Here is a 71,225-nt window from a genome sequence, read left to right as displayed (position 1 = left end):
CTGGTACAACTTCATGGAGATGATGTCATGGTTATCTGGACCAATATGCAAACGTCAGTACCACTAAGACATTTCAGTGTTTCTTCTGTCATTTTAACAGCTGTGGAGTTTGGGCTGTTGTAGGGTGGCAGCTAATCTTATCAGTCAACTTACTGGAAAGGTTTTGTTGCATCATGTTTGGAATTAAAATTTCATTGGATTTGATTAAACAGAGGTTCCCCCTGGTTAAGCAGCCTTCAGGTGATTCTTCATACCTGATAGGTCTCCAGTGGCAGAGGAGGCACCAATGAAGTAGCCTGCAGGTAGCCGCAGTCCTGTGATGTCAGTACAGTGTGTCCATTCCTGTTTACCATCTACGTCCACCATGAGCTGGAGGGCAGAGGAACAGTCGGCATGAGTCAGTGATAAAGTGTTTAAAAAAAAAAAAAAGAAGGACGCATTTGTCTGACAGAGCTTGAGACGATCTGACTGGACGACTGGGATAAACTTCTCAAATCCAGGTGTGCAAAGCTAAAAATAAGCTTGATTAGAGTTTCATACCGTGAGTCTGTTTTTGGAGTATCTGATGAGGAGGAATGTGTCGTAGATTGCGTTGCGCACCATAGCTGTGCACCCCCCAAGTTCAGTGGGCCGTCCATCATAATCGTGGTCATATGACAGAGTTCCGTTCCCCAGCATCACTGATATATACGGGAAAGCCCTCTGTGAGGAAGACAGGGGAGACACAACACACACACCTTTATCTGCTGACTCACAAACACACACAGTCACATTGTTGTTTCAGTTACAGTATCACAATTGCACCAAACACCACTGATGAATCAAAACAGATGGATGTAAAATGGAGTGGCATGAAATAATGGAAGATGGATGGACATTCAGTGGCTCCGCTCAGTGGAATGAACAGTGGCTTCTGATGCTACCTGAGTTCCAGGTTGTGTTTTCTTCACATTCAAAAGGGACGCAGGAAAAGAAATAGGACACATTTTTAAGATCAGTATAATTAATGTAAATAAAGAGGCCACTTAAGAGTGGCAGGATGTTCTCTGGCACTTTCTTCAGTGGTGTCACACAGTCACTATTTGGCTGAACGGCTTGTCATCACCCAGGAGGACGACATTAATCCAGCACAAAAAATAACTGTGTAATTACATGAAACTGTATAATACTTTTTGAGCAACAGAGTCTATAGGACATGTAGTCTTTAACTATAGAGAAATACCACAGACATGAAACAGAAGCCTCCAACTGTCACTCACATCATGGGTCTTGTCAGCATTGGGGTAAGTGTCCACTAATATTCCAAGTCCAATGAACTGGTTCATGTTGCCAAACACGGGACCTGCGAAGAAACAGTGAGGTCCATCAGGACATTTCTCACAAACAGACTCACAACAAACAGCACACAATGACAAACAGCTGTTTGATTTTGTTGTGCTGTTGTATGTACAGTAAAAATAGGCCAACTTGGGAAAGCCTTGTTTTCACTAGTTCTGGATGAGATATAGACCAGGAGGTTCACTGTGGGCCTCTTCTCAGACAAAATCAAATCAAGCTTTAGTTGCAGCCACAGGCAACAGTGAAAATATTTCCCCTCCTCCCCTGTAATAAAAGTTTTAGCCACTGGCAAATCACAGGAGCTGGTTCTGTAACAGACAAGTCATACTGCTACACAGCAGGAAAACACTGGAACTTTCATTTTATGTGAGCTTGCTATTATTAGAATTATTATTGCTGTTGTTGTTATCTATGAGTTATCATTCAGCTGTGATTTAATTACTCACTGACATACAAACCTAAAAGCTGCTTAAATGTCTCTCTGAATTGTCAGTTAGGCTCTGCTATTACAATAAGACAAAGACTGGTATCTGTCTCAGTGTGTAATACATGTGGTGTACTACACACAAAATCAGTGCTGGTAAATTTGGATTCATCTGTAAATCGGACTTGTTTCCAGTCATCCACTGTTAAAATGCTGGTATTTTTTAGCTGAGTCCAAGTGCCTGTCCTTGTTTCCGCTCCTGAGCAGTGGTTTAGAAACTGCTTCTCGTCCTCTGAGAGCATTACAACACAGCCTTCTCTTCTGACACTACTTTAGCTGATTGGAGTCTTGTGTTCTTTATTGAGCAAAATCTGAGTTTGTGATGAAGCTGTTTTTCTATCTCTCAGTAAACTAAGTTTGATGTGTTGATGTGCTGATGGTGTGGGTCATTTTAGTTCTGCCTGATCATGCTTTGGATACAACTGATCCACTTTCTAGAAAGTGTTTTAGAGTCCCATGCTCTACTCCCTTAGAAACCTCCAGTCCAGCCATGATGTGATGCTGAGAAATGCTCTCTTTGCTTAGAATAACAATTTGACTTCCGACACTTTCACTGCTGGAAACTTGAGGCACAGGCTTAAAACACAGTTACTTGAGGGAGCATTTAATAAGTAGATCAAATCCACCTAAATGCTGTCTGAACAGCAAGTAAGATGACAAACCCATCTCCCAATGTTGGACTATCCCTTTAAAAGTCGTAACCTTAGCAGCTTTGTTGAGCAACAAGATGAACCAGCTCTTGGAATACTGGGTTCCTTCCTGTTTTTTCACATTACATTAAATAATTTGCAGCATCTTGTTCTTTTTCCCCTCTACCAAACACCTGTGGAGTCTCTTCCTACCACTCTGCATGCGATCTCTGGTTAACCAGATGGCCAGTCCATCCCCATTCAAATTCTTCTTTCCCTGGCCGTGGATTTTAAAGTGCACCCTGAGCTCCCAATCCCGCAACAGGAGAGGCTACAAAGCAACAGAAATGAAGACAAACAGGTCATTCTTGCACTATGCTATGTGCAGTATGCATCTGACAACGGAACTGAGTAACATATATTTTTTTTTTTTGAAACAGGCAGAATTAGTCTGATGTTAGTGTCAGTAAACATACACTGTAAGGGTCTGTGCTACATTCATAAAAATGCTTACATAATGTGCTATGTATATATCAAAGTCATGGTAAGTAGTCCTGTTAGTCCTTTGCTGTAGACTTACAATTCGATTCCACACTGCTCCCTGTCTGCTCTGCAGGTCTGGGGTCAGCCTCACATGGTCCGGTGTAACAATGGCGGTGCCCATCAAATCCCACTGCGAAGAACTGGAGAAGCCCAGCCCTGCAAAACAGTAATACACCTGTTAGCTACTGTATTCATAACTGTATATACAGTAACTTAAAGAGATGAAAAAACAACACTGGAACAAGCCACTGAAAGGTGGCATTAATGGAAGTGCTCTCAAACAATATTTTTCACTCACAAGGAGAAAAGAGTTTAAAGTCGAGGACTAACTCTGGATACGTTCAGTGAACCATTCCACCTCCGCTAAAGCGCACAATCGATTATCGGCTCTTTTACTCCGGGAGCTTCCGGGACCGGTTCCCACACAGTGGATGAGACAGTCCAGAAAGTTTCACTTGTCGGAGCTGAAGCTGTCCTCGCTGAGAGGAGACAGTTAACTTAGCCGGTTCAAGTTACGTTAGAGTAAGTTAGACTTTATTAACCTTACTAGCTAACTGTTATTCGCTGTGGGCTAATTGTGTAATTTCTGTGGGCTAATTGTATAATTTCCCGAGTTATGACATTAGCTAAGGTGTGTAACCACAAGTGGCGAGAGGCACAAAGTTCCTCTGAGTTAATTATTATCCTCAGCAGCAAACAACAGTACAGCGCCAGTTATCCGAGAATTGAGGTATATTGAAACGTTCATTTGCGACTGGATAAAATCCTGTTGTTGGTTAATGTTAACTGAGTTTAGCTCGGTTACACCTGTTAGCTAACGTTAACGTAACCTAAGTGACAGTTAACACCCTACCTCGGTATGGCTTTGCCAGGGAATATTCCCGCTTCAAAAAGTCCTCCATAAATTCCTGATCGTTTGCCAACGACTGGCTCATCAAAATACAAATGGTAACAAACAAACATGTTAATTCACGGGTGTTTTTAAAATGAAACATTGGCGATAAAAAGCAGAAGCTTCTCAATCGATCCCAACTTGACTCGGATACAGTTGCAACCATCTTGGCGTTCCTACTACTCCTTCCTCTTCTTCTTCGTCTGCTTCTTCATTTTTCTTCTTCCTCTTCGTGGTTTCTAGCGGTCGGCAAACAGCAAAATGGTGCATTACCGCCACCAACTGGTACGGAGTGTGAATCGAGATCGTACTTTTAAACCATTATAAATCAAAAATAATAATATTGATACAAACAAACACATAAATAAATAAATCATATCCTCAAACGTATTCGTTCTTCTAAGAGAATAAAAGGAAGCATTTTCTCCTAGCCTTTTTGGAGAGTATCTCAAAGCATTCTCTTCTATCTGAGTCTGTGAATTAGATCTTTTCTTTCATGTTCATTTATTTGACAGAGAAGTATAACAGACAAAGTCACACTGTCATGTGTTATCTGTTCCAGTTTATAATAAAGTACTGTTGAGTCCAGTGAAACCAAATCTGAATCTGGATATTATTGTTTTCTTCTCTTGTTTCTTTTCACACATCTAATTTCTCCAGTTTTACTTTAAATTCTATAAAACCCTCATCTTGTTCTACCTTCCTCCCAGTATAGTTTGTCTCCCAGTCTCTTCCAAATCAGAGTCTATTTTTCTCCAGTGAGAGTCCCACTCGCCCTCCTTGAAGATCTTCAAATTCTAACTTTGTTCCCAATAAATCATTTTGTTTCTGTTTTACTTATTGACAAAGACAGTTGTACTTGGTTTGCTTTGAATCCATGTTTAGCACGTTGTATGACTTCATTCATTTCTACCGCTTAATCCGTCAGGGTCATGGGGGAGCTGGAGCCTATCTCAGCTGACTATGGGCGAGAGGCGGGGTACACCCTGGACTGGTCGCCAGTCAATCGCAGGGGTGACACACAAAGACAGACAACCACATACGCACAGCTACGGGCACTTTAGAGTAGCCAGTTAACCTATCCCATGCATGTTTTTGGGATTGTGGGAGGAAGCTGGAGTACCCAGAGAGAACCCATGCAGGCACTGGGAGAACATGAAAACTCCACACAGAAGAGCCCAGGCCGGGGTTCGAACCTGGAACAAACTGTATCTGTTCCTATCCTGATGATTCTACATGACGATTGTAATATTTCATGAAGAATATCCTGCTGACATCTAGAGTCTGAGCATAATATAATTATTTCTACTGCTACTGCTTCATGGTCAGTAGTTCTCTTTTCAACTTTAACCTTCAGCTCTGGAACATAAAATGCACTCTGTTGTTTGTTGTACTGCTGTCTGGGTTTTTAGTGCCATGTGTAAATGTACGTATATAAAATGCCTATAGTTTTCACACAAGTTTGCAAATAGACTGCATTTCTGCTTGAATGTTCTTTATCCAGTATAGAAAATTCTGTTATTGGCTGAGCAACCATTCATGGTGGAACAGCTGATGGGACAACAGTTTGATTTTTCTTTCAGTTATTGATGCCTAAATATCTGAAATAACAACACAAAAAATCTTTATTTTCTATTTTCTATTCTATTTGGTTATGTTGTTAAAGGGCCTGTAAACATGAATACCAGATAGAAGTAAATTGCTGATGTAATCTGGAGAAACCTAACATCATTCATTCATCATCATCGTTTACCCTCATTGTCTAGGGTCTGTTTTGTACATAAACACATGTGCTGTTTTAGGACTGGTGTTGATCAGTCTTTACAAATGATCTGTCTAAAATATGGAGAGAGTGTGATGTGCAAAGAACCCAGAAATTACGGCATGCCTTGTCTTCCAGATGCCAGATACTGTTACACATGATGATGGATAAGCCACTTGATGGATAAGCATGGAGACAATGTGTCTGTGGCCAAGCATCGTGTGACCCCAGGGGGGACAGTCTGTTTACTGGCCGAGCTGTTGTCACTGACGGTGGCTATCAGGCATGTGGAGCCTCTGGATTAAACTGAATTAATGTCCACAGCCTGATTACTCATATTTTGAAGAAGAGACTGGTCACAGATTATTATTATTATTGCAATGAGGATAATCAGGACATCTTCTCATCATTTAACTGTCATTCATCAGGTGTGCTCGTCCTGCTGTCAGTCAGGGGAGCCTCTGTGATGTGCTGGTCTGGTTAGCTTGAGCACACGACTTCATCCTGCACCATCATCATCATCGTCAGCGTCTTCACAGCTGGACATGTTTGAGAGGGAAACGTTATCTGTGGTACGTTAAGGAAAACAACTTGATACCTTTAACTGAACAATATGCTGAAGGTGAAGATCAATGATAAATGCATTTCGCTATGTTATGATGTTGTTTAACACAACTGGCACATGTAGCATCAGACCTGGCTTCATGTTTACTTTATCCCACTCAGAGTACCAGACAGATTACATTTTCCAGTTCCATTAAGCGACAGTGTGCCAGCATGCACAGCACCACGGAAATAGTTCACCTAAATGCAATGCAGTCACGTCTAATATTATTATATACTGTATGACTCCACCTGATGACACCTGTGCTTTTCCTGCTGTGCCAGGTCTGCAAAACATCTGTGAATAGGACGATTAAACATCAGAGACTTTAGGAGGCACAAAGAGACCAAGTCTGGTGAGCCAGGCTCTGGTGTTGTTGGAGGGTACTGTTATCTGACCTCACCTCACTGTTGCATCTAGTTCTGTAAATTGTGTTCTGTGGTTTTATGATTTCAAAAATTATTTTAAAAACATGTGTGTATTTACCTGTATCCTTTATCTCACAGGGAATGTACAAATTATTATTTTGGTTGCATGTAATTTATTATCTTGTCTCTGGTGTGCTACCACCAGCTATGTAACTGATGATCAAGCAGTCAGTGATAAATGAGTCTTTAGTATGTGCTGCTCAGTGGCTGGTTCAGAGTTAATCAGGACCGACTCATGAAGAAAGTGGTCGGTGCTCTGATTTACAGATACACACGAACTAATCTTTACATAATGCTTCATTAATATAGCATCTTCCAGTCTGTTCTCTAGTAATTCATCACTGTCTACTACGGATTCAGAAATGACTCATTAATGATTCATTCGTTCTCTGGTCTGCCCTGATTTGTTCCTCAGTAACTTCTCACAGTTTTGCACACTGTGTTGTAAACACTTGATCAGAGAAGCTTGAAAGGTCTGTGGATTACAGAAAGTGCTTGGTTAGCTCCACGCGGAGATGGAGAGCAAATGATCCGATGCAATCAAACTACATATTTCTGCAGTGTTTTGATGGTGAGACAGGCTGGTAGATAATCAGTCATTTTCTGGCTTTCACTTCCCAGACCTGCATCTTTTCATGATTTGCCTCATCACAGAAAACATCTGATGATGATGTCTGGATCAGCGATGAATCACATTAGACTCCCGCTCGCTCACCCAGCATTGTTGTGTCTCATAAAAGAGCGGTGCTCGGTTCGATTAATGGACAGAGTCCAGTATTGACATGTGATGGTGGTGGACTTGTGCCAAGATCCTGGAGAGGAATTACAGTAATGCAGTCAGGTTTTGGATGATGCTATTGCTCCTCAGAGACAAACAAAGATACAGAAGAGGAATAAGAGAGCAAACATGAAGGTGTTTATGATCCAGCGGTGACTTGGGGCCCTTAGTATTTCCTGTATGTGTCCCCTGGGAAGATACTATTCACTTACATTGAGAAAGCTACACAATTCCAGCTGAACCTTGAAACCTGAAACATTAGCGTCTCGCACCTCTCCTGACACCCACACATCACCATTTGTGTATCCTGTAATCCGCAGCAGAGGCCCGACACATACAGCACAGGGCTGTCTGCGGGGCCATAAATTTTGCCTCAGCTTACTGGGTGGAGAGGATCGCAGGGCATGCTGTGCAGCCGCCTCTTGCTGTGGCAGACTTGCACCGTAATCCCTGTTTGCAAGGTCAAGCGATATTTTAATATCCGCTGGTCACAGTCAGATTCAGTGCTCCTCTTTATTAAAGCTGTCCACACCTGTTCTAGCGTAAACAATTGGGAGTGAATGTTTTCCAGGGGGAAGTGAAGGCATCACTTTTACAGAGTTACATGTGGTGTGATTTCAGCAGAGCAGCCCATGTGTGTTGAAGAGGTTTGGAATTGAAGAACCAATATGGTATAGCTACATAGACAAAATACTATCATACTGTCTTGTATGTGTCATGACAACAGAATGGATGGCTCACCAAACAGGTTAAACAGGAAAAGACCCCAGGGTCCTCCTTAAAGGTCAGAATAGAATTTTACTTCTGGGCTAATTTTGTGTGCCATCATGCTACAGGGACAGAAGGGACTGAAGGTTGGGGGGAAAGTGGTTTGACATGCTTTGTCCTCTGCGGCTCTAGAGTCTACAGCCAGGATTCATGTGGTTCTGTTGGAGGGTGTATGAACCCTGCAGCTTTACTGTGACTATAATGCTGTGTACAGTCACCAAGGCTAACATAAATACCTCAGAGACAACAACTGCAGTTAAACTAAAGTTAAACCAACTGACTTCTTTTGTATTCCACAGTATACAATACAGTTAATTCATCAATAATTTAACCCTCTCAAATGAAAAATTCTTATCTTGAATATCTTAGGTTTATATTCTACAGCATCTATATTTTAGAATTATTCTACATCTGATTTACCTAAGTTAAAATCCAACAGAATCTTTCTCCTGTGATTTATTTATTTATTTATTTTCTAATCCAGTTTTTGACCATGTCCCGCGGCTTTCTCCAGTGAATGGAGCTCTGGTGTCATCACTTGACATAAGCTGATGTTGTGCCATATTTAAGACACGTGATGACGCCTGGACAACTTCATTTTGGTGAAGAGGGCTGTGAGATATGCCTGAGAAATTCAGAGAAAAAAAAACTGTATAAACAGTTATTTGTTCTCATTGTCCTCATTTTTGTGTTGCTTCTTAAGTAAAGGATGAGAGCAGTTATTCAACCACTCATTAACCACTCACTCATCTATTAGATGTACTCTTATATAATGAGATGTACTGGAGGGTAAATATACTCTGTGATATTTAATTTCATTTGCAGAGTTTAGAATTAGTGTCAATCCACCCTGTGCATCAGATCTTTATGGCCACATGTTTTGCTACAGTGCCACACAGTTACTGAAAATTGATTTCTGTTTTAAAGGCGAGAAAGCTTATCGATGACTGTGCTGATGTTTAGTTACCATGACATCACCTGGGTGTGATCTATTAGCATTAATCGTACAGCAGTTTCTTTTAATGAATGGACAGTGTGTGTGTGTGTGTGTGTGTGTTGAGTTTACATTACACATACACTACACAGTTAACCCGGTGCGTCCAGCCTGCTGACAACCCCACAGTGTGAAGCAGCGAATGATTAAATAATGAAGAGACCTTAATGCTTCCTCTGGCACGACTCGCCTTCGTTAATAGACGATCACTCACAGCGGACAGTAACTGTCCTCTCTGTCTGCTTAAAGAGCGCACACATTAAGAACAGGCAAACACCTCGGGACATAAATATTCACACTATTCAAATCAACAGGCCTGAGAGAATATCGTCAGAGCAGTCAGTGAAGGTGAAATATAGTCTCTGCTCATTTCAGACGCTCTTTAATGGACTTTTCATTCGCCCCGGCTCTTTGTGCTGACAAAAAGGAAAACACATCTTCTTAATTGAAATGCTCGTTTCCTAACTATTTTGTCCTGTGCATTTGTTACCCAGATGCATTCACTGTCAATATTTCACAGCCGCACTGATCACATGCAGGAGGTTGCCCTGTGTGTGCGACTCTTTGGTTTATGATAAATACACATCTGTTTTTAAATAAAGATTTTCTGCTTCAAAATAAAATGGAAAGAAATCAGGTTATTCTGTGCTGTTTGCTGGAATGTCTACTGGCAGGAAAAATGAATGGTGCACCAGTTTCTAGATTTTTGACTCAGCTACCTGCCTGTGTAAGATGGAAAACAGGAAGTTGTCTGGGTTTTGAGCAATTTTGTAAATGCAGGAAGACTTCCTCTTTAAAAGATTGACTTCCTCACACAGTGAAAAGCTACTCTGGAAGATTAGCGACAGTCTGCCAGCTTCTCTAAATTATCCTGAAAAGTGCACTGGTGTTCAGTTAAGGGCACTGAACTCCAGTGCAAGCTCGACGGGAAAGACAGGTGGATGAACTGATGTGGGAGGCGAAGTGCTGAGAGCTGTCCGTCACTCAAACACTTCTAATAATACGAGAAACAGAAATGATTTGTCATTAAGCTCCTCAGACCTAAACTCACTGTACAAAACTGGTTATGTTTCTAATCTCTGCGGACACAGAGCAGTTACAGCATTTCTCCTGTAGAATTATATTCCTGATCACATAGCAGAGGGTTCTGTGACAGTATTTCATTATTTATGTTGGCTTAGCTAAATTTTACAGAAAGTGCAGTTATTTTAACTGTAAATGAATAAATCAATGAATGATTAAATAAAATATGAAAAAAACTTTTTTGAAGGTGGTGGGTGGTGTGAGATTAATGAGCTCAGTGTTTATTCAGTCACTGCTCTCACTCCGTCTCATCTTCATCTCCACCTACTTCTGCTCAAACTATCAAAATAAAGGTAAAGATGCCCATAATATATAAACTTATATTTTTACTAACATAAGTTTAAAAAAACAAAAAAAAAAAAAACAAAGGCTGAATGGTGTATGTCAACACTTCTCACCTGATATACATGCTGTTACTAATCAGATAGTAAATCATGTTACTCACAGAAAAAATGAAATTAATTCTTGAGGTTTATACGCTGTCTGGATTTACCACAAACTGATGATATTAAAAGCCTAAAACTGGGCAGAGATATGATATAAACCTCAAGAATTAATTCTCAGATGACAGAAGAGGAAAAGAAACGGAAATTATTTTTCACCTTCAACATGCACATCAAATATTGAGAGCTGTACTACACTGACAAGCCTTTATTTAGCTTAGCTCATTATATCTATTACATATAATGTACACAATCAAACTTTTTTTTTCTTGAATACATGTCTTTCATTGGCCATTTAAGAAGGAGGAGAAGTTGTTTTAATTTATGATTATCACTTCAGTCATGTTTTTCAAATAATTGACATTTCATAATGCAAGTGTCTTATAGTGACCTTAAATACAAATGTAAAGGGACGGTTGTACACTTGAAGCTGACTCCTCTTCTTTCTGCCAGTAGGTATAAAGTAATGATAGAGAGGTGTAGACCTCTAAAGAGCATCATTTAGCACAGAGCTCATCAGTGGAGAAGCTGTTTTACAGTTACAGCTCTCTTTAACGTGCAGCCGATCAATCCATCTCTCACCTGTCAATAAGCTAATAGTTCTAATGTGTCAAAATTGATTTCTACGGGCCCTCAGCCTCCTCCTCCCACAGCTCTTCCTCATCCCCTTCCTCACTCACCTTCCAATAGAACTGATTTATGGCCTTGTTGCTGCTGGAAAAAAAAAATACATTGATTTTTTTTTTTTCCTTTGCACAAACTGTTCTATTCTGAGAAGTTTGCTAACCGAACAAAACTCAGTCAAAAGTCCTAAATGAATGCACAGTGTAGTGCATGTTCTTATAGGTTCTGCTTATCTGTGTATTTTGTATGTGTGTATCTTGCACCTGAACAGAAATGAATAGAAATAGAGCCAGACAGTCATCCATGGCACTCAAACATACTTTACCTCTGTTTACTGCTGGTTTAGCTTGACAGCAGTCTTCATGATGTGCAGCAGTTCACCCAGTTTCCTAGAAATTAGATGTTTGGCAAGTCACAAAAAATGTTGATACTGATCATTGGGCACCGTATTTGTTTTCTGCCTAAATATCTGATCTTGCAGAACAACATCCACTTGCAGTAACTAATGGTTCTGTTTTTAATGGTTATGTTTCGACTTTCACAGTGCTGGTTAAGGACAGTGACAGATACTAGTCTGGTTTAATACAGAAAAAGTTCACAGTGACTTTAGACACACCTGTTTATTTACATTTAACCAAAACCACAATCTTCTCCTGACCTTTACTACAGTGTTCCTGTCACCTTAACCACAGACAGGTCTGTGGAGGCCAACACTGGTCTGTGATGTAAGAGCCGTGCACTTTGTTCAGCCTCTGAACTTTGACTCAGAGACACCATCCCACACGGCCTGTGTCACACTTTAAAGGACTGTGGAATACAACAGATGAACTGTGTGGTGTGTGTGTGTATATATGTGTATATGTATATATATATATATATGCGTGCGTGCGTGCGCATGTGTTTTGGCCTTCATTTGTTGCTTTAAGACATGATTTATCATTTGTAATATTTGATTAAATACTGCTCATTTGCATGAACGTGAAAATAGTTTTGCAAAATGCAAACACTGAACATGAACACGTTTCCATTCTTACAATATAATATCTATTCATAGAAAGTGAAGCTTCACTCATGGTTATATTTAAAGTTTCACAGCACTTGGATAAGGTTAGTGAAAGATTATTAAAATTCAGTGGCAGTAATCTGCCGCTGGATATGGTACAGGATACATCTGCATTACAAATGTCTGATATATAATATGCTACAACAGGTTTTGATTCTTCAAATGGCCTATAAGGTTTAACCTTTGACCCCTATCTGTAGGTTTGGTTGCAGGTTTATTAACATTTAACATGCAATAAGACAAATGTGAAACTGTACATCCGTAGAATTGTATAGCAGGACTTATATTAGACCGTAGATGTTGCCCAGATGTTTTTTTTTTTTTTTTTTTTTTGCAATGTGTTTCTTCTCTTAAACATATTTGACATCATATTTCATTCATTTATTTCTCTCAGTGAGTTGTGTTTTACATCATTTCTGTCATTCTAACACAATTTTCAGTACACAGAGGAAGGAAATCACATTTCTTCAGTGCCAAGGTTTGCGCAAACACAATTACAAAATAGAGAAGACAAGTACAAAAACAGTAAAGCTGTTTTTAATTCATTTGAGTAAAGTGCAGTGAACGAGCACTGCTGTCACACATGTAAATATGTGCCCTGTTTCATTAAATGTTCTAATCAGTAAAAATCCACAGAAAAGCATTGATAATACCTCCAACAATAAAAACTGAAGACATGAAAAACAGAAACAGGAAAAGTGCCATTAGCATCAAAGAATAAGACTCAAGTCTGTATAATAATTTTTTAAACTGATTTTATTTTTTGCTTCTAAACATTTTAAATGATCATTAACATTTTTTTTGATTAACATAAAATAAGTTAAAAGGTAAAATTAAACTCCTTTTTCATCCTGTCACATTTTTACTGTCCTGTTCTTATCCTGTCGCTATAAATTTCCTGTTGTTCATCTATACATAAAAACATCTGTTCTTATTTTGACAACGTCACCTTCAGAGGTTTAGCAACACATTTTGTTACCTGAGATTTGACGACACCAGAGAGTGCTTCAGTCCTGATGAGTCTTGATGTTTAAATTCAGGCCCATGGAGCAAATGTGTCTTAACAGTGTCTGACTTCGTCCCGATGATCTGAGGAGCTGGGAAATGTGAGGAATGCTTTACATCACTTTGCGAATCCTCCGCTTCAAACCTCTCCCTCGTCCCTCCAGCACAAAGGTTATCTGCTGCCGGCCTCGTCCGCGTACACGGTTTCATTCTGAAACACACTTGTGACTGAAGTGTTTTGGTGTGAATCATGTCCTGCAGTCGTGGCTGCTTTTAGTGGGGTGGCAATTGAAGGAATGTAACCTATTCTGCTGTAGAAAATACTGCAATCTGCCAGTGGATGCAAGGTCAGCCGCATTTCACGGCTTTCCACAGAGAGTTCCTCTGCTCTGAAACGTGAAAGCTCTTGAACACTTTGAAAACATTTAAGCTGCATCTTGTGGTCAGTTGCTGTTATCAAGGTCAAAAATGTACCTTCATTACTATAGCACCTTTCAAAACAAAGTTACAAGGTACTTTACATGGGAAAATCATAAATGTAATTTTAAAGGCAGTGTAAACCGATGTTATTTACTGTAATCACATCAGCATGTCGTGATATTTTAACATAATGTCTAATGTGAATGTTGTTATTTGTGTATTGCTGCTACAAAACACAGGTCATTTGAAAATTTAGTTTCTATTCTGAATAAAACCTGAATATTTAAAGGAACAAAATAAGAGATCCGAGAACTGGTTTCACTTTGTTGGACTGAGTATGAGATGAATGGAGTAATGGTAGAACGTGCTGCAGTCTGATGGTGACTGCCTTCACTCGACTTTCTCATGGCTCCTCTTCCAGTCCGCCCCACCCTGAGACATGTGGCCGCTGTGTGTGTGTGTGTGTGTTTGATATCAACTCGGGCCCCGTCTCTTTTAGCACCTCCGCTCTGCTGTTAAACTACATTCCTCCCACCTCCCAAGCCCAAATATGTTCACTCACACTAACCTGTTACCATTAGGCCATTCATCAACGTTCAACTGTCCAAACATGAGAGGTGTTAGGGAGACAGCACGGCCAGAGTGGTTTGGAAGCTTTCCAGTGACCCTGGACGCGGAGACGGTTTCCAGTCAGAGGACACACGTAAAGTCTGCAGGAAAACAATGGAGAGACTCGATCAGAGCTGTTGTGCAGTGCAGATTTTCATTCTTGTCAAAGATATTGTCAGCAAACGCTGCAATGAGAGTAAAAGGACAGTAGTAGTAGTCTGCACATCTGCTGCCCCCAAATACTCACTAGAGCACCAGAGGTGGATTAATCCGCTGCTGAAAATAGGCCCCAAAAAAAATCACAGTTTCCTTCTGTTTGAGTAACATTTGCTTAAACCTACAGCATCTAGGTGTTTCAGGAAATTACTGAGCTATGGTTTGTATCTTCGGTAAGAATGAAAGGGCTTTGGGTCATAGGTGCCAAATATGTGGAAATTCATCAGCAACTTGGGCCTCTGTTGATCAGCCCCTCCAGTGACTCTTTTTAAGTTCTCTTTTTGTTTTTTCTGTTAAGTGTTTTATTTTGAAGTTGCATTTCTCATGTATCAGTGCTTGTGTTACTTCCTGTCTTTGTGTTTCCAGCCTTTGTGATTGCCTGCCTCGCCCTAATGTGTTTCACCTGTTCCCAGTCACCTCTGCCTCCCCTGTGTATTCAGGTCTCTGTGGTCTCTTCTGTCCTCATCAGATAGTCTGTGTTCGTTCCCCCTCTTTTCTGTGGATTTGCCTCCTTCGTTGTTTTGTTGATGGAAGAGTTCCTCAGTTTCTATTAAGTTTATCTCACCCTCGTACCTGGATCCTGCCATCTCGTCCTCCTGCTTGACTGTAAGTGTGTTTAAAAGCTGATACATTTACAGAGAGTGCCTCCATAAATCCAAAAATCATTGACCTGTAACATCTACAGGTTTTTACTCAGTGTTTTCACACAGTCATATAAAGGGAGTCATTTTGATGACCTTGTGAATCAGCCTCCTGATCTTATGGTCATAGGGAGAGTGTTTAACAAAGTACACAGTTATTTTCAATGAGGCTGAAGCAGCAGCTCATTCCATCCATTAACAACCCACCTGCTTAAGCACTGACACATGTGCTGCCAGTGTTGCCTAGTGTACTTATGTTTAGTGAAACCCAGTCAAGCTTGATTTTGATTTATTTATTTGTTTATTTATTTTCTTTATTTATATTGTTTCATGCTGATATTTTTCTGTCGCATTTATTTGACTTGCTTTGTGGTGTTTTTTTTTACGCTCATCTGTCCAACTCTGGTGATCAGTTGTTGTTGTTTTGATTGATAATTGATCAGCCTAATATTAAATGGTCATGTGCAAATTATCTTTTCTATACAGACTCATAAGTTTCAAGTGCCCCCTGGAAAACACAGATTTGGTGCCCAGTCTTTCCATGGTCTCAGTGGTTTGGATTTTTTTCTCCAGTTCTGTGAACTCGAGGAGATAAATAGCAAAATTCCAATAGCCATGATCCAAGGTAACATATGGCAAAATGTTCAGTTCATCAGTCTGTCAAGTTACGAGTCAGTGAAAGTCTCACTTTTCTCAAATGAGGGAATCAGATAGTAGCAGCTGCAGTAGCAGTAACTGGACATTTCAGAGGAAATGAGAAATATATGAAACTGTACCAAAGTATATGTGTAAATATTGAGTACACAGACGGCACAGTACTGGGAAACGAAACTGAAGCTTGTTCAGTAAGGAACCTAATAATTAATATAATTCTTTTCCACTGTAAGAATAAACTACGTGGGCTGTACTCTAATGTGTGGCTGCTCCCTTTTCCTCTTTAATTAATCAATAAGAACAAAAATGTTAACACCATTTTCCCAAACCTCACTTTAGTTTCTTGGTCCTGTTCTCTGTAGGTCCCCGGTGTTTACAGAAACACTTTGTGCACAATTTATTTCTCTTTTCCTTGAAAACGTCCTGTTGTTATTCCCTTGTTCCCAACAGTCATATTCTCTTCACTAAATGACACTTTAAATTTGAGGCTTTACTGTAAAGTGTTAGAGTTCTTCTTTAATAAGTGCAGATGTTTTTGTCCTGGATTATCTTTAATGCTGATAACCTAGTCGAGGTGTCAAACTCCTTGACGTTCTTTCACAGATCTCTCTTTTTAAATAATTTAACCAGTTCTCTAAAACCTAAACGTTCTGTTGGTGGGACTCTGACTTTGTGTTGTGGTGGTCATGGAGAGCTTCTCCGTGTGTTCTAAACAAACTGGAAACGTAAAACGCATCGCCCTCTTTTTTTTCTTTCTTTCCAGTAAACACTTTCCATTCAGCAGGTGCTAAGAACATAAAGTTCAACCAACCTAAAACTTTGCATGACAAAGGTTCCTCTCCCTGCTCGCCAAGCTGCTCCCGCCTCACGGACCGTTTCTCCACTCCCAAAAGGTTTTTACTAGGGAGAGTGTGTTACTGGGCAGTGACCCAGTGGAGATCTGCGGGTTTATCCTCAGTGACAGGTTTCACACGCAGCTCGTGGGCCAAACCCACAAATAACAGTCAGGCGTCTTGTTTGCCATCATTCTGGGGCCTGTTTCAGATTACCGACTGGCTCTTTGAAGTTGGCTGACGGACAGGCAGGGTTTTCCCCTGCATCTCTGCCAGAAAAAGATTGGGTCATCAACAGCTCTGCCACCCACCGCATATCTTGAATGACCTCCGAATAAGACGTGTGCTTACTTAGGCATCTGATCAGAGAGCCGTCGGGGAGGCTGTGACAAAAGGTCCAGTGTGAGGTATTTCCTGATTTCACAGCAGAGTCCTGACTGAAACACAAGCCTCAGTGTGTTGTTTTTAGGAAAACTGATGTTACTCTGTTCCATTGTTTCATCAAAGGCCACGACTTGGAAGTTATAACAAGCTATAAATAAGTGGACACAGTCATTGACTGAATTGTGGATGATGAAACTGAATGTTCTTCAGTTTACTACAATCCAATGAACATACAGTACATTATGAGTGAAGGGAAAATGCAGTCTAAAGATATTATCTGTGGTGAGGTCTGAGTTGATGGTGCCAACCTTACCAGAGTCAGAGCTCTGTGGCACAAGTGTTTTGCTGTATGTGCCAATGAATATTGAAAATGAAAGTGTGTAAAAGTGAAAAGTTACTCGGGCTCACCCCCGAGTGACCCGTGATACCCGGGGTTGGCAAACTACAGGGATTCACTAAGCTTTGACGCAAAAGAATACTGAAGCTATAATCTCCACTCTCTCTCTCTCTCAGTAGCAGAGAGCAGTGTAGAAAACATTCAGACAGGGCCAGAGCAGGATAACAACCCAGGCCTGGGATCTAACATCAGCCCAGGTCAATCTCCACACTCTAACAACAGACCACATTTACTGTAACAGTCTTTTTAATGGTCATGCCACTAACATTTCAGTTTTATTATTGGCCTTGGCAGTATTTTTTTTTTCATGTGCCTTGCCCAAGAACATACAATATGTCATTTCCTCCAGGGATGTCCCTCTTTCATCGATCCCCCTCAGTTCCACCTTACCTCAAGTCCACCTGCGCTGTCCATGTTGTCCCCCACAGTGCTGGGCCACATGCACCGCACACACTGACTGAACATTGTATTGATGTGTGCCATGTTGAGTTGATGTTACATGACTGTAGCTGCCCCATGTTATTGCCTCTTTGATTTACCCACTGGTAGATGCGGAGAAACCTAGTAAGGAGAATTTTTAGTCAGATTAATATTTCAATATTAATATTAAGTTCAACAGTGAACTTTTAGAGTAAAATGTAGATTATTCTTATTCTTCTTATATTTTATTAAGACAACAGAGTAAATGTCTTTTTTTCCCCACACTTCATAGTTTAATGTGACTTCACACTGAGCTCCACCTCCTCATGTTGACATTCTGTTGAGCCCCTGAGCTGCACATCACGGGTGGCACACATGTATCCTGAACCTGCCGCCCTCACTCACGGAAAGTTTTTACTGGGACGTTCCTGCGCTGTCATGGACCATTGAGCAATAAAGTGTGTGTAACCAAACCCAGAGCCTGATCCAGCCGGGACAATCGCTGGCAGAGGCTGCTCCTCCGCAGAGCTGAATCCCCGCAGACTGTGCCCATGCAGCGCTGCACGGGAGGATCCACCACATCAGTGGAGCTAATCAAACCGCAGGGCGCTGGAATGACGCGGGGTTGTCAGATTTCATTGATGGTGCAGTTGTGGTGTTCATCAATAAAGTGTTGGAAGTGTGTAATTGGTTCAGGTTTTGTGTGTGGCTTTGTGATTAATAAAGCTGGGCTTTCGTCCCAAATAGTTAGAAGCAGCTTCATCAGCCTGTGAGGAAACTTGAGGCAGCATTTTCCTGCACATAAAGTGCAATACCAGGCAAACTCCACCCACTTCTGGGTGTCACACTGAGCCCAGACGTGTCAAGGAGCAAAACCAGCTTGGACACAAGCTGAGAGTCAGCGCACTGGACTGTGGGCAGGATTTTCCTAAGACAAAACAACCAGAGAGAAAAGCAAAATAGAGTTTAAGTTGTTTCCCTTTATGTGTTTTAGTGGCTAAAATTATGCGGATGCGTTTATCCTGAGGGATCAACGTGCTGTAAAAAGTATAACTCGACCACAGTCGTGCGTAAAAGTTTGTTTTTCCTTTGGAGACCATGCGCAACTTCTCGGAGCCGTGCATCCCAGTCGAGGAATCACAAGACTTTCCAACAAGAGGCGGAGATGCGGCCCTTCGAGGGACTGTCCTGGTCGGACCCCCGCTGCTCCCAGCCATCGCTTTATCCTCCCGAGGGTCAGCAGATCCCAGTGTGGATCCGTTGAGTCATGCGTCTCCGCCTGGGCACTCCGCGATTTTGTGTCGGCCTCCTGAAATTCTGGAGGGAGGGGAAATGGAAGATCATGAGCCGAAAGTTTATCTGGAAGCCAGCGACCTTTGGAGACAGTTCCACAAATGCGGTACTGAAATGATCATCACAAAATCTGGGAGGTACAGTAAATGTCTGATCATTACGCATGGATGGATCGTTTGACCGTCTTTTAATGAATGCATGCTTCTCCTTCGCCTTTATCGCTTCACCCTGCAGGCGCATGTTTCCGCCGCTCAAGGCCAGGTGCATCGGGATGGACAGAAAAGCCAAATACATTCTTCTGATGGACATCGTGGCGGCTGATGACTGCAGATACAAGTTTCATAACTCCCGCTGGATGGTGGCAGGGAAGGCGGACCCGGAGATGCCCAAACGCATGTACATCCACCCGGACAGTCCGGCCACGGGCGAGCAGTGGATGTCTAAAGTGGTCACCTTCCACAAACTCAAACTGACCAACAACATATCTGACAAACACGGATTTGTAAGTGTGGGTTTAATTCTTTATTGTTATTATTATTAATATTATCATTATTGAAATTTAGATTAAAAAAAAAAAAAAAAAAACAAGATGCTGCAAGGACAATTACCTGTTACCTATTATCTAAATACAGTTGATTTGTAATGTTATATAAATGTTTAAATACTGTATAATATTTGTATTTCGCTTTAAGGTATTATAATATAATTTTTCTTACAAATTTTTTCAAAATCTGTTCTCAGAAACTTAACTTAATTATTATCTTTTTATTTGCAGACAATTCTCAACTCAATGCACAAGTACCAGCCGAGATTTCACATAGTGAAGGTAAACGACATCCTCAAACTGCCTTACAGCACCTTTAGGACGTACGTCTTCTCTGAGACGGAGTTCATCGCAGTAACAGCTTATCAGAACGATAAGGTGAGAGGTTCACTTCCTGCTGAGTCACTCTGGGGAGGAGGTAGACTTCAGGTTGTCTCGGCTCTGTCACATGTTTCAGTAAGTAGTCATCAACACTCTCCTTTGTGCCAATTTTCAGATCACACAACTTAAAATAGACAACAATCCTTTCGCGAAGGGTTTCCGAGACATGGGCAACGGAAGAAGAGAAAAGAGGCAAGTTGATTGTTTCAGATATTAATTCATGTAATTACAAAATAAGGACAAAAAACATTCTTCTTCTTCTTCTTCTTCTTCTTCTTGTTATTATTATTATTATTATTATTATTATTATTATTATTATTATTATTATTATTATTATTATTATTATTAGTAGTAGTAGTAGTAGTAGTAGTAGTCTGAATAAATTTGTCTTTAAAAAAGGTCAGTTGTTCATTAAAGTTACAATTATGAACAATTTGTTTTAATAAATAACAGAAAAAGTGGTGGTGTTCTTGCCCATGTAGAACACGTAATTCAAACATTAAGCGTGCAGTTTGGAAAAAGTATGTGAACCTATAAACTAACAAAAAAGCTCACTGGAGTCAGGAGCTATCAAACCTGGAGTCTAATCAATGACACCAGGTTAGAGGTTTGGGTTACAGCTACTCTGATTTATAAAAACACACGTTTTCAGCTTGTTATTCACAAGAAGCATCTGCCGATATGAACCATGCCTCACAAAATCAGATCACAGAGGACTTAGGGTCAAGAACTGTAGATTTACATAAAGCAGTGAAAGAGTTACAGAGTGAGCTCAGAGAGCTCAGATATTCATCAGTCTGATAAATCATCTATAAATGGAGACGGTTTAGTGCTGCAGCCACTCCTGCCTATGAGTGGACGGTCGGAGAAGATGACTCCAAAGGCACAAAGCAGAATGATGGATGAGGTGAAAAACAATCCCACAGTAACAGCTGAAGGCTTAAATGAATCATTGCATCTGGTTAACATCTCTGTTCATGAGTCTGACATATGCAAATCATGGAGCATGGGGTCCGTGGCATCACACCAGGCTCCATCCCACTGCCCCCCCAAAAATATAACACCTCTGGCTGCCTGAAGTTTGCCAATAACAGCTCAACTCTCCACAAAATACAGTACAATGAGCTCAGAGTGACGTTCACACCAAACATCCTGTGAACACGTCTGAGCTGAAGCAGCTCTGTAGGATGACCAGAATCCCTCCTGAACGTTGGTCAGGTCTGATCTGCAGCTACTGGAGGCTGGTTTGAGGTTATTGCTGCGAAAAGGAGGTTTGATTTATTAAATCCAAGGGTCCACTTACTTTTTCCCAGCAGCACTTGGAATGTTTAATGTCTTAGTTTGATAATGACATGAGAGAGATTATAATAAGTATAATTATTAGTATTATCACATTGTGTTTGTCTATAGTTGTGATTTAGATGAAAATCTATCACTTTTTTGACCAATTAATGCAGAAAATCTGTAAAACCTTAAAATAAATAAGGTTTGACATTTTATTCATTCAGTCATATGTTATTTAACGGATCATAATTTATCAGTTAATCACATTTTCTGTAAATTTTCATGCGATGTGAAGGTCTAATTGCTCTTTCAAAGCTTTTCCATCGTGACAGGGCAAAAATGTAATATACCAAATCATTTATTTATTATACTGAAAGGAGTCAAATTTGAATATAATGAGACTAAAAACATTGGAATCAACATATACCACAACCACATAATAATAATAGGAAGAAGAAGAATTTACCAGAGAGGGGGAGAATTCTGTGATTCTAAAGCAGAAAGTGGGGGAAATGTTAATTAAACTGAAAATGTTTAGTTCTTATGATAATGTTTGGTCTATAATATACCCAGAGAAGGCTGAACATGCCCACCACAGAGTCCAAGGTGACAGTTCAGACGAGACCCAGACAAGAGTCTGGTGTTTTTTCTGGGAAAAAATTCCCGTGCAAATTCAAACTGTTTTAACCATAAACTTGCCTGAGCAACTGAAGAAAAATGTGTTTTCCCAACAATTGTGGTATGATGGAGCCCAAGTGACTCACTGCAAAAACCCACTGTTTCCAGTATGTTCACGCCAGTTTTACTCTGTTGCTTTATCTTAGAAATGATCACTAATGTTTCTTCTGTAATACCAGGAAACTACAGCATTCATCACAAAGATCTAAAGAGATGCGGATGATTGACACAGAACCTGAACCTGTAAAAGACTCATCCCCACAATATTCAGACAAACCCCAGTCATCAGGTGCAGACACGTTGTTGTTTTCCACACACACTTTTATTTCATCCGTATCATTCTGGATGTAAGAGCCTAACACTAACTTTTTCCATTTATCTTTTTTCAAGATGCCCATGAAAGTGACAGTCACAAAGACGATAAAGTTGAGGGCGATGCTGGAGAAGAGGAGCGCAAAACCCAAAAAGAGACGAAGCGCGGGCCGAAGGTTTCCCTCACAGACAGGACAGCACAGAGTCCAGCTGGCACACAGAAGGAACTGGACCCGAGACAAAGCCATGGCATCAATATCACAGCTGATGGAGCGAGTTGCTCTGAGCCACAAGACTCAGACAAGGAACAAATGTGCACGTTACGCAGCGGTTGTGCACACTGTTGTGTTTATCCGCCGGAGTTAAACACACATCTCTGGGATCCCAGTATCCCCAGCAGTCTTTTCCACTCTGCTCAGGTGAACACCTGGAACAGCTGTGCCACCGTGGACAGAGCAGCTCCGTGTGGACTGAGCCTGGCAGCGCCTGTCAGGACTCCAGGAGCTCCAGGGTTTCCTGTCAGCCTCCAACAGCACGTGTTGCTACAGGTAAACAGAGGACCACTGAAGCTATGAAACACTTATTAAAACACATGAAATATTTCCAGAACACATGCGTTTCATTACAAGTTGGATAAATGTGGAGATTTCTGACTCACTGAGTCATTGTGAGCAGCGGTGGAAGAAGTATTTAGATCCTCTTCGCAGAACGTCTTAGATTCAAAGTTTTACTTCAGTACAGAAATATTATCATTAAAATGTCGCCTACTTAAATTATCAAAAATTAAATTGATCATTATCCAAGAGCATGCCCCTGTCTGCGTTTAATTATCATAATTAACACGTTATTGTTAGTATTTATTACAATATCTGATTATTATCATGACTGACACATTAATGCATGCTTGAGCAGGGTTTAATATTGTATGGGTGTCATTCTAATTCTTAACTCATCGTTAACTGTTTCATAAACACGTCATTGTTTTGAATGTATTATCTTAATTTACAAATTAACTGATATTAGTAAAAAAGTACAAAATTAGCCTTAGACTATTATTTAGTTGAAGCTAAAATATGGAATCGTTGTACAAAAACAAACAAAACGTTTTAACTTTGGGATTTATTTTTCAAAGCGAGGACGAAGGATTTTGTCCCACATCACATATACTGAAGCATGTTAGGTCTTTAAATGGCTGTATGAACATGTATGAACAGGAAGGATGATTACATCAAACTAAGCTGTTTCACTGTTCACGTGTGAACCTGATTATTTTTTCAAGACTCAAGACAAAATTGTGAAACTATCCTTTAATGTGTAAGCAGCATTTTAATGCTGTAGCTGGTCGAAGTGGAGCTAATTTTGAATCACTGTTTTATAAGCTCACTATGATTTTTTTATGCGTCATATTAAGTCGTAAACTAACTACAACTGTCAGATAAATGCAGTTAAATGGAAGTACAACATTTTTGTCAATTTATAACAGTCTCTGATTTACAGTGTGATTATGTCGTATGAATCGGGCACCTATAAACTACTCAGTGGGTCCAGCTGAAACTTACATGTAGGTACAGCAGAAGAAAACTTGACGATATAAAACAAGTGAGGAAGAAGCAGGCATTTTAGAGGAGGGAATATATGAATTATTATGAATGAAGTAATTTTGTAAATATTGGGTACTTACAGGGTACAGTACCCGCAAACAACATCGTTCTTATTGTGTTAGGAAAACAGGAAAAACAGCCGCACATTACTGCCCACATACTTTAAGCTTACAGTGTAAGGTCAAATACAAAAATATCTTTAGCATTTACATATGATGATATTTTACTGTTTCTATCACTGTTAAATAGACAATTTTGATGACAAAAAAGTGTTGTACATCTGTATTATAAGAGGTTTCAGCCTGTCAGGACTCAGGATTTTTTAAATTTTGTATGTATTTTCTTCTTGTTAACAGGACCTGGTGAACTTTTCACACTTTGGGGGCTTTCTGTTTTATCCCTACACCAGCCTCTCATTGAGGTCCAAAGTGGATTTCAGAGCCTACCCAAGATTCCACAGCCAGGACTACTTCACCTCTCCGGTAATATCTTCATCTGTTCCTACTGCGGGTGGCGGTGGATTGAAATATCTTGTCCCTGATTTGCTACCAAAAACCAAGCAGATGAACTCAGTGGACGAAGCTGAAAGTGACTGCCGTCAAAACGAATCACAAACAGAGAGAAAATTCTGAGTTGCTGCTTTAAGTGTCCTTGCATGTGGTCTACCGACTCCCACCTGCAGACTGAGAAGGCTGGTCTGTGACGGGAATGACACCAGACTTATTTCAAAATGAAACTTATCTTGCATTTTGGTAAAGTCTCATCCGTCTGCATCTCATTGAAAACATGAATTAATATTGAATCATTGTGGTGCAAAAAGCATTTTATTTTAAAAAAAAAGTAACAGTTTCTAAACTTGGTGGATGATCTGGATTCTGAAGTACTGTCTCTTCTAGCGTCAGAAAATTTCTTACCTGTGAGTATAAAATTTGAAAAGGCCTGAGTGAATTAAACAAATAATGAAATACATAAAACCAAAATAAAATAAATTTAAAAAAAAAGAACTGTATGAAGCTTTCCAGAGAATTTTTCCAAAAAGTAATTTGGATTTTTTTTTTTTGGAAATTTTTCTCTTTTGTACACACACACACACACACACACACAGAAATTTGTGTTGAATAACTCGATGAGCTTTCTTTGCATTTAAAGAATGCATGGATGCATGCAGGCATCATTGTTAATGAGATTGTGTAGATTTTTTTTTCTCAAAGACTAAAAACTGATCCAATAAAAATAAAAAAAAAAATTGTTTATCACAAAAGAGTTTCTTTGTGTCACTGCTTTTAAAGTCCCCAAAGACCTGGCTTCACATATTTTGAAACTGAGACATAAAACCTACTCCAAAAATTGTTGTGGCATTTCTTTTTTCTTTCTTTTTTTTAAGCATCTTCTTATTTTTAATTGCAGTGTTTATAGGCTGTTTGGTTCTTGCAACAGTCCCTGTAAAAACATGGTACTTTACAATCAAATGAACACACCTACAGTTTTCCGGACCAGAGAAGGGAATATTTGATATATTATCCTAAATACAATGTAAATGTTTGTACAGGTAGTCGGACGGAACTTACATCTGTATGGAGCCTGTTCCATGACTAACACAGCACAGCACACATGGTCAGTGCATCAGCATCTACATAGATTCGTTGTTCCATAACCCCCACTTCAGCTCCCGGCTATTTGTGCTATTTGGTATGAGACAGCACTTCATGTGGCAGAGTGGAGAGGATGTGTGTGTGTGTTAAATTAATATGTGTGTCATAGTAATATTATGGAAAAAACAGTTTAATATCTGAAAGACTAATTTACTCCTGTGCTGTAAGAGATTCTGTCAAAAAACAAGGGGACGTAGGTTGTCAGATATTGTGTTACGTGTGTGTGTGTGTGTGTGTGTGTGCGTGTGTGTGTGCGTGTGTGTGTTCCACAATCAGCCTGGAAAGAGGTATATAGGCAGAGACCTAAAGGAAAACATGAGAATCAAGTACATACTGATACTACCACTACTATTACTAGTACTACTAATAATAATAAGAATTAAAAGACCAAAGGGACAAAGGAGAGTACTAGCAGAACTCCCACCCCAGGCCACTGGAAGTGAAGCAGGATCAGGGATCATCAGGAAGCTCCAGAACGGGTCAGCGATACTGTTTATTGTGATTTGTGCTTATTTTTGTTTCTTGTGTCTGATAAATGATCCAGCTTTGGGTCACCCCCAGAACCTGAACTCAGGGAGCAGGCCCATTGTGGGCTTGATCCCATCCTGTTTTAGAAATACTGAGGTCAAGAGTCGAAAGTCCCCATCAGACCCCAAAAACCTCATCAGACACTAAAAAGAAAATGTCTAAATATTTCTAATCACTTGGATCTTTCACATTTTATTTGTTGTTTTGGTTGTTCAGTTATATTTTCTACAACGTTCAAATAGGGCAGAGCAGAGGAAAACTACTCTGGAAAACTCACAAACTTTCAACTCAAATGAGTGTCTCACAATTAAATAATAATAATCACACTGTAGAAAAGAACAGTCACTGATTTTAAGCACCCTGTGAGAACAATTTTTAACATGAATTTTAATGTAAGTACTGTTCAACGAGCTTGGTCCCGGCGCTTTCCGGTGACGTCATAATCACGAGACGGCGACCGAGGCCCAAACAAACCTTCGTACACGAATGTAGCCGTTCACCATGAATGGCGGTTTTCTGCGCATTGGTGTGGTGTTTTGACAGCGACAATGATTTCAGTGAGCTATATTCTGCTGTGCGGACAGTTCCTGCTGCTGCTGACCGTGATTCTGCTTCAATGTCTGGAAGGAATTCACTCCCAAAACTCGTCGACAACGGAGAGCCCTGTCGCTTCTCCTAGCCAGGGAGCTACCGCATTCCCGTTCAGCGAGCAGCCGGTGGAAAGTACGAATGATACGGAGAGGTTTGAGTATAGACCCCCGTCACCAGTCGTCCTCTGCAGCTATCTGTGAGTAACATGTTACAGCAGCCTTAGTGGAACCCTGTCGTTAGCATGTTACATGTTAGCATGAGACTGACACAGCAAACTGCTTTCAGAAATCTGACAAATCCTCCTCACCTGTAATCAGTTAACCAAAGCAGCGCCTCTCTCAATAAATCTAATATTTCCTATATTAATGTGTTTCATATCTCTAGAATGTAGTGTAACTCCTTAAAATATTGGCTTGCTCTTGTGTTGAACAGCTGCGAGCTGGTGTGACCAGTCTGTTAATTAATTTAATAATTAAATGAGGTCCACCGTAGTTGATATCTTATATTCCGAATTCACTTCAAGGTCAAAATAATAAGAACTTGGCCATAAGTCATGCACTCTGCCAAACATTTCAGGGTATTGTTAACTGTCAAATTTTATCAATGAAGCTTGGTGTGTGTTCCCTACTTAGCGAAAACCCACAGTTGCCCGTTGTAGGTTACTTTTCATGGCGGTGACAAACTACATTCCTCACTCTCTCTCTATTTTATTTTTTTAATATACATTCAATGTACAATGAAGCCCAGAGGAGTTCATCTACTGTCAAGACCCTGTGGATCATGCAGGCAACCACACTGCCCTTCAGGAGATGGGCCATGGTTGTGTCGGGGTGAGTGTTGTTTGTTGTTTTGTTTTGTTTTTGGTTTTTTTTGTTTGTTTTGAAGCATATATTATGTTGCCAATTACACAGCACTTAACTTACTGTTTTAATCTTTAGTGGGGTGGCCAGACTCAGAAAGAAGTGAACCACACACTTGTTATTTGCACTGCACTCGATGATATAGAGTGCGCCGGAGCCAGAGAGTTCCTCAGAGGAAACGTACCCTGCATCAAGTAAGTGACGCCATGCTTGAACACTGTATAAATCTATGTATACCTCTGAAACAGAATTAATTGTTAAGACCCATTTGTAAGTTTGGAATTGGGGTTGGGTACTGTTCATATTTGAACCATTACGGTACCTGTACTCGTACCCAACGGTACCTCGCACACTGAACCCTCGCTCGCTGCTGGGTTCAGTGTGATGTTCAGTGTCTGACCACTGTGCAGTGTGTGTACTTTGCCTGACGCAGAGACGAACCACCATGGTTCAGCTCAAGCCACTGGAAGTGATGGGTTTCAGAGCGCTGTGGTGCTGTTGTTGTGTTGTGTCTGAAAGCCCCATTACTGTGACATGCCATGGTAGTCTAGATCTAGCTCTTTCTTTCTGCACTCTGTTAATCTCTCACCGAGCTGCACTCTCAGGCTCTGACAGATACTTGACGAGTAGTAAAACAAAGTCTGTTCTTTCTTTTTAGCTCCAGACATTGATTTCTTTTAATGTCAGCTTATGTAAGCTTATGTAAGCTTACATAGATTTATTTTGAAATATTTAAGACCCGTCACTGTGATATAAATGAGGCAGTGAACTCACTTGAATTGTCTTCAAATGCCGAAAGAAATTTTCATTGGTTCATACTCATTTTCAATTGTGCATATTTGAACTACCTAGTTTTTTGTAGCCATTTTTATACTCTAGAAATGGAATGGCAATGTCCCTCTGTCTGCCAGTCCCCCACTTCAGTCCACACTGAAACTATTTAATGGTTTGCAATTTTGTTCAGACATTCATGGTCCTCAGAGCCTGAATCCTACTGACCTCAGTGAGCCTCTGAATTGTCTTCCAATGCCACCATTTGGTTTTTAGTAAAATATCTCAACAACTGTTGGAAGGATTGCCATAAAATGTAGTACAGCGTTCGTGTTCTCCTCAGTTCTGATGACTTCGGTACACCCTTAATGTTTCATCTAGTGCCCCCATTGAGTCAAAACCAAAAACAGGTAAAACAGCGTTCTGTTGATTTGAATCACACATTAAATCCATATGATTTTTTGGATTAAACAGAATCAGCCTTTTACATTTGAAATCAGATTATTCTTTCCTCTACTGTTTAATGAATGGTTCTTTTTTTTATGATACCTCATAGATTTGTCATTATTTTTTTTTTTCCTTTTTCTGAATGCATCACTCAGTAGTTGGTAAAATGTAGTGACACTGACCCTGTTGAAAAGAAGATGAAGCATCTCTAGGGAATCATCCTGTAAACAATAAATGTGTGCTGTTAATTTAATTTGGTTTGTTGGAATGTATTGTTGTTGGGTGATGGCAGCAGCAGACACCGAATACAGTGTACATCGATAAGAATGAGACATGAACATTTTAATTCTTCATATATGAAACTTTGGAGGTATCGTAATCACCACCAGAGGGCAGTGTTTACTAATGTATAGAACCACTGTTTTCCACAGCACACCATGTTCACACCATCCCTCTGCATTCATCAGCACATGAGGTTAATCTCTATAGTAACTGCGCAGAGATCAGAGATGTGCAGCGGCTGGACACAATCAAAGCAGCATGTGTACAAAGACGCTGCTGCCGTCCAGCACCCATGGATGTACCCATCCATTATACTGTACACAGCAGGTGCTGCTTTCATTGTGTCCACTCTGTATTGAGTGTTCTGCAGAAGCGTCTTTTAAAACCTTGTGGTGAGGTTTCATCATCATATTTGTTTTTCTGCTTAAATATGAGGATATTTATTTGTTTTGTCGCATATTAATCTTCAGGTTCAGACACTGTACAAATGATTGAGGTTCATTTTATTAAATGGTATTCAAATGAAATGTAACATGTAATGTTCATGATATAATTTAATGGCACAGTTGTTCATATTTCTTTCCAGCTGACTTCAAACATAAATGACCTCTTGCACCTTTTGCCGTTGGGCTTTCACAGATACACTGGACACTATTTCATCACCACGCTGCTGTACTCCTTCTTCCTGGGTTGCTTTGGGGTTGATCGTTTCTGCCTGGGCCACACAGGCACCGCCGTTGGGAAGCTGCTCACCCTGGGAGGCCTGGGAATCTGGTGGTTTGTGGACTTGATCCTGCTCATCACTGGTGGCCTGATGCCCAGCGATTACAGCAACTGGTGTACCTACTACTGAGGGACCACCAGCACTGTGTGACTAAGGACTCTGGCCACTTCTCAGTTAGATTTAATCAGTTGAAAAATATTCCAGGGATGCGGCCTCAGCCTGCTGTGGTTGTGTATAAGGGGGCTGACTTGCTCTTAAGGGGATTTACAGCTCTGCTGTGCAAAGTGGAGTCCAAGGACCTCCTGAGGATTCCTTCAGGGTTCCTCAGGGCTCCTGAGAAAAATGAAGAATAATATGATTTCTTTTTTCTCTCTTGCCACTTTGAAAATGTATAAGAATTACTGTGGTGTTCACAGCTTTCAAGGTAGAGACAGGGATGACAGTTGTTTTTTTTTCTACCAAATTGTCGACCAAGGTCACTTTCACGGACCACAGAAAAAATGATATATGTTGTTACCTTTTAGTTCTGCTCTGTTTGGTTTCCTCACACTGATTTATTGCAAACAAACCAACATATCAGCATAAGGCCTGTGGACTGACAGGTAACTGACTGTGTGGATTAATGTCATCCTGCATCGTCAGTGCTACATTGACCCACATGGGAAAATGAAATTCTGGAAAATGACAGTACATCTTATGTTTGCATCCACTGTGTGTGGCCGCTACTCACTTCCTGATGAGCAGCTGCCAGAGTACACAGAGTAGGACACAAGCACAATACACCTCTCCTTCAGCTAATGTAAAAATCCATAAAACCATGAAACTACAAACCAGCGGCACCAGAGTTTGCTGTGAAGCCGGCAGAGACCATCTGAGAAGGAGGCTGTCGTCTGGTTGTTTGCACCAGAAAGTTCCAAATCTGTTTAGTTAGGTTTAACTAATTCAAGTGTGTTTGCTTATTGGGGTTGTTTTATTTAGGCTACTGCGAAGGCTGATGGACCAAGCATCTGGACTGAGGTCCCCCTTCCACCGTGGACTCTGGGTCAGTTATAGTTAGTTATAACAGTAATACTAAAAATCTTTGTGACGCTAAAGAACAGTTGAACACATACAGTTCAGTAAAGTGCTCCATGATTTACTGTCAGTTTTCCCCATGTGGGTCCGTGTAGTGCTGGTGATGCAGGATGAAACTGTCCAATCAGTGAGTTAACTGTCAGTCCATGTGACTTCATGACTGACTCCTCTAAGGTTGTTGTAGATTTCACATCCTGGACATTCTGGGTTTGACTAATGGTAAAAAAAAACAACAACAACTCAGTGTTGATACACCACAGTTTCTGTTTCTACAGAAAACTCCAACGCATCTTATTTCAGATTGTTCACACACTGTAGAAGTGATGTAACCTACTTGACTGTTGCTGTTCACATAACGTGGTTTGTTTCATGTTGGCCAAGAATCCCCTGTTACAAGTTCAACTTTGAGCAGCGAACTTAGCACTGTTCTGCCATCTCCTGAGGGCAGCAGCATCCTACACTGACTTATCATCACTTCTCCCCTTCTTCCAATTACCAAATAGTCCAGCTTTGACCCTGCACCGTCCTCGTCTGCTGGAGGCGATCTGAGTGCTGGATTTTCTCTTCTGCTTTAACGTGTTCCAACTGTACCTAGACTGATTAGCATTACAGCCTAAAGCCCATAGGAACACAGGACTGAAGGTGGATAGTGGTCACATAAGTCACAGTGACGAGGTGGTGATTTAGTAGTTTTCAGTATTGACTGGAGGAGTGTTGTGAGACAGGGCGAGCAGTAAATTCCTTTACCCCAGAAAAAAAAAAACCCTACGTCTGAGTCGTGTGGGAGCGGTTCCCTCCTTTGCATTCAGGTGTGGATCAAAACAAATTCAGATTTTTCACGGGCTCTATCCAGCCAGGCTCAGATCTCACATAAAATATTCAAATCTTCATCTTCCACTTTGTTAAATTCCTCGTCTTTAGCTGAACTGAAGGTTTATGTGCTCTTTCATAGATAGAGCAGGTTTCATTGCCTAAAGATCCATAAAACCCTTTTAGGTCCTGTCATAAAAAGTTGAAGAAGATGTGATCGTCAACGTGTCCACTGTTCACATCCAGCAGCAGCATGCTGTGAGCAGGCAATATATTTTCAGGTGGCTAAACAACTTTTGTAGAGGGAGGCATTACCAAATACATACTGCAATTTCCCACATATTTCACAAAATAGCAATGGATGTGCTGTCTTACACACCTGGAAAAAAAAAAGAGTATTTCCATGTACAAGGTCGTCTCTTCAATCTGAATGCAATTTTTTTTCTGTAATTCTTTTTAAAATTTAAATCCGGCTCTGCAGATTTGCCCTACATTAGTATATAACATACTGTGTTAAAGCCTGTTTCAAAACCTGTAATGTTCTGGAGTCTCTTGGCTTTGTAAGATACTGTACATATGATACTGATCTGCCCGGCAGGAGCTTGATTTTTTATTTTGTTTATTCTTTAACTGTAATCCACTCTACTATTTATTTATTCACTTTATGTTTTATGTGCTGACTTCCTGGGAGCATTAGAGGAATACGTTTCCATGACAATGTTTTTCAGATGATCTTATTCGACGTGTTTCTCCTAAAATAAAATAAAATTAAAAGATAAAAATTTTTAAAAAATCTTTGTGCTCTTTAACTTTTTAATGAAAGCTGCACACGCACCCTGGAAAACCAAATCTCCCGTTACACGGGTGAGAAGGAATCCAGCGTCGTATGTATAGCTGTTCACAGTCATTATGACTCAATAAAAAGTACCTGGTACAGTGAGCTCTCTTAATTCTCTGATTAGATCTAATGGGCCGTGGTTGGAGCAGGGTGATCTACACACTTTGTGTCTGACTAACGTGACTACGCTGTCCTGTTGCTGTGGTAACGTGCTGGTACTTCTATCACACCCTGAGTTAAACAGAGTCACATACACAGGTGAGGTTAGGCCGTTGCTGAGTGAAGCACTGGAGATGGGTGAACTGATGAGGACTTCATTTGTCCACCGCTAAAAAAAACCCAGTTATAACTATCGCTGATAAATAAGTAGCCTGTATAATTATAAAGTGTTTGTTTACCTCCACAGATAGAGAGAGAACATTGATTACGGACATTTGGATGAAAGATAGAGCTCAGGGACAGACAGATGAGGAGAGTGAGAACAATCCAAAACTTCCTGCACTGTTGGACATAGCAGAGCTACTTGGTTGTGATTATTTTGAAAAGCTCAAGGTAAAAGGTTTTCATTATAACTTAAAATGAAAATATTACATGCTCTCTGATTCATCTAGAAATTGGAAAAAACACAAGCTACAAGTCCCATTTCATTAATGATGAAACCGTGGAAGATCCCGTCCTCAAAGCGATACAGGCCTCTGTGGCCACAGGCTTTAAAGCTGATGAGAGCACAGATGTTACCATCATGAGGCAGCTGGATCTTCATGTCAGGTACTGAAAACAAAAATTTGATGTAATTATCAACTGGTACTGCAGTAATCTCTAACTTAATAGTACTTAATGAAAATGCTCTTATAATTCTCAGCTGCGTGGACCAAGAGGAAAAACTGTGGAGCATGTTCTTAGTCCCTTTGTCCCGGTACCAGATATGACTGCAAACAAACTATAGCTGCTGCAGTTAAGGGGGGGATCTCAAGATAAAGAACACCCCCCCACACACACAGACTGGGGACTAATGGAGCAGGTGTGATGACTGGTATGAACACAACAACATAATAATCCATTTCCATACCTGTGTTCTTACAGGGAGCCTGTGTGATGTGATCCATTAAACCAGGGCGGCACTGTGGGGTTGCCAGATAGCCGCAGGATGCATTCCCATGGATGGTGTCTGTTGTATGTGCTGCATGGTGCTTGGCACTGCCATGCAAAGATGTATCCAGCATTGTGGCAGACATGGAAACATTCAAAGAGAACCTGCAACAGCTTTACATTTATTTCAGAAAGAGCTGCAACAAGACTGCAGTGTTTCAAGCAGCATCAAAGGCCTTAGGTTCTTCCTGATCAGACTGTGAGTTTAACAGAAAATGTCAAATGTGAACCATCATTAGAAATTAGATTACATTTGTAGTACAACTCCAGAACTGTCTGACTTAATCTCTAGTCTAACTTTATTGTTATTTCTCTAATTCATGCTTTAGGAGGTCAGAGACACTCACTGGCTGTCGCTGCACCAGGCCGTCACTGATTTACAGCAGAGCCTTGGAACTGTGTTGGCAGCATCAGCTGAGGAGGTGGAGGTAAACCGGTGCCCCCTGGGAAAAGGGCTGTGCCACGTATCAGTTTGTAGCAGCTGTATTTGTGCAAGCAGATGTGCTGCCCCACCTGTTGGAGGCTCTCAAAGATCTTCCAGAAAGAGTAAGTCAACTTTCTGGCTACTGTACAGGAGCTATGTCAACAACAATTGTACATTTTGAAGTAAAGTCACCAATAATTAAACTATTCTTCAACTGAATATTGAAATAAGCACATACAAAAAAAGAAAGAAACAATAGTGTCTTAGGTCCAAGGGACCACTGCTTCTGGAAAGGCCATTAAAGATGCTGGTGATTCCCAGCCCCCTGGTTCTTTCTCGCAAAAGTCATATCCAAGAAAGACCTGAGAAGTGAGCATCAGGGATGAAGAGGAGAGGGGGAGGAGAAGACAAGAATAAAAACAGGGAGGGGTAACAGCCTGTCCCGCAGGTTTCAGCACGTCGGCATTCTGGGAGCTTTCACTGTGCTGGGACCTCAAAGCCACGTGAGCAAATGAGGAGAGAAATGTTGTTAGTCTGAAGACACAGGCAAAGCAGTTCATCCAGGAACCAGAGAGCACTATGCTGCAAGCATCGTGTTAACTGGAGCATTCAAGGTCTAATTGACTTATTACCCACATGATAAACACATCTTGTTAATCTAGGAAGAAGGTCGGGGAATAACTGCACCACAGTTCTTGTTCGTATGTGTTTTTAGGTCATGGATCAGCAGTGGACCATGAGTAACCTGGCCTTCAGAAATGAGGAGTGGGACCAGCTCTACCCATGCCAAGCAGCCATTGTGCTTACAGTGCCTGTTTCCTCTGTGAATTGTAAGAGGGACTTTTCCACCATGAATAGAGTAAGAGCAATTGAAAATGTAATTTATAATACTCTTTGTCCCTCCACCATCTCTCTTTATTCTTTCTCTGCTTGCAGGTGAAGACAGACCTAAGGACCAGACTTCAAGGAGAGCACCTAGCAGCCTGCCTGCAGCTGTGTGTTAACACTCCCTCTATGTCAGACCTCTTGATCCACAGGAAAACCTGTACACCTGTTGAGTATCCACATGGTTTGAGGGAAGAAACTCCGATTCAACCCGGCAGAGGAGCTCTTCATACTCCATGCTTCCTCCGGCTAGATGGTAAGGGGGTGAGGAGGCTGTGGTTGGGGTGTGTGGGGGGCAGTTGACGAAGCTGAGGGTCTTGTTGGTGCACTGAGCTGGATATGGATGGATATGATAATGACACATGATCTGATACTAACCTACGTAAATGTAAAGAAAATACATGGCATGAAAGGGAAAAACCATTCAGACACTTTATGTTGGTTTATTCTTTTTTTTTTCTCATCCATCTGTATTTATCTCAAGTTTTTATTACATCTATATACACATATATTCACCACTGTCAAAGAAATAAATGCAGAATCAACTGCAGGACTAAGAACACACAGCACCTTAGACAACCATACACACTGAGGCTCAATATGTTTACACTGGCCAAATGACTGACAAGCAGTCAGTACTATTTATTCAAAATATTACATATATCACCATTTTTGAGCATTAATACTGCTTTCCAAGGAGTGGGTCCATATGTGTTCCATATACTCACTGGCCATATGTTAAAGAAAAAGTTTATATTTATATGTATATTTACAAGGTTTGTGGACCCACATGCTGTTCTTAAATCTCACTACAGTCCAGGTTGTTTTTAAGTATGTTCTACATGTACACCTGAACTTGACAGTGAGTGATAACATCACAAATTACAAATTACATCCATTTGGTCTATCTGAAAAAAAAAAAAATACCCAAAATAAAATATATAAGAAAAACATATTGCAAAATGAATTGTCTGTTCACAATGTCACCATCTTCACCGTGCCTTTCCAATTTACATTTCAGTGATTACTGAGAAAATCCTCTCACTCTTCTCACTGCTTCAGGGTCTCTACAGATCCTCTGTAACAGAGTAATATCACCTACTGTGGGCTTTAAAATACGTTCCTTTAGTATCACTGTAAGAATTGCTAAATGTTTTGGATCCTTATGTATGACAACTGAAACTGCTAAACCTGTCCTCCATTTGTCTGCTGATGTCTAACAACTGGAGTTTAAGCTCTGTGCTGTGAAAGTGTGTGTTTTGTGCTCTTTGGTAACATGTCCGGTTTAGAGAAGTTGGTGAATTTGTCTTGAAACACTTGTACAATCACAGAAAAAAAAGGTCAAAGAGGCTCAGGATAAGAATATAAAAATGCTCCTGCATGACTCTCAGTGACCCCCGTTATACCAGATAATCCACAGGACAAGCTGTCTGGAGCTTTTATCATTCTTCATAGTAAGGCCTGTGGATTATCCAGAGTAATCGGTTCATTGTCTCTGGACATACAGGAATTTAAATTTTTCAGTGGAGTGAGAGATTTCCTAAAACCTGGGAAAATAAAACCATAACTATCTGAATCCCTGGAGTTATTTTGGAACAAAGGTAGCAGTTTATTTCTGTAACAGGTGTACATACCTGCTTTATCTAATTTTATTTCCATCATTATTTTCCTTCATTTCCTCTGTACCGCTTTCTATAAAAATCTTGTCTTTGGGCATTGTAATATATCTGTCCAGTGATGTGCTGTAGTTTGTGATCATTGGGGCGGTTGCCTTTGTGAGTCGTACAAATAGCATCTTTACCTTTGATGATTTCTTCCTCTGTGACTGGTGAATGTTTATGTAAAATGGCGGCTCTCAGAAGAAGCCCCTGCTTATTAATTCTGAGGGGACTGACAAAATGTGGTGTTTACACCTTGATATTTTAGATCACTGAAAGATTTCCTGGTGCCAGCCTCTTTTGAAGTCAAGGTATCTCGCTCTTGTAACCACAAAATATAGCAAGTAATTCAGGGCACATCACCGGCAGCTGTTTCACCAGTCGAGTGGTACAGAACCTTAAAGTACATTTCTTCTCTGTTTGTGACATTTACAGCCATCTGTTTCAGTCCGTCTCTTCGGGGATGATAGTTAGTGTAACGTCTCTATCCTTTCGTCTCACCAGCACTGAAAGAAAGGTGCTGCTTTGGACCGCTTTGTTCAATTCCTGCGTGGTGTGAACGGGCTGCCCGTTGATGCCAATGATGACGTCGTGATCGATCAGACCGGCGCTGCAGAGAAAACAACGCCATACTTCAGTCACACAGAAAGCCTTAGTAAAACAGATCCAACCCAGCTGGCTAAATCTCATACCCTAAGGAAAACCACAGTGACCTTTAGACAAGTCTGTTCCTGTGTGTTGTTCTTTCCTCCTTAAGAGACAAAGTAAATAAGGGTGGGGTCATGGCTTTATAATGCACTGCTTGACATTTATATTTGAGGCAATTACTTTCTGACGATCTCATGCAGACGGTCTGACAAAACATGCAAGACAGTAGAGTAAGATTAAAGATTCAGTGTCACAGGAGACACTGCTTGACTATTTAGAATATTGAGAGTCTAAAGAGTCGTCTTTCTGTTGGTCTTCACCAAGAGAAAGATGTCAGAGCTTTGCCTGTGGGAAGCATCATTATAATGAGCAGCCGGACCACAGTTACACAGCGCAGCCTTGAGAACTACAGGGATGCTCTTATTCCACACCTCTGAAAAATATCCAGAGGCCTCCAAATGCCAGTTCACTGCACTGCTGCTGCATTTTGTAAAACCTAATGCCTCAACAAGCTCTTGCTGTGCATCATACTGATTAGCTTCAGTAACCTTTTCTAATAAAAACAACTCACTGGCGTGGTATCTTACTTTGAAACTCACACCGATGGGAATGAAACATATTTAATTTTTTAACAAGGTAAGAACTAACATATTTGGTTGACATTGGTGAGTAATTACATGTGCATGTCAATTAGGGTTGGACTTTTTTAAGGCTAATAATGATGCTGATTCTTTTTGGACTGAACGTGCAGATAATTCCTAAATATTCCTGCTAGGGTGGGAAAGTCTCTGCAACAGTACATGCACAGCTTCGAAAACTTAAATCCAGTGTGAACAACAATTATATCAAAGCTGCACTCATCAAGAATTCTTATTAGTGGTGTATCAAATGACTAATTTGTAATGTAAAAGCTGTTGCTCACAGTAATGAACTCACAGAGAATTACCGCCTAACTCTGGTGACTCTTCCCATAAATATGGGACAGAACTGAATGCTGTTCCATGTCTGTTGGATGTGTAAACAGACAATGTTTTGCTCACACTTTCACAATAACAACTTTATAATAATTATAATAATAATAATATGGTCTGTGAACACCGTTTCACATTAAACAGTCATTTGATTCATTGTTAATATAAAATATTGACTAGTGCAGCTTTAAATATTTTTAGAATCAGTTAAGATGAAGCGTATACCATAGTCAAAGAGTTTACTATCACTCATTTCTACATCCACCCTACGAGAGGGAGAGGTGGATCTGATTTACATGCATGTGGTGTTACATTTTGTCCTACTTGTGACAGTGTGCGATGAATGAAATGGCTATTGCCATTTGACTCTTACCTGGATGCAGCTGTTCCCGGTATTACCTCATAAATGTAAAGCCCTGAGCTCACATCTGGAAATTCACTCTCACGCTCCTTGAGATCTTGGATTAACCTGGACACAAAGTGGACATGAAGGTGGACGGGAGAAACTATTTTGGAAATAAGGAGATTAGCTCTTGTGATGTGTACTTACGATGGTGAGAGCTGCAGCATCCGGACGCCTATGAATTTCTTTTTTTGCACTGCATTTCCTGAAACCAGATGAATGAACAATGAATGATTGACTGAAAAACTGATTGAGGTCATAGAGTAAGTAATTCCTGGAGACTGTAACTAATACAGCAACACTAAGAGAACATCCTGCTCACCGCTGACTTGTCTGTTGTAGGATTCAGCAAGGAACTGGCATATTTTGTCCACAGGAATGGCAAAAGAGATTCCTGCTGCCACTTTCAGAGTGTTTATGCCTATAACATCTCCATCCTGTGAAACACAGAACAGAAGGACAGCTATGAGAATGCAGTCTTAAGTGTTTCATTGATTTCATATCTTTGCAACATAGAGAAACAGAACAGTCTTTTTTTTTCTCCTTATTCACATAACATAGCTCATGGTCTGTTAAAGTCTTGGTTACCTGTGTTTTCACAGTGAAGGATGATTTACAAAATGTACCGTTGATATGGCAACTGTCTGTGTTAGAAAGAACTACATTTTTCGGAAACCTTGATAAATGAATGCACCATCTGTATGATTTTATTCCACAGTAACAATGCAAAGGCCTCCATAATCAGGTCTTGTCAAAAAATTCTGTGAGGGAGGCTTAATCTTGAACCTGAGGGGGCAGACTGGAGACTTTGGGTATTAAATAAAACAAAATGATGACCTTAGTCCTCACTGTCATAAATAAAACAAGAAAGATAACCTACATAGCAGAGAGCATAACAAAAACTTTACATGATACAGCACTATAAATCCTCTTACCAGGTTGACAAGGGGTCCACCGGAGTTGCCATACTGCGAATCAATAAAAACATTTTATTATTCATTGTTCATTTAGAACAAAAACTATCAAAACAGATCAAATTCAGAACCAAGAAAAGTCTTTTTTTTATTCACTGACATTAATCATGGCATCAGTTTGGATGTAGTCCATGTCAGAGTCCTTGAAGCCCAGCTCCAGGCCGTTGCGCTGCACAGTGCTGATAATGCCGGTGGTGACGGTGTTTTGCAGGGAGAAAGGGCTTCCCACCGCCACCACGAACTCGCCAGGACGCAGGTCTGAGGACTGGCCGAGACGCAGCACAGGAAGGGGCGTCTGCACCAGGAGGACACAGAGAAGGAAAAGAATAAATATTATAACTGGAACACATTTTATTTTTTATTAGCTGACCTCAGGATTGTAAGATTATTTAAAGTTGGCAGGCTAACTAGCCTCTTTAGATCCAGTAACTATTGGTTGGTTGCTGTGTTTGTTAGAAGAACCAGTGCATTGTTCTCTGTTCACAAAGCTCACCGAATTTCAATAGAATTTTGTTTGGGCGGTTTTATGATTTGAATACATTTTGTTCAATAAAATAATCTCCACATATAGACACACTTTGCCATGAGTGAGTAGATGATAGCCCTGTGCTCGGCCTTATGATGGTTCAGGAGGGATAATGTTGGCTGCCCAACAGCATAAGAGTTCCAGGAATGTCCAGATCGACCTAATATATCAAACTTCCCACATGACCATCAGCCTCAGCTGTATGTTTAGTTTCTATGTTTTATTGCTGTGTGCTTAGTGATAATTAATTCATCAGAATGGTAACACTTTAAACTTAGGTGGTGAACATGGTAAACACTCTACCCTCAAAGCATCACTTTGCTTAAATAGAGCAATAGAGCAATCAAAAAGTTCATCTCCATACATCCACACAGTCTTTGTCATATTTTTACTACATACACAGCTCCACAGAAAGAAGGTTTCTCCCCTAAGATATATAAATATATTAATTATTTCAAACTGTCTTCTCAGAAAAAAAAAAATAAGTGCATAAGTTGTTTGATGAAATATTCAAAATGATGAAGACCATGTGATATGGATAAAGCTCCAGAAAAAGCTAGTAACTGGACTGTGCAGAACTTAGAAACCATTCTTTTTAGTGCAAAGAAGGCAAATTGATTCTTAACGTTTAAGTTAATGTCCTAAAAGTTCAAGGAAATCATAGCTGCTACTGAGCTGGCATGTCAACGCATCCATCTCCATGACAACTGAGCAAACTAAGCATGTGAACCAATGTGGCCCTCGTACCTTATTATAAAGTTTACTTCCATCCATTGAAATTAACGCACACAGTTACAGTTAGTACTTTTTGTTTCTCTCTTAAAAGGAAGCATCTTTATGAACCTAACCATTTTCCTGAATCTCAGTCATTTTCAAGCAACACACTGGTTATTAACAGTTTGGTCAACATCATTAATAGACCATTAAAATCAATGTTACCTCCTCACTCTTGAGTGATCACATTCAAGGCCAATTTTTGTCCCTGGAATAAACAGGTGCTCTCCATGAATCTTTATTGGCAGTATGTTCCTGAGACCAAGACCAGTGTTTGTGTCTTTTATAAGCTTCCAATCTATGTGATTTTAACATGGGATACAGTGAGTATGAACCAAACTAAACTAAGCCTTTGCATGTCTCTGCCTGCCTCCTCTTATTCCAGGCTGAGGCCATTTATCTCTAGGGTGGATTGTAATGCTCAGCTGAATTTATGGCATAGCTACTTCTCTCGGGCCATGGAGCCTTACGTCATGACAAATTCGCCTTTTAGGCAAGTTTTAGAATTCCTTCGACAAGAAATGTATTACGGAGAGATATGGCACTGTACAACTGTCACCACTTCATGGTTGTTTAAAGACAGATTTCTTCACCCTTAGAACAGTCAAATACAGAAATCCCTCTTACTCCTTGTGATCTCGAGGTATTCTTGTATTCAGATCAGTACTAAAAATGTTAATCATGCTTCATGCTGAGTGGAGTCTGACTGAAATGGTTGGGAGCAGAGTCCCCGCTACCATACAAAACAGCTGGTTGTGTAAGAGCATGTCTGAGTAGTGCATGTTTTATTTAGAACAGCACTTTCAAATATATTAAAAAAAAAAAAAGAATTTACAAGACATGACCAAATACCACCCTGAGGAATTTCGATGACAAACTGCCCATGTAAAGGAACAGAGTCTAAATTTGTCGGGCAAAGGCCCCTGATGACTTTCTCCATGAAATACCCCTCTGGCCCCCACCCAGCACTTTGTGTGCAGGATTAATACTCTTTGATGTTAGCTGCTGATGACAGGCTGCCAGGAAAACACAGGCCCGATTTCAGAGGAAACAGTGAACACTCACATCTGGGTCGATTTTGATAAGTGCAATGTCCATCTTCTGGTCCATGTCCTTGACTACAGCATCGTACTGCAAACCACTTTTCAGCCCGACTTTTATCCTCTGCTTGTTGGTCAGTACGTGCGCGTTGGTGACGATCCAGCCGTCCTCTGACACTACAAACCCGGAGCCACTCGACACTGAGACCTCCTCGTTAGAAAATGGCAGTCTGGTATGAGAAAAGGCAAAAGATGATTGTACCTGCAGGAACACGGCCACTGAAGGTGACTCTTTCAATTTTCTTTCTTCAAGTGGTTTACCTTTGGAAAAGCTCCAGATGCACCACAGCAGGGACAATTTTATCTACTACATCTGCAATGAAGTTGAACTTGTAGCGCATACTTCCTGGATGCTGTATTCCTTTGAGGATGCAAGACATTAGATGAAAGGTTAAGATACCTTATACAGTTAGCCATGCAAGCAGTGTAACTCTAAGGCTGTCATTGTCAGTGTATAACTTTGGCCCAAAGTCATATTTACCCACACAGTTACATAAAAACCAACCCAGTTTTGCAGAAAACTGCCCAATTTGGCAACACTGGGTTTGACAATGCTGTTTTTATTTTAAAACAAGACTTTACAGCTGTCACGTCTAGCCCTTGATTTAGGTTATGTCTTTTTGTTCCTTTTTTTTGTCATCCTATTTTTGTGTTCCTGTTTTACTTTGTAGCTCTAGCCCTCTGTCTCTTTTCAAATTTACTTCCTGCCCTCCTGTGTTTCCCGGCGGTTTGATTACCTGGCCCCACCCTAATGTGTTGCACCTGTTTCCTATTGGCTCTCCACCCCCTCATGTATTTAAGTTGCGTCTTCCCCTTTGTTCTGTCGCATTTTGTCTTTGTCCTTTGAGACAAGTGCGTTCCAGCCTGTTTTCCCTGTGTGTTTCCAGTGTTTATATAGACCTTGCTTTTCCTTCGTGATTTCTGGAGTTTGCCTGTCAATTTGGATATCTTTGCCTGTTTCTACTGACTTACCATGTACCAACCCTTGCCTGTGAATAAACCTGCCTTAACTCTCCACCCTCTGAGTCTTCGTCGAGTTGTGCAGTTGAGTCCTTGGTCTGAGCCCTGCCTGATAACAGCCTGACAGTCTACAGCCATGCTGGTTAGTTCTTTACATTGTACTTGGGAATAAATGCTCACAGTGACAATGCTAATGCTCTGATGTTTGGCTGGTTATAATGTTTATCATGTTAACCACTGTAGTTTAGTGTGTCAGCATGCAAAATTTGCTAATTAGCACACAAGTGCATAAGCACCAAGTACAGATGAGACCAATGGGAAGTCATTGTTTTTTCAGGTATTAGATCATAACAAAAATTTAAGTTTTGACCTGATAACACAATCAATGAAAATCCGAGGATACAGTTTATCCTGAGAGGAACATGAATGTTTATACCAAATTTTAGGTAAATCCATCCAAAGGCTGTTGAGACATTTCACTACGCAGCGTTCTGGATTTGGTTTGTATGATTTTATGGTGTCTTAAACCCATGTGAGCTGAGCATAATTGCACATAATCATAAAAACATCATTCATTACTTTATTCATACATACTGATTTGATACAGATGTTCACTGTTCCCATACAATGAGCCGAACACATGCCCTGAAGCTAAGCAGGCCTGCAGGAGACTGGCACTCAAACAGCTACAATCTAAACAGGAAGTGTGTGAAAGTGTTTTGAATTAAAACCGTACTCTGTCCACTGCTAGAGCAGCATATTCTCTCACTTGATCAGTAACAATTAACAAAAAGATTTCTATCTGACAATGAAGCCTAACTTTCTCAAAAGCAGCTGTCTCCTAGCTGCTCACCCTTTATGATGAATCCCAGATAGTCTGTATTTTAACAAATTTTGAGACAATATCTCTGGAATCACTGTCTAAGCCTCGTTGACTCTCTTCCAGCAAAACTTTCTGCTGTGGTTAAAGCTTCCCTTAAGAAACCACACCTTGATCCAGAATCTCTTACTAATTATCAACCAGTCTCTGAGCTTCCATCCTTTTCAGAAGTATTAGAAGGAGTTTTGTCTCTTTCTAAGGACAGGGTGTTGTAATGCTGTGCAGATTGTTCTGTCCTCAAGCTCCTTCAGGCAAATTTGTGATTTGTGATATTAGGCATTAGAAATTAAAACTGACTTGACTTTAGATTCCAACCACATCATCTATTGTGTTTAGTGTTTGGCTTTCTTGCTATGTGTCTGCGTTTGCTCCCTTTTTTGCATTGCTGTTGCCTTTTTATGAACCGACCACCTGTTGATGAACCTCAGACACAGTCAGTATTTAGGTTTAGTTTATACATTTTTCACACATTGTTTCTTTCTTGTTCATCTAAAGTGTATTACTTGGATGCGCAATTGTCAAAGATGCTACAGAAAATGATTAAATTAATATGAGCACTTCATGTATTAATCCTACGCTACATCTTGATGACTCATGACAGGCCAGTAATAGCACATCATTGCACTACTGAAACCTGTTACGGGTATTTATGTCACTGTGATCATGAACTAACTGCGAGCACAAACAAACCTCTCCGTTTATGTAATATGTAAATACCGTTTATAGAACAGTACACGCCAGAGCCTCGATCCATCTCTGCGACCTTGCCCCGACTTTTCTCGTACAGTGTTAGCTTTAGTTTTTGATCTGATATGGAGACTTGATTGCTTCCAAGATTAATTTAAAAATGCAACCTGCTATAGACACGTGCACTTGTGTCACTTGAGGGTAGAGCAGTTTCTAATGTCTCCAAGGTTTTCCTTTTCTGTTCTCTAAAGAAACCTGTGATCCTTCTCCAGAAGTCACCACATTCTCTGACTGATGATGGACTTGTCTCTGCAGAAACAGCCTTAAATGCAAATGCAGAGTGTGTGTCTATTGCCAAGAGCTACTTTGGCAGAACACCAAGTATTTCTGCCTGTCAGAGAGCTCTACAAGCAAATCAGCACTACGCTACCCAATGACAGGATGAAGTGTGGCTTAAACTATCCTCTCCTCTCCACTGTATGGTCATGCCAAAGTTGTATGATTGTGGATCATCCATCAGAAGAATACCACTTACACTTGATGAGTCACCTAATCTGCTATCTGGTGTCCACACTGTAACGCAAGTGTAAATCTGCTCATAAGATGACATGCAGGTCACACACTAGAGTCAACATTTCCATTACAGATGTGTGTTAGTTCAAAAATGATAACATGTTTTGACCCTTTAATAATCTTCTTAACTATGGATAAAACAAATTTTTAGCTATGATACCTTGTTGAAAGATGTGTCGTATTTAAAGGCGTGGTGTGGAGTTTTAGCCGCTAGAAATGTTTTTATAAGTGAGTCTCCATTTTGTCCTTGTTGTGGACATTTTATCCATGCTAGTGGCATGTCTCTAGGGATGGCAATGTTGGTCGTTTGGTCAGATTTTCGACTTTGATCCAAACTGAAATATATGAACAACTATCAGATGGATTGCTGTGGAGTTTGTGGTTCCTCTTTCTCACTCTCAGGTCAAACACTTTCGTCTGTTCGCCCTTCAGCCTCAGATGTACTTTGTGTTTAGAGCTAATTAACAAATGACCCTAAACTAAGAGGTGAACATGGTAAACATGAGCATCTCACTGTGAGCATGTTAGCATGCACAGTAGCAGTTATCGCAAAGCACCACTGTACAGTCTGACAGACTCTTTGTTTACTGATGGTGGACACTGTCATGGATATAAACTGCTGTCAGAATGATAAATCTAATGCTATGCGATTGTATATTTGTTGAAATGATGCACATGCTGCACATGCTGCACATTAATGATTTTTAAAAATGGTATCTAGATTCTTTTAAAATGAAAATACAGCCACTAATCAAACAAATCCAGGGTGACGCTGCACATGGTGGTAATAATGCTTCCACGAAGCCCAAATAAACTGTTGTGCTGTTGCACTCGTACAAATGAAAGCTGTGTGGCTGTAACCATAAGAGGGTTAAAAAGATTCCTTTAATTGCTGAAACTGTTATTATATATTAAGTTTTTAAAGGAGTTAAGATGATTTTTTGTATTACATCTTCTTTTGCTTAACTACAAGGTTAGTGCACATTCATTTTGCAAAGTGCTTATTGACAAATTTAAGGATATAAATTGCAGTAAAATGAATGAATTCAGAATGCTCTGACCACATTCACTTTGTAAAAGCAACACGTTTTACGGGATGGGCTGTATCTCGGCCAGGAGCAGTGGCTTCCTGAAGTCTTTTTGGGATGTTACCGCTCTTGGCCCTTATCTTTCCTGGGCAGACATGAGAGTGGTATCGATCTTTTGATTAGATTCTCAGCAAGGAAGCTAATAGGCGATTTTATTTTACCAAATCGTCATCTCTGTGTTGTCAAATTAGCAGTTAAACTCCCATTCTTTCCATCTGCACCTTGGCAACTGCAGTACAAGCACAAGTTGGCTCTCCCTGAGGGAATCAGTGTCCTACAACACAACACACATTCTAGCTTTCACTCAAGTGGTTTTTATGTTATTTTAACTGCAGAAATTAAGAGTCAAAAATTTTAAAATCTATTATTCATTGTCTTTTTTTCAGCAATAATTATCCATTACTATTATCTATTAGAGCAAGTATTAACAAGATTGATTGTAACAATGACAGCGTCTTTAAGTCCTAAAGGTATGAAAGAGCATGACCCACATATGTTGAATATTGACCCACATATTAGCTGATCAATAGGCAATAAAAGAAAGAAGGAAGTAAAGAGATGTTATTCCCTCAGCTCACCTGAATCACACCGGCCCCTGTGGATCAAAATGACCGTGGGGGTCTCACCGAGCTCGGCTCTCCTGTTCTCGGCTCTCAGGCGGCAGATACTGGGATAAGTCCTGCCGTCGCTGCCGCACACCGGGCCAGAGGAGACGCACACGCAAGAGCTGCGGGACCTTCCGTCTTCCCCGGGGACAGAGTCGCACCGCAGCCCGTCCCCGCAGGAGAGGCCGCCAGCGCTCCGCTTCCCGCAGGCTTCACCCTCACCGGCCGCGCACACCACGCAGCATCCGCATCCGTCCCTCACCTGTCCGTAGTAACAGGCCGGCGGCGGGAGAGGGCACTGAGAGGCGTCACAAACCTGCGGACAGGTTTGTCTTTTTCTCAGCAGACCTGCGTGGACAGCGGAGGTGAGGAGGGTGAAGTAAGCTACAAACTTCATCTTGACCTTAAACCAGTTCACAGCAGCCTTTCTTCCTTCTTGTGGACTATATGTGCAACAGTGATGTCCTGGTGCCTGGGTGAGTACCTACTGATGAAGTTCATCCGGGTATTCACCACCACATAAAGAAAATCTCTGTGTTGCTGCTCTCATAGCCTGGCTGAGGGCCAGTACCTCTCTTCCAGTAGCAGCATGCTGATCCTGGATGCTCCCTCATTTTCCTGTATGCTGTGGGGTCATGTAACCACTATGGAATTTTTTTTTCTGTGGAAACCCGAAGGCAATGTGCTGCAGTCTCTCTCCCACTCCCATTCATGGAGACAGATTTGCATGTTAAGTTCTTTCTTAGTCTGCGGTTTATAATTAAAGAGCTGGTGTTTGATGCTGCAGAGAACCTGAGGACCAACTCTGTTCAAACTCATAATTCAGGTTTGTTTTATTGCATTTAATCCTTCGTAAACAAAACAATTAAAATGTTGTTTTCGAGGTAGTTGACATTCCATGACACCTTAAAACACTCCAGGCATCTTTGGCTCTACTGAACAGTAGAGTTAGAGTCAGGATAGGCTAGAAAAGAACTAGTTTGTACAACCACACTATCTAAGAATGGTTAAAGGTTAAAGTTTTAGATATAGAGAGCAGCAACATTATTTAAATATGAGGGTAACTTGGCATAGTTTGGAAATTTGGGGATCAGTGCCAGAAAGGTGGAGGTGGGGGAGTTGTTTGACAAGCATGTTGAAGCATATTGACCCATGTAGAACACAGTCTGTTCAACAACGTGGATTTGGAATAGCTAAAACCTTTGGTGACATATGACACACATACATACACACACACAGGTAGTAGGCAAGCAACATTATACAATATTTAAGATACTTTTTACAATTAAAGCTGCGCAAATCCATTTTTCAAATCCAATTTTAGAATAGAAATACACCACACGACCATGTATAATGTGAAAGGGGTCACTTGCAGTGACAAACCCACAGATAACTGTCACCTGAATCTGCAGTTCAGCTGTACAGAGCTTTGCTGTCTCTGTCAGTGAAGGGTGTTGTAGTGAAAAGATGCTACCTGCCCAGCACCAGACATCAGAGAGACACAGTCAGCTACTAACTGGTAAATGTAGAGGAGTATTTAGCAGCTAAAGAGACAGACATTTCCCCCAGTAGTTGGTGGACACCAAAACAAAACTAAAGGACACTGAACACTGGATTTATGTTTGTTAGGTGGTCAGAAACATGGCTCCAGGCAGCTTTCTGTGTTGCCACCAAGTGGCCAAAACAATAATGTGTTGCAGATTTAAGCAGAATAAAAACGTATAATGTTTGAAGGCATTTGTAACTACAGACATTGCAGGATTCTGCTGCAGTAACTGTGAGATGAAAGCACAGCGAATCAGGACAGGGGACCACAGCTCTGGTTTTAGGACAACATGCTGTCAAATCTGCCATGTTATAGTCTGTGTTTTGATTTATCTTTTAATCAGTTTTGGAGTGACAGCAGACTCTTAGTCCTGTATTTTGCTGATGAGGTGATCCTTTCATGTACGTTTGGTGCAGACAGTGTGTTTTTAACATCCTGTGACCAACGTTACTGCTCACGCAGCCAACAGCTGGAGTTAGTGAAGGGTCAGAGCTACAGCAGCCTTATAACATATGCTGCTCCAGTTGTGCTCGCTCCTGTACACAGCTATAATGGATGACACAGGGAAGCTGGGTAAAGAAGATGCTTGTGTCAACAGTATTCCGCCCTGCATGAATTTATACTGCTGGTTACTGTCTTGTCTGAAATGACAGGCTTTGTACACACTAAACAAAAAGGATTATATGAAGTCAGCTACCAGATCGCTCTTTAAAGCAGTACTTATTTATCTCTGTGGCCGTTTGGGGGCAGTGGAACAACATTATCATAAATATCACTAATTATTCACTCGGGTGACAACAGAGGAGCTGTGGCTCAGGTGATAGAGCAGGTTCCCTGCTGATCCGCGGGTTGGCAGCTCGATCCCCTGAAACCAGGTCGTGTCAGGAACTAAAAACCTACGCCAAATCAAACGCAATGACCCCTTACAGAAGCAGGTAAGAGACGACAACAGCAATACATTCAGTCAAGTGACAGCAGGCGATGGATTACATAACACACAACCCAAGATAAATTCATATCAGCAGATGAGGAAATTATGAATTAGGATTAAAAGAAGGGGGTTTGATTTCAGGATCTCTGTTTTTAAAATAATGTCCTGCTGACATGATAAGAGTATTATATGTATGAAAGCGGTTTTCCTTTAATTATCATGTGACTTAGCAGACATGTACTGGAGCATGTGCAGTTTGTAATTACACAGTTATGTTGATGTTTTCCAAAAACTAAACATGAGTGTTTTTTCTTTAATGGCCTTTTCCTGTCACAAACTTATGCACCCTCCTTTTCCAGTTACACTATCAATCCTTTTCAGGACTGGACAATTAGTTGAGATCCAAGACGGGATCTTCAAAAGATGTAGGTTCTGTTTAAACAGAGTCATACTTTAAATCCTTTTCAGTTCTTTACATGCACTTGAGGCTCCTGATCTATTTGGGAACTTGGATGCTATAATTAACTGTCTGCTCCATTATGACTGAGAGAATAGCTCTTTATTGATCAGAGGCTCGTACCTCTCTCACTTTAATTACACCTGTTGGAGGGCCGTGCCTTTGTTTGATCCACAGATGGAAACTCATTTGATGCTGTTTTTTTGAAAGTTGTGAAATACTAACTCTGTGTGATTCACCCACGTCATGTCGAAGGGGCTTCTCGGAGAGATCCAAAGCAACCTTTGATCATGTCCTGCACCCTGGTGATGTAGACGGACACTGAAATCTAAACTCTGCTGAAATATAATTCAGAAACTAAGGCTGTTATAATGCCCTGAAAAGGACCAGTGATCATTAGAAGTGAATCAGAGATGAATAAGAGAGTTTATTTTAACCTGTAAACAGATGTACACACTCCATCAGTCTTATTTAATAATTTACAACACTGACAAACCATAGTTCAGATGATATATGAGGCTAATTCTGGGCCTCTAATATGATGGATATGATGCAGTGTGAATGATTACATGTTAATTATATAACTGATCGATACGCTGGTCATATACATGAAGTTCTTCTCATTAACAGATTCCAATGTGGCATGTTTATCAACCCAGCACAAATATATGTATAAGTATATGATTAGGTTCATTATGCTACTGCTATTGGATAATGAGACGTTATGTTATGTCCCTTAAATTAATACTTGAAACAAACAGAAAAGTCCAGATTTCCTTCATATTTTAGACGTAGTTGTTCTGTAGTTTGACTGGTCCTTTTTTTGTTCCATCATCTATCCCAGACCTGGTTCTGGCTTCTGCTGAGTTTGTGCATCAGTCCTGAACGTATGTTTACTAGAGTTTGCAGACAGGTGTTTGAGGTTTTCCCAGCACTTTGTCATCTGGCTCACACATTGGGACAAAGTGGTGAAGGTTTCTGCAAACAGTCCCATGTGTCACGTCCACAGCGTATGAACATAGTGCTCTCTTACTAAAGACGCAGACACTTGTCTGAACTGGTGACCCACATTCTTTCACCAGGAGGGAGTCTACTGAGGTTGTTGGCCCAGTGGTGCAACTTGAAGTGCCTCTGATCTGTAGTCCTCCTCTTCATTTTCCCCTGAGTCAAGCAAAATATCATCAGGAAGCGCTGGATTGAGCAGGGATGTGAGGACAGTCCTAAGGTAGTGTCCCATCAGTAGTTGAGCTGGGCTAAAAGAATTTGCCAAAGGAGCAGCTCTGTAGGCCATAAACACTACAAAGGATCCTCTGCCTCTGCCTTCACAGCCTGCTCAGACTCTCCACTGCTCTGCGGAAACTTTGGACTTCTAAATTACAGGTGTGTGACAACCCTCCCTGAGCAGTGCTCTCTCTGCAGGAGCCTCATGGGCGGAGCTCAGTCATCAGAGATTCAGTTCACCTGGTCTGGCTGCACCATATTAGCTGGTGGCAGTCAGGCAGTCTTTAAGTCTTTATCTCCCCCAGGCTTCCACCTGGTTTAGTTTCTTTTTTTTTGGTCTATGTGTTTATTTCCTTTTTAGTTCTATAGAATAAACTTAATTTTTAGTCACAGCTCATGTGTGGTCTTCCCTGCTTTGTCAAGCCTTGAGCTGGGTTGAGACAAAGTGGGGGCTCGTCTGGGATCAAATCAATCATTTTGGTAAGGTGACAGTCTTTGTGGTAATTTGGCCCAGTTTAGTTTGTGTTGTTGCTACTGCCTGTGGTCATTTGGTGCTTGCTTACTAGTATGGAGGTGTTTTTTTTTAATATATATATATTTGTATATAAGTTGCACACTCAGCCTACTTGTTTAAATGCATCTATGAAGTATCCTGCATCAGCGTAGTGTGTTTTTTTTTCTCTCTCTCTCCTGTACTCCTTTTGTCTCCATTTTGGTAAATGTTACTCCGATTGTGTAAACCATTTGGTTACTGGAATTTTCTCCCACTAGGTTTTGGTAGTAGTCTAAGAGTAAGATTATTGCAGTGGCAGTGAAAGTGGGTAGAGCAAACACTGACCTGATGCACTGTTTTCTGGAGTGCAGTGAAGTCAGGGGTTGGCCTTTGACACACACTTGTCTTAAGAACCAGATAAGCAGCACTCACAGGAAGCTTCTCAGTAATGCTATCAACATTTTGTGCTTTCCATGAGCTCAGCGTGCAGTGGTTCACGTGACAGTATCTGCTGTCCTCTTTTGCAGGTAAATGAGTTGGAGGTTCACAAACCTCTTGGGAGCATCTTTTAAACACACTTGTGGTGTATGAGTCCAAGCCCATCACACAGTTTTGGATAGTTATCTTTTTAATATATCAGTGGCATCCTCAGCTCTTCAAACTTGACCTAGCTTTACTCTGATAGACTGATAAACAGGGGCGTATGAAGGTTACTTTTTTCTTCTTTCTCTCCTCTCCGTAGCACCAGTTCTGCCATACCCACTGAGTACAGAGGAGACCTTTCTTGTTGGAAAATCTTTTGTTTTCTGTAGGTTGAGTCTGTCAGTCTCTGAACAGATGGTGGGTGATCACAGTGACATCTGCACCGGTGCTGAGTTTGAATGATCCCAGAAATCGGTAGTCATTCTCCTGGTGTACTTCACCCACCGTCTTAGCAGAGACAAATAGACGACCGAAGTGTCCTTTCCTGCCACAGGCATGAGACATCACTTTGTTCAGGGGACAGCTTGCTCTTTCCATTTCCTGTATTCAGACTGTTTTACTTCCTGTTTTTATATAAGATCTTTGCTCAGCAGTTTTTTCTTTATATGACACCTTTTTATTGTTGCTTATGATTCAGTTGACAGAGGATGTATCTGTATTGACTGCTGTGTCACCTCTTCCACTGTTGTTTTATCTCCTCGCTTTGTCTGGCCATATCTATTGCTTTGTCCAGAGTGAGATCTCTGTGCAGCTGACAGTCGCATATGAGCCAGTCCCACAGCTCATCTGTCTCTTATTACCTCCGTCATCCACTATTACAGTGTTCAGACAATGTGCAAAGCAGTCACAAAAGAATCCAGCTTCCTGTTCTCCTTGTTTTCTCCTGTTAGAACAGGGACTTTTGTATTCAGTACACTCAGTTGTCAATTTATTAGGTCCATCTGGATAAAACTAATACAGTCTAATACAGTAAATCCTCCTTCATGAAGGTTCTAATGTTCAGTTTGTGTTGAAACTGTTTAGAGAGGTGTTGATTCAACTTTATGGTCACTCTAGAGAGTGTAATTCGTGGTGCTGTTGACTTGAATTGTATGCACACACACATACACTGTAAGCACATACACACCCACATATGATTTTCTTCCCCTCACAGCTGGTGAAGCATGAAAATAAATATGCATAACAGAGTTTGCATGCAGAAAATGTAAAATACAAACTTATGTACAAACCTAAATGTGCAAAACTAAGATTACATATACAGAACTCTACTTTCAAAGATGTCTTTGATTTCCAGAATAATCCATACATGTCAAGTTTGCTACAAGAGGAGAAAATACACTGGATCTTGTTTACATCCAAGTTATCGTTGCTGCTACGAGTGCTCACTCTCACTCTTACCCTTGAGGCTGTATGGTATCTGTGTGTGTGTGTGTGCTTTATGTTGCACTGTGGTCCATGAGGAATGACACTTTGTTTCCCTGTATGTATGTCGAGGTCCATGTGTGGAAATAACAGTAAACCTGAATGTGAACATTAGGTGTCCCTGTTATTCTCCGTGGAACAGCGCACTGCTAACATCAGTCTGCAGCCCAGATATGGAAGCAGCTGCTGAGCTGCAGCACATTAAACAGCCTGTAGACGTAGCTGTAAATGTCTCTTTGTCCAGTTAGATGTTGGTGTGGTTCTCACTCTTCAGCACCACTAACAGCACACTGTCTGCTCAGGACATGAAGCTACAGCACAAGTTTGTTTACTGTCCTTTTCTTCCTCCTTTTGATTAAAAAAACTCTGAACAGTAGGATGACTAAATGTGATTTCAGTTGGACTGTACATTACTTGAGTAATTGTTTAAAAAAAAAATAAAAAATCATCAAACATGAACATAATTACTCTCATTAGCAGGCTAGCACCACTCTTGAAAATCCAATAAAAAACCCAAACTACAGTTTATATTAAAGTGACGTCTGCCTGCTGTCTGTCTTTGTGTGGAAAAACATCAGTAATCTGTGACATTATGTGGAGATCACTCTTTGATAAAGCAGAGTCTCTTTAAGCTGTTGGCTGTTGAAATGACATTTAATAGGCCCACTTTCTTTCATCACCTCTTGTAAAAGTTGAATTTTCAACTTCTGACATTATCCTCACTTTTGATGATGAAGATATGATTGAGCGTTGGCCCTTCAATCATTTTTAGATGACTGTATTTATTTTGTGCTTATTGGTGAAGACATAGATTGTCCAACTGTGTATTTATTTTCTCATCACTGCGGTCAGTAACACTGTGCCTGCTCACAGTTTGAGTCTGCTCATTCTGCTCTGTGAGAGAGATCTTGATAATAGCTGGATAGTCTCTGACAAGCAGCCAGGCTCAGTGTGGCAGTGTGAACCTCTCTGTGACACATAGAGTAATATATTTCTGTGGAGACTCTTTGAGTCCACATACCGTGACCATAATGTAGAAACCGGAAAAGCAGACATGGAGTGTGGGGGCATGCAGATATTTTTGTCTACTAATTTTGTTTAAATTAACAACAAAATAGGGTATGTATTCTTTCATTAAGTCTATGCATGATGGTGCCAACGAGCACATGTACAGTAATTCATAGGCAAAGTGTTACTTCTACTGCAGTAGAAATGAGACATATTACTGCTTCTGCTGCTGCTATTGTCCACATGTCCTTAAAATGTCTGAAATTCAATTTGACAATACTCTAAAAATGCATTATTTTGTCTTAAAATATGATTAATGTTATAGTTTGCTTTGTGATTTTTTTTTTTTTTTTTTTTTAAGTAAAAGAATTGGATGGAAAACCCCAACATTCTGTGCTTTTATATACTTTGATATACTAATATACCTGTGTGCCCAGAAAAATAGACTTGGGGTGTAAAATATTTTTTGGGTTTTGTTTGCATGCATGTATTGTAGTAAAAATGCTATTCCATGGCCTGTGTAGGTATCTGCATTGATTACATTAGGAGCATAACTGGTCCATCAGACGTGTGAGATGAACGACTGAAAAATGCTTTGTGTGTGGACACGCTGTAAATGTACATTCTATTGGTCCACAGTGAACAACTGTATCGTCAGTGAACTGAGACCTGTGAGTCCAGCGAACGCTTGCTGGGAGATCACAACAAAATAGAGAGCACATGCTTGAATATGTGATTCATTCATTCATTCATTTATTTATTTCACTTCTTGTGCTCCTGTCTTTCAACTAGTACCTTCCTGCTTGATTTGAAAAAATCAGAAGTAAATAAAAAGTCTTTGGAAATTCACATACAGTGTACAGTATGTGACATTTCAAATCTTATTATTATAAGTCTTAGAATGAAAATATGTATATTATCATGAATTATATTATTATTATTAAGTCTTATAATAAGCTTTATATGTAACACAAACCCATACCACATGTGTTTCAAAGTCTAGCATTCTGGCAATTTTCCTATATGTCCAGTATATTTTTGCAAACATATCTATCCATGACAATAATGCTGCTGTATGAGGTATGGATATACTGTTCCCCATTAATCTGTCTTTCATATTAATATGTGGATACAAACCCAAGACCTTCTTACTGAGTGGAACCATTGCTGAAATGTTTGTGTATGTGCATGTGTTTTAAACTGTATGTTTTGAATTTATAATAGCTGATGTGGTGAATAAAGGCATTTACATAAATTCTACAGCTTCCTAAAAATTGATTTTGTTCTATTTACTTCTGTGTAATAGAAAACATATCTCGGGTAACAACATAATTTAATTTTCAAATGAACTGGGAATGTTTTATTATCACCGCCTACCTAGTTGTAATTTATATTGTATATACCTATGTTAAGTAACACATAGACACAAGGGCTTCATTTCCACTGAGGATGGAGAGGGGCACAGTCCTTCTTTTACCCCCCCCACCCCCCCCCCCCCTCCATTTTCAGTTTAATTCATTCACTAAAATACCACTAAACGATGTTGTCTTACTGTCAGATGGGAGAATGTCTGACCTTTTTTTTCCTCTATGCTTCCTCTCAGGCGACATACGAGCTGCCCTACCTTCATGGAGGGGGTTGTAGGGGGATATGCAGCTTGTGAGGAGGCCTACAGACACTGAAGTCCTCCAACTCCTCTGTATTTAGGGTAAGTTTAAGGGTTGATTGTTAACATTGGAAATGGCAGTTTGAAGTTTTTGTAAAACATTTTTATATAAAGTAAAATAATATTTATCAATTATCAAGTCTTGGTCAATTAAATTATAGGTGATTATTAGGCAATTTATGAGACTTTTTTTGATTACTGAGTTATTAATTATGAAAAAAATGATTATTTAATCATAATGTATTATTTGCTTGATTATATACATTTATGCAAACAAAGAAAAATAAGTTTAAGATTACGTGTTCTTATGTTACTTGTTTGTTGGTTTGTCCTCTGACCCCTGGTTTCTTTGTTCCATTCAGCCTTGATAGGCATCAAGTCACATATCAAAACAGTTATTATACATTATTTTTTAATGTCAACTCTTGAAACATCAATCTACAATGGACCTCGGGGGGTTGACTTTGTAACAGTAACAGGCTGATTAAAACCTATGGAGGAGTGTTGCATTTAATGAAGTCTTGATGATAATGCTAACATTTTGGGTAAACGAAATGATACTGGCATTACAAATGCCTCACCCTTTGGCTAGAGTTCAATTACATGGAGTTATATGATATGTTGACTGCCTTCCAGGCTCCATTATATGGTGATGGGGAGCAGATGAACCAAAGAGTCGCGTCTGCCAGCGTTCGTTCTGCCTGTGAAAGATCTTTTGTTTGTGTCAGTTTCAGCCAAACACACATCACGCTTGTTTGAAAGTAAAAAATTAAACCTTGTGTTGAATTGAATATAAAAAAAAGGCTATTATGGAACAATCACTCATCACTCTGAATGACTTCTTCTTGCTGAACCTACTCGTGAACACATATATAATGTGTTTTGTACATTCAGCTTCTGTAGCACTTAAGCATATTGTGTGATTTCACAGTAAAGATTGTGACAACTGACAGGGAGCGTTCAGAGCACGACCCACATTACATTTCTCCTCAGGCTCATTGCATTATGGCCAAAGTGAGACACAATAATGGCAGACTGTGGTGGAATTCAATTTCCTGATTATTTTGTTATGATTATAATTACAGTATGTCCACATGGTAAATGGATTACATTTAACATAGTGCAGTTAAGAACCCTTACATCAGAAGCAAAAGAAATGACCTGACATTTCCATAATGGCTGACTGTAACTGTGCAAGTCGTTTTTTTTTTTCATTTATAGTGGCTGTCATTCCAGCTGCTCCTTCAGCATACAAATCCATTATTTCCCCTGGAAAACTCATAATTCATAAGCTCATTACAGAGGGTGTGAATTAAAGAGGCTGCACGCGTCCTTTGTGCAATTTCCTGATCAGGAGTGGCCTAGTTTTTGAAAGTCAAGAACAGTTTGAAAGCATTTATTCTCCCGACTTCGAGAGATTCTTTCAGTGACTTTGAAAGGAGCCAGTTTGTCCTTGTGTAATGGAAAGTTCAGATCACACAAAGCACTTGTTCACAGCGTGTTCTGCACACTCCACTTAGCCATGACTGGCCACAACTGATGCTATGAACTAGGCCTTTGTGTGACTCTGCCTTCTCCAGAGTCCTATCGCACCATTTGATCATCACCTGCTTTTGGTCTCTGGAAAGAAATTAAGGGGATTGAATATCCTCTTCCTGTCAGTAGGGGGCAGAAGTGATCCATATTTCTTGTTTTGTGTAATCTAGTGCCTCTATCTATCTAATTTGGGGCAGGAGGTGCAGCAGAGAGAATGCCTTTAAGCTCCACTGCCTCTGTAGACCCAGATGCATGCAGGGAGGGTCTGCTGCTCCCAAGGTCAGCCATCTGAGGACCAGCACTGACCACAGCTCCTCTCCTTTTCCACTGATGACCGCTGGACTAATTGGCTATGGGTTGCCTCTGTGACACTGAAAATGAAACTGAAGTGAAATGACAGCCCCTCTGGACTATATTAGATGCAGCTTTTTAAAGGTCCCATATGGCAATTGTCAGCGCCAGGGCTGTTTGAGGGGGAACTCTCCATATCCTATTTCATTAGCCCTCTCTGCTGTTGTGGATGAGATGTAATGTGGTGGCAAAGTGCATCTCAACATCCCCTCTCTGGTGGTAGCTGTCAGATCACCAGCAGGCCAAATAAGCTTAGTCATGGATATTGAGTTTACTCCTTCACTCTCTTTTGTGTGCACTGATTGATGGTGCGTAATCTATTAAGAGGATTTGGGCTAGTTTGAAATTGAGGGCTGAAGTGTCTGAGAATTAGCTTTTCTTGAAGTCAGGAAACTGTGGTCGAAAACTACGGGAACAAGAGGTGAGGGCAGCATCAGTGGAAACTCATTAGCTATGAAAGCTGTTTAGTCTCTACGCACACTCTATGTGTCCTTAGATAAGGAAAGCATGGAGGAGACATTTTGAGACATCACCAAGTCAAGGAAGAAAGACATTTATCACTCTCCAACCTCAGCCCTTAGTCATGTAAGAGACAAAGGGAAACCACAATTTTTGTATTCTGCTCCAGATGTGAGAGAACTTCAGTCAAAACCTGACTGACATGTGTATTAATGCAAATGATTACTAATCCAGCCCTGCAGGCTACTGTTCCAACAGTGTGCGAGTTCACACATAGCATTAGCTTGAATGTAGTAGAACAGTTTCATTGTGCAAACCATTGTAGTGCGAGCTTGAAGGTTTTGACTTGGTTTTAATGTTGGTTAGAATTAGGTTCAGGTTAAAGTTTGGGACTGTGTCGGGGTTTGACATTTGCAAATGTTTAAGAATTGGCCAAATTACATCTTCTTGTTGAAATTTTATTGAGTAATACTTGTAAATGCTGTGATCAAAATACGACAGTAAACTGATCATAATTCAAAAGGCATCTTCAAACTGAATCTGTGGCTGTTGATCCAACTGATTTCAATGCTGCTTCATTTATCAGCAAGCTATTATGACATTAACATGCTAGCCACATTAGACTGGCACATTGGCACGTTCAGTCTTTCTTTTCTCTTTTGGTGGCTGAATTTACTTCAAATCAAATGATACGGCTGTTTCAAAGTTCACCTGAAGTCTTCAGCATCAGTATCCTCAATTTATTCACCCTGCTTACTGCTTAGACTGCACCATGTGCCACTTGCAGTGGTGCTCTAATACAGTTTTCAATACAAGAAGTATCAAAGTGTCAAATGGTTTATTCACCCAACAGTAACAGTTCACTTATGATGCTAATAGCATCTATTGAAATATCGTTTTCACATAGAGTGACCCACACAACATTTTGTTGAATAAAGCTGTGATCCAATGCTGTATTTTTAGTAATGTCATTCTGGAAAATAACCCAGAAGATCCAGTTTGTCTTTGGCTTCTGAGGTTACTCGAACTTCAAGAACTACAAGTCATGTAGGCACAAATGGCAACAAGTCACTGCCAACTTGACTGAGACAGGGTAACATAAGAAATACTGGCTCTGTAACTTGCAAATTCGCCTTTGGAAATTCACAGGAAAAACAGTGAAGGCCTTTACAAAAAATACATATTCAAAATCATTTTTAGACCCTCAGAGAAGATTCATCTTTGTTCTCCCTCTGATTTGATTTCATTTTGTTTTATGTGAGAGGGCTCTGAACTACTGGCTTCCAAGAGTTTGGGTCATTTCATTAGAGAGAATAGTCATTTGCCAGTGCGGCTGCCCCTTGGGAGCAGGAGGTGACAGTTGAGAAAGGACTGGAGTGTGTGTGTGTGTGTTTCAATGTGGACATGGTGACTGTCATGCAGATGCAGAGGGAAGTCCATCAAAGAGCAGTGTGTTATTTATGCTTTCAAACCAACTTCTCCCGAGATTTGGAGGAACCTCTCCTACTGTTTCTTTTTAAATTCTGTCTGAAGCTTTTCTCAGACATAAAATGTGTCTCTCTGCACTTAGACAAGACGTCTGTGCTGCTCTGGAACCCACCCTCCACCAAACCTTTTGTACAATGTAAAGACTGCATTTTAAAAGTAGCCTGACTGAGTTGCCATTTTATTTCACTTCAGTGCTCAGTGTGACATTGCGTTCATGTTAGCCACTTTTGGAGGGGTGACATTGCCTTTATTGATCAGTAGTGAAAGACACATCAGTCCAGCTGACATCGTTTTCTGTCAATACAGATCAGTACAAGTTACAAGTATTAGTTTTTCACATTGGTCCAAGCAGTTCATGAAGTGTAAGGTTTTTATTCCTGTTAAAGCTGTGTTACCTGATTTTGGGGGCACCTGAGGGCAATAAAATGAGCTAGCATTCATTTAGAGTTGTGTTTCTCGCCACCTGACAGATCTAAGTCTAATATTAACACTGCTTTGAGCTCTGGTCTGGTCAGCTGCTAAATGCTCTGGTGTGATCACCAGCTGGTTGCTAACTTTGTCAGTCTGCTGCTTAATGCTAAGCAGATGTGGCGCAGTGGCTTTATCAGAGGTTTTCTGCCTGCTGCATCTGGGTTTTTCACAATGACTCCGGTCATTTGATCCATTGTACATATAATAATTCAACAATCAGTGCAGCTTTAAGTTCACTTAAAATAATCTGTAGCAGCTGCACTGATCACGCCCACAAGATCTTTGTGGCAGTTTCTTTTCTGGCTTAGGAAGATGACGTTCCTATTAGGGATGGGCACTTCAAGCAAAAATACTGTTTGAAATTCAGTGGGAGCTATTTGATCATTCTTCAAAGGGTTAGGGGGTTACCAACTGTTACTGTACTAGTCAAAGGAATTACAAAATTAGTTATGGTTACTATTAAGTGAGTGATTTTTTTTTTTTTTTTTTTATTAAAGTGGCATTTGTTTCAACCTGCCAGGCTATTCTAGGGAACTAGAAGAACAAAACAAGACCAAAAACAACAATTTATTTCCCATGAATAAAAAATATTCACAGAGAATTTTTGTTATGATGGAGAGAAATATTTTTGTGTTCAAAAGTTATTAATAAAAATAACAATTATTTAAAAAAATTAGGTATCATCATACTTTGAATACTTTTGCATATGTTTACCTTAAATGGTGTTAATAAATGATGATAATAAGAACAACAACATGATGTACATCAATAAGTTATCTCCTGTCTCTGTTCCCTGCCTTTTCTGTCTCTCTCCACTGCTGCTGCCATAATACAGGCTAAAAATGACAGAAAAACGTGTGCAGTTTTGTTCTTACCTCCGCTTGATAAATCTCCTTTGATGTTGGTGGAATGTATTTGACACTTCCTAATATTTATTTTGTAACAGTACACTGATCCTTGAAAGAAAAAGAATTCAGTTTAACCCATTAAGACCTCAGGCGCGCTGTTTAAAGCATTCCGAAACTTAAGTATTGTTTGAAAACAACCTCCAGAAACCTGAGGGTTTTCTGAAAAACTTGACAGAATTGTCAGCGTTCACTTAAACCTTTATTTCTCAGCGTCTGAAACAGACAGAAACCTGAAGAAAAAACATTTGAGAGCTTAAACTTTTGGCTTTTATTGTAAATTATTGTCTTCTAATGTTGATCTACAATAAAAAAAAATCAATAAACAAAAAAATTTAACTGAATTGAAAATGTTGACAAATGTGCTTGTTGTTGTTTCCATCCACAGGTCAATCTTCACCCCAGCTTGCGGTGTTCCTGGCTCCTGTGGCGTAGGTGATGGTTCCCTGTTTTCCGTTCACCTTGGAATACGGCAAACTCACCAAAGTCCTCTTCCTGTTCGAACGTGTTTCTCACCCACTGATCCTTGGTTCTCAGGTCAGCAGGTAAGCCTGAGCCTGTATCTTCTAACCCTAACCCTAACCCACATCGTCAGCACAACTTTAAACAGTTTTGGCAACTAAGAGCACTTAAATCCATTTCCCATAATGCACATGTATGTCCATGAAGCATTTCACTGGTTACGTGTCCTATGTGACATCACATCTGGCTCTGAAAGGAGAAACGGTCTTAAAGGGATATACACCTAAATGTTTCATCTGGTCTTAATGGGTTAGGTCAAAGGTCAGAGTTACCTGATGATCAGGAGGGGGTCTGATGTCTTCTGTTTACTGCATGTATTGTAAATAAGGTCATTTACTGAAGTGTAAGAGTGTGGAAGCATGGCAGAGCATCTGCACAAACCCAGAGAAATGTTTTCCATCAGTCTTTTGGGTGTTATTTGCTTTTACCTTGGACCTAGTGGAGAGGGCACACACACACCACAATCTGTTTGATAAGTACCATCTGTCATCAAGTGCATCTGGGGACTTGAATCAACCTTACAACTCTCAGGAAGTACAGGGACCATACTGCACAGCACCTCTGTACCAGGGACGAATCCATCAACCCGTCAGTCAGTATTTATTCAATTTAACGATTTATTTAATTGAATAATTCAGAATGATGAAATGAATTGTAACATATTGAATTGAATATGTCACATACCAGATTAAAATCAAATCACTAACACTGAAAACAAAGTGGAGAAGTGTATTGTGTTTCTGTGTCATTCAAAGGCGGCAGCATAGACCTGTCGATGCTAAATACAAAGCACTGTCTTTAGTTTTCGTGAAAAGGTCCAAGGAAGTGCATCATCCAAGTCTAATTGCCGCCATGACAGACAGCTTTTCACATCAAAACAATTTCCTGTTGGCTGGCTGGCCAGAGCCGCACTACTACCGACTATACTGAAGTTCTTGGAATTTCAAGTTCCCAACTTGTAGTGTTCTTGTCTACTTTCAAGTCATAATTACTACTGGAAACTCAGATTTTATTTATTTTTTTTATCGCTCCAAGAAATCAGACTTGGCACATAATACTATGGCAGTGCATTAAAAGCAAACAAATGTGGACACCCCCTACCAACCACAGACAGCTGTTCAGTGTAATTAATTAAATTTAATGGCAATGTGTTACATGCAGTGCTACATTGTCAGTGCACATTAATCTTTGTATGACCATTTTTGTAATCATACGGCCATCTTGATGATACGAATGCTCACAATTCATTAACGTAGGAATCTTATCTATCTGCCTTCTATCCCATATGAGGTGAATGTGGTTTGAGCGTGGTCTTGCAGCTGGTCCTGTAGCTGGCCTGCTAGACTATGAGTGGACAGTTGCTTGTTTTTGGTTTTGACATGGACAAAACCTCTTCATCTCGAAAAAGAAAAAGCATCTCCTCTTGAAAACTATTGCTGCCCTCTGCTGGACAACAGTGAAATGCAGCACACCTCTACACTATGTTTTCTGTTGTAATTTCAGCAGGACGATAGACTCATTTAAAATCAGAGGAACAATCCAGTTTATAGGGGCTCCTGGATCCTCTGGTGTGTGTCATGAGTTTTGCAGAGACCTGTGAATGCTTCTCACACCTGAGCATAACAGGCTGTGAAGGGCTCTGCTGAAGGCTTTGCTCTGGATATACAGTCATGAATATTTCATAGCTCATACCTTTACTTTCTCCTGGTCTCTGCAGGCAGAGCCCGCTGGTTAGCTTCCCCTTGCCACATGCAAAGTGCAGATACACAAGAGGGAGGTGTTTGACAGTTTGTTTGTATGGGGACATCATAAGGACAATCCAGCCTGCCTCAGCATGACTGTAATACATGAAAAGCCACGGTGGCAGAGCAGTGCCGAGCAGGCGATTCCAGCGAGCCGGCGTGTTGTTTATCAGCAATAAAAAGGCAAATATGAGAGTGTCGGGCAGCTAGTCACAGAACACAGAAACAGATGCTGTACAGACAAAGGATTCATGTATGTCTGAGTGTCCGCCTCCAGCTTTCTCAGCATGTGTTTGGGAAGGTGAAAGGAGAGAAACACTACATGCTGAGCTCGGTGGGGAGCAAGTGGAGTTTCCAAGGCAATTCTTACGTGTTTGCATGCTTCAAAACCTTCGACTTATTTGGGGAAAAAAAATGACAGTTTATCTAAGGTTCAGATCACACCTCCAGTTACAGTTGTGTTATTTACGTGTTGATGTGCGGAGGTTTTGCACATGGGCAGTAGCTTGAAATTAATTAGTGAGCACTGGCATCTAAAGTCATCCACCTCAAAGAGCCCCATCTGTGTATGAGAAGCAGGTCTTATTAGACATGTAAAGGTAACACATGCTGCATTCATGTCATGAGGGCAGGTATGTTCACACTCATTTGAAGCTGTGAGTGAGCAAACACCAGTATCTGAGGTCTTCTGCAGGCGTTGTTTGCCCGAGCCGCAATCTGAACATAGAGGATCTTAGTGATCTGAATTTATGTTGTACTGGAAATCAAATGCTTTGTGGTGCAAAAATGCTGCTTGTTTTTCGAATATATACTCTACACACATATGATGATTGGAGTATGAAGCTTATTTCTATTTAGTTTTGTACAACTATAACTAATAATATTTTGATTTATTTAATTGAATAATTCAGAAAAATTCCAGGTTCGAACCCTGGTCTGGGTTCTTCTGTGTGGAGTTTTCATGTTCTCCCTGTGCCTGCGTGGGTTCTCTCCGGGTACTCTGGCTTCGTCCCACAATCCCAAAAACATGCATGGGTTAGGTTAATTGGTTACTCTAAATTGCCCATAGGTGTGAGTGTGTGCGTGTGTGGTTGTCTGTCTTTGTGTGTGTGTCAACCAGGGTGTCCAGGGTGTACCCTGCCTCTCGCCCATAGAAAATGGATGGATGGATGTTAAAGCAGCTCTAGGTCATTTTGCCTTTTCCCCCCTTAATAAACAGACATGAATGTTAAATATTAGTTAAATAAACAACAAAAAACAAAAAACTGATCTTATAATGAGAAGGCTGGTTGTGGTGGAGGGAGCAGAAAATTGGACAATGGTTTTGGCATTAAGTGTATCAGCAGAGTAATAGTGACAAGTTTCAGGTTATAATGGCCACACTATACATTTCCATGAATATGACTAGTGTGTGATAATGACTGGGGTGCAGTATTGTTACCAGCCGCGACAGCATAGCTGGTATTGTTTTTGCCGTGTGTGTGTGTGTTTGTATTTGTCATCAGCAAAATGTGGTCCTGGAGACACCTACTGTAGCAGGAACTACCACAGAGGTGGTTACGTACATACAGTATACTCTCTATGTACATAAATGCTTTTGCAAGATTTACATTCTAATTATTGATATTTTTTTGTAAGAACTTTATTTTATTTTGATTTTTACTTTGAATTTTGTGCTGCACACCACACCCTCCAACACCAGGCTAAACCTCCCCCAGTCACCAGGAAAACTGCTTCCTCCTTCTATTGATACAAATCATTGGTCACATCCAGCTGTGCCTTTGATCGGAGAAATCCAATGTTGTCTGGTATCAGGACAGTTTTTACGACACATGATCCGAAACCTTTTGGAGGCAAGAATCTGTGACCAAATGGCACTAAGTAGACGTTGGAAAACAGATCTGCCTGATGGGGTTGTGGATGACCAGCGTTTGACCCTCACTGGTGCTCCTGCTCTCCACCACAAACTCTTCAAGGCACAACTGGACTGACCGCTATAAAATCTGAAGTTACAGAAACCTGATCACACTGGCAGAACAACAGAACCATTAATCGACTCCACAATCCTCAGCTATGTGTGTTATTTAGACACACACACAAACCTGCTCAAACCATTCTCTGGGTGTGCTTCCCTGGAGGAGGAGCTCACGCCTCCTTTCACTGAAACAAGGAATATTATTCAACTTAAGGAAAAGTCGTCTGTGAACTGTTACCTTTGATGTCTTTTGGAAACATTTTTAACCATGACAATCCCCATGTTAGTCTTAATGTGGAGTGGAAATCTGTGAAAGCTTCTCACCAGGGTGACACACTCCCAAATAGGATGAGAAGTCTTTGGTCAGATGGTAAAGAAACATGGTGCATCCCATGTCAGCGGAAGTTAAGTCATGGATGGGTGTTTCGACACCAAGTTGGTCGACAGGAAAGGGAGTAACAAGATGAAGGGCTTGATGAGTCATTTTGTTCAAATATTCCTTTTGTTGTCAGACTTTGAAGCGTACTTTTTCTTCTGGGACAGAAAAGTCTACAACAAACTAAACAACATAGTGAGAGTAAACTAGAATCGGATCCACAAAACTGAAACTACCAACAAAAGAAAATAGGTTATAATGCTAAACTTCACTCACTATCAACACAGGAGCAAAAAGAGTTTTAAACATGACAAATGGCAGCTCTCCTGCACAGGGCTTCCTAGCAAGGTCTGTAAGGCAGGAGTTTAATCATATGAGCAGTAAATGAAGATAAGTAGGACCTGTAACTGAAATTTAAACAACCTAATGTCACTACTCCTGACATTAACCTGACACAAGTTTATCACAGATCAGTGGATTAGACCCTGACAAAAATAGCTCTTCACACACACACACTCAGGTTGTAAGAGAAGAGACTGAAGTGCAGCTCCTCAGTCCTCAGAAACCCCCAGGTGGACTGATTAGCTGCAGAATTAATAACTATGGCTACTTGTAGTTTTTCCAGGCCTGTTTGAGGTAGCAGGAAGAGGAGGAGTCAGGTGACCTTTAATCGTGCTATGTGATTATTTTCTCGAGAATGTGGTCACGCTGCAAAGACTGTGTTTACACCTATGAGTGCAGTGCACCACCTCCAGTTTCAGTCAGGCTTATCCAGATCAAAGTAGTTTACTTAGTGAGTACAAGTTTGTTATTAATGGAGGAAAAGATGGTCACAACTATGAAAATAAAACCCATGTCTCAGTGAACTGAAATGATTCTTTAAGCTGAAATGAATGTTTTTTTTTACCTGTAGTGTTTACCCTGTGGAAAAAGCAGAGAGGAATTGTGTTTCATAGTCATATTTACAGTGTGAAAGCTGTGCCAAAAAGTATTTTGCATATTTCACCAGCTGCACAGTGACATGACAATTATTTTCAAGCAGGAGACTCATATTTTTATTCCTTCCCCTCCAACCTAAATGTTGCACAAGGCAGCAGATGGGCAGATGTAACCTCTTTGTCCAGCCGTATATCCTTTTGCATGCGGCCCTTATTAATGATTACCCTGTGATGGTGCAGAAGGCCTTAATCATGACAGAGTGAGTGAGAATAACAGATTGTGATTGATGGGTGGTGTGTCTGCTGAGACGTGGGTGGAGGAGACAGTAATGGCACAGACAGCGCGTCAGCAGATGGTTGGTGATATAAAGCCGCAGCCTTGCTCCAGATAGGTTGATTAGCCTGATAAGTAAAAAATGTGTTGGATTTGGCACCTTGTCTAAAACTGGTTGATATCTCCTTCATATGTTCATCACTTATCGTTCAGTGTTCAAAAGTCTGCAGATGAGCCTTCCTCTGTGCTCAAGTGAGAGCCAAACTGTCAGTGCTGCACGAGTAGGTGATGTCAGCTCCCTCCTCTCTGTTGACTCATTTTTTACTAGCATGTGCCATTCAAAAAGAGTTAGCCTAGCTGCCTTTTCTAAAACATATTTGTGCAGTGCTAATTTTCAGCCTGACATTGGAAATGCTCAATGGTCACATTTTTTTTATGAACCTAGAAGTTTGACAAGTATCATACTTGTCATATGACAAAACTTTGGATTTTGGAGGGTTTATGTCTGTTGGACACCACTTTTTTTGTGTGTTGTGATTTTATTGTAATGCGACATGGAAAATTCATGTGCTGTGTGTATTGTATTACACTTTATGTCTGTGTTTAATTTGTTTTTATTCAGGAATTTAAAATCTTCCACATGTTTGTAGCTGGATTTTTAAAATGGATAACCCGTGAGGACAGATCTAGCTCGAATCATCAAACTTGAATATCTCCCTTGAGAACGTCTGATTTTATACAGATGAACACAGCTAAACATATGAAGGGATTACTGCGCTGTTTGAAATAGAATTACATTATTAAGCAAATAAAGCTGCTCAAGAAATATTAAGTAAATATTAAGTGTAATAGAGTTTAAGGAGCTCCAGGCAGGTACGTTAATGTATTTTTAGGAGACAGTGGGGTTGGGCAGTGATGTAGCAGCAGCATCTGTTAAGTTTCCAGTAAGAGTATCATGTACTCAGTTGTTGTTTCTGCAGTTTAAACTCTCCTCTGTGCCCCCGCTGGCATCACATCAAATCCTGCCAGAGCCTCCACTGCTGCCCTCTCTGCCTCCCTGCTGCTGCAGGGAAAACAGCAGACTTTCTCTGCTCCTTTAAACAAATTTGTCAAAGGTGAGCAAGCAACATTAAAACCAGAATTGACCCTCTTTGTGCTGAATAGTGAGCAGTTTTATAGAATACTGTGGCCAGCAAGCAGAAGGTATTTCATTAAGATGTTCTTATTTCCTAATACCTGCTGGCAACACGGTATCACCAGCTTCCAATTTGCATATAAATGTATTCTATTTTATTGGTGTATTGTGAGGGGGATTTATTATGAGCAGTTCAGCATACAGACTTAAGCACATTCTGACTCTGTTATGGTATTGCTCTCATCAAAGATGGCTCTTTATTATTAAGACCTCAACCAGTAGAGCCCAAACACAGACCTGAATAACAGATTAGGCAACTTGGTTTGATGGTGCTATAAGGCACTTCAAACATTTAACTGAGTCTGTTGTAAACAAAATGCTGCTTGTTCAAAGGATATCAGGGAAGGAGAAACCTGTTCGTGGAGCTGAATAATGCAAGATGCTGAGAGTGATCACAGCCTGCACAAAACTCTTAACATATTCCAATGTGTACTGCTGGATCTGTGCCCTCTGATCATTGTGCCCTATTTTTTTTTTATTTATTTATTTTTTTTATTACCGCTTGTACAAGAGAAAAAAACAAGGTATAGTAGTTGAACCCTGTGTTGTTGAAAGTATAAAAAAGATAAGACATTGCAAAAGTAGTACATGCCCCATCCATGGCTCTGTGAACCCGTCTTTGTGTAGATTCTGAGCTAACATGTAATTTAAGTCTGCAACATACAGTACATGCATGTGAAAAAAAGCTTTAGTGGACCTTTAGTGTGTAAAGTATGTTTTGTTGAATGTTCTGTATTACATAAAGGCAGGAAATGCCATGTTGAAAACTTAACATCGTACAGGTTGAAGACATGGACAGGTGAACGGGCTACAGAAAGGGACAGGTGCATGCCAGACCTGCTAAAAGCTAATTCAGGGTTGTCATGGTCTTGCCATGGGCTGACACCATAGCTGCACCACACGTGTTCAAGTATCTTTACCAGTCTCTATCATTAGCATTCGCTTTGCGTTACCATGGTAAGGTATTGTTAGCTGCACAAAAACCTAAAAACACATACAAATAAGAATCAAAGCTTAAGTCTGAGGTCATTTGGTGGATTATTCTTGGGGTTACTGCTTTTTTTCATTTCGACATCTTTTATCCATCTCTCTTCACACTCATTTAGCGTTTTCTGGTCCGACTGGCAAACGGGAAGTGGCAGCTTCCAAAGGCATTAGTAGAAGAAGAAGAAGAAGAAGAAGAGAGAACCGAAATGTACCATATTATGTAAGTAAGTAAGCATGTAGCCCAGAGGGGTTTTACTGTTAGTAATGCAAAATATTCAGTATGTAAAGCCAAAATAATCAGATGTGTCTGTGTCAGAATAAGCTGTGATGTCCACAGACATTTATTTCATGTAAATATTGTACATGTTGGTTGACTGATTTTCAACTAACTATGGTTTGTCTGTGGGAGGGGCTTAATACCAGGGTTAGTGGCTGTCCTCTTTGAGGAGCAGTTTTGGCTCTGAATTGGAGCTGTTGCTAGAGCTCATAGTGTTGTGTTGCTTATAGTTTTTCTTTTACACCGTTCACATTTGCACAACTGCACTTGGCATCTGACTGGTGTAAGCAATAAAATAAAACACTTAGTGAAGATTTCTGAGTCCATTCCTCTGTCTTTGATCAGTGGGTCAATTCCTATATGTGCTGTCAGAAGTTAAAGCAAGTCAGAGGATGCCTCCCAAGAAAGGCCAACAGCAGCCTGGAACTGGTGAGGAGGAGGCAGCCACCAGAGGTGTTGTGGAAGATGTCTCCCAGTCAGGAATCAACCCTGGTATGTCTGTCGAGTCCAGTTTCACCTCCTTGGCAAGGATGCAAGAGGGAGATCGACAAAAGACAGGATCAACGAAGCTGCAAAGCAGGAGCAGGAGTACAGTGGAGTGAATCATGGAGTCTCACAACACCAGTTGGACGATGATATTAAGCATTTTATCACCACAGACTGGCAGAGGTTTACAACTGGCTTCGACAAGAGTTAGCTGTGCCTTTGTGGCAATGAACCGTGTTGGTACAATGAACTATGATTTACTGAAGGCAGCTACACTGAGAAAATATGAAATCAACTGAGAAACTTATCATCAGCAATTCTACTCTAATGAGACACCAGCTGAGGAGTCTTCCCAAGAACTGTATACCTGCTTCAAAAAGTCATTCTGCAAATGGGTCCAGTTTGACGTCTGCTCCAAAGAAGAGATGATGCAAAAGAGCGAGATCCAGCCACCGCTGCTGAGGCTGCTAAACTGGTGGATGCCTATGTGACTTCTCACAAGGGACCAGGAGCCTACCACTATGCAGAACAACTCAGACCACAGGGAGGTAAGTCTGAGGGGCTGGGGAAAGGTGGGTGGTTCAGGTTAGGCCAGCTTTGGAAAACTCTTACTGGTAGAACCAACTAACCTCAAGGCTCGGTCAGGTGACAAAGCACAGGTAGTGTGTCACAGCTGTGGTCCCTTTTGCCAGAGCAGGAAGTTGAAGCTCCGGCGTTAGCTGAGGAACATATTTCTTTTCCCTGTAACCTTGCTCTTCAGCAGAAAAATGATCCCACGCTAGCGGAAACGTTTCAGGAAAACAGATGCAAGGCCAAGCTCACTCTGAGAATTTAGTGAATGAAAATGATCTGTTGTACAGGCAGTCTGAATCTGGGAATCAGCTTGTTCTTCCTGAGGCATCAGGGGCTGAGCTGCCTGGGGTAGGTCATACTGTCCCATGGACTGGTTATTTGGTTTTCTCGAAGACTTTCGTGTGTGTATGTAAACAGTTTTACTGCTCAGGAATGTACATTTCCTCTCTTTTTCAA

At 40.5% G+C, this 71,225-nt stretch overlaps 4 protein-coding genes and 1 long non-coding RNA gene across 6 annotated transcripts in view; 3 read left to right on the top strand and 2 right to left on the bottom strand.

Annotated features, from left to right (window-relative positions):
• The window catches only part of lman2lb (lectin, mannose-binding 2-like b), a 7,870-nt gene extending 3,788 nt beyond the window's left edge, over positions 1 to 4,082 (bottom strand). For both annotated transcript variants that reach the window (XR_005894300.1, XM_041042214.1), the window contains exons 1-7: positions 3,848 to 4,082; positions 3,032 to 3,150; positions 2,665 to 2,782; positions 1,260 to 1,342; positions 541 to 702; positions 255 to 369; positions 1 to 35 (exon numbers count right to left, since the gene is read on the bottom strand). The exon at positions 1 to 35 is cut by the window's left edge and continues 88 nt beyond it. Coding sequence is in view for 1 of the 2 variants with exons in the window: in XM_041042214.1 (XP_040898148.1) it covers positions 1 to 35; positions 255 to 369; positions 541 to 702; positions 1,260 to 1,342; positions 2,665 to 2,782; positions 3,032 to 3,150; positions 3,848 to 4,052 (837 nt within the window). In the remaining variant the exon portion in view is untranslated. The remainder of the gene's footprint in view (positions 36 to 254; positions 370 to 540; positions 703 to 1,259; positions 1,343 to 2,664; positions 2,783 to 3,031; positions 3,151 to 3,847) is intronic.
• LOC121184507 lies at positions 3,416 to 9,913 on the top strand. The gene is made up of 3 exons (XR_005894301.1): positions 3,416 to 3,516; positions 6,077 to 6,220; positions 8,359 to 9,913. It is a non-coding gene; the product is annotated as an uncharacterized LOC121184507 (long non-coding RNA).
• Positions 9,914 to 19,110: 9,197 nt separating this feature from the next.
• On the top strand, positions 19,111 to 24,737 carry tbx3b (T-box transcription factor 3b). The gene is made up of 7 exons (XM_041042691.1): positions 19,111 to 19,442; positions 19,540 to 19,807; positions 20,081 to 20,227; positions 20,346 to 20,422; positions 22,372 to 22,481; positions 22,583 to 23,052; positions 24,462 to 24,737. Exons 1-7 carry the CDS (start codon positions 19,111 to 19,113, stop codon positions 24,735 to 24,737), a joined length of 1,680 nt encoding a protein of 559 aa, XP_040898625.1.
• Positions 24,738 to 26,742: 2,005 nt separating this feature from the next.
• On the top strand, positions 26,743 to 31,797 carry tm2d2 (TM2 domain containing 2). Its single transcript, XM_041042924.1, has 4 exons — positions 26,743 to 27,072; positions 27,619 to 27,706; positions 27,815 to 27,930; positions 29,876 to 31,797. The coding sequence occupies exons 1-4, from the start codon at positions 26,834 to 26,836 to the stop codon at positions 30,087 to 30,089; spliced, it is 657 nt and encodes a 218-aa protein (XP_040898858.1). The 5' UTR covers positions 26,743 to 26,833; the 3' UTR covers positions 30,090 to 31,797.
• Positions 31,798 to 37,242: 5,445 nt separating this feature from the next.
• htra4 (HtrA serine peptidase 4) lies at positions 37,243 to 47,384 on the bottom strand. The gene is made up of 9 exons (XM_041042883.1): positions 46,961 to 47,384; positions 42,456 to 42,555; positions 42,160 to 42,364; positions 39,895 to 40,089; positions 39,756 to 39,788; positions 39,143 to 39,257; positions 38,968 to 39,025; positions 38,791 to 38,886; positions 37,243 to 37,408 (listed from the first exon to the last, which is right to left on the bottom strand). The coding sequence occupies exons 1-9, from the start codon at positions 47,382 to 47,384 to the stop codon at positions 37,243 to 37,245; spliced, it is 1,392 nt and encodes a 463-aa protein (XP_040898817.1).
• Positions 47,385 to 71,225: the final 23,841 nt, after the last annotated feature.

This window comes from Toxotes jaculatrix, chromosome 7, assembly GCF_017976425.1.
Source record: "Toxotes jaculatrix isolate fToxJac2 chromosome 7, fToxJac2.pri, whole genome shotgun sequence".
Taxonomy (NCBI): domain Eukaryota; kingdom Metazoa; phylum Chordata; class Actinopteri; family Toxotidae; genus Toxotes; species Toxotes jaculatrix.
This window is presented reverse-complemented; position numbering and strand designations above follow the sequence as displayed.

Bases quoted from the DNA above. Each gene is read 5' to 3' on its own strand.
- tbx3b (XM_041042691.1), top strand. From the start codon at position 19,111: ATGCGCAACTTCTCGGAGCCGTGCATCCCAGTCGAGGAATCACAAGAC. The intron at 20,228-20,345 runs GTGAGAGGTTCA...GCCAATTTTCAG, and splicing joins CAGCTTATCAGAACGATAAG to ATCACACAACTTAAAATAGA. The intron at 20,423-22,371 runs GCAAGTTGATTG...CTGTAATACCAG, and splicing joins AACGGAAGAAGAGAAAAGAG to GAAACTACAGCATTCATCAC.
- tm2d2 (XM_041042924.1), top strand. From the start codon at position 26,834: ATGATTTCAGTGAGCTATATTCTGCTGTGCGGACAGTTCCTGCTGCTG. The intron at 27,073-27,618 runs GTGAGTAACATG...TGTACAATGAAG, and splicing joins GTCGTCCTCTGCAGCTATCT to CCCAGAGGAGTTCATCTACT. The intron at 27,931-29,875 runs GTAAGTGACGCC...GGGCTTTCACAG, and splicing joins GGAAACGTACCCTGCATCAA to ATACACTGGACACTATTTCA.
- htra4 (XM_041042883.1), bottom strand. From the start codon at position 47,384: ATGAAGTTTGTAGCTTACTTCACCCTCCTCACCTCCGCTGTCCACGCA. The intron at 39,258-39,755 runs GTAAGAGGATTT...TGTGTTTCACAG, and splicing joins GTGGACCCCTTGTCAACCTG to GATGGAGATGTTATAGGCAT. The intron at 37,409-38,790 runs GTAAGAGTCAAA...TTTTCTCTGCAG, and splicing joins CCGGGAACAGCTGCATCCAG to CGCCGGTCTGATCGATCACG.